The sequence below is a fragment of the Eubalaena glacialis genome, chromosome 18 (assembly GCF_028564815.1).
Source record: "Eubalaena glacialis isolate mEubGla1 chromosome 18, mEubGla1.1.hap2.+ XY, whole genome shotgun sequence".
Taxonomy (NCBI): Eukaryota; Metazoa; Chordata; class Mammalia; order Artiodactyla; family Balaenidae; genus Eubalaena; species Eubalaena glacialis.
In genome coordinates, this window is record NC_083733.1 from 63775118 (window position 1) to 63830219 (window position 55102).

General features: G+C 51.2%; 2 protein-coding genes, 4 non-coding genes and 1 pseudogene across 6 annotated transcripts; 2 read left to right on the forward strand and 5 right to left on the reverse strand.

Annotated features, from left to right (window-relative positions):
- The first annotated feature begins 5951 nt into the window (after positions 1-5951).
- On the forward strand, positions 5952-6899 carry GPR32 (G protein-coupled receptor 32). The gene is given in 5 exon segments (XM_061172494.1): positions 5952-6319; positions 6321-6422; positions 6458-6803; positions 6805-6861; positions 6864-6899. Coding segments are annotated over 5 exon segments (909 nt in total).
- Positions 6900-21917: 15018 nt separating this feature from the next.
- Positions 21918-30412, forward strand: ACP4 (acid phosphatase 4). The gene is given in 15 exon segments (XM_061172495.1): positions 21918-22040; positions 22253-22359; positions 25754-25898; positions 25970-26074; positions 26148-26234; positions 27413-27543; positions 27847-27890; positions 27893-27960; positions 28149-28244; positions 28947-29079; positions 29162-29244; positions 29679-29803; positions 30042-30156; positions 30158-30221; positions 30297-30412. Coding segments are annotated over 15 exon segments (1542 nt in total).
- A 1993-nt stretch (positions 30413-32405) lies between these two features.
- Positions 32406-38496, reverse strand: LOC133078726 (Friend virus susceptibility protein 1-like; annotated as a pseudogene).
- On the reverse strand, positions 33711-33801 carry LOC133079208 (small nucleolar RNA SNORD88). The gene has a single exon (XR_009698090.1). It is a non-coding gene; the product is annotated as a small nucleolar RNA SNORD88 (small nucleolar RNA).
- On the reverse strand, positions 34192-34279 carry LOC133079212 (small nucleolar RNA SNORD88). Its single transcript, XR_009698093.1, has one exon. It is a non-coding gene; the product is annotated as a small nucleolar RNA SNORD88 (small nucleolar RNA).
- LOC133079210 (small nucleolar RNA SNORD88) lies at positions 35173-35268 on the reverse strand. Its single transcript, XR_009698092.1, has one exon. It is a non-coding gene; the product is annotated as a small nucleolar RNA SNORD88 (small nucleolar RNA).
- LOC133079209 (small nucleolar RNA SNORD88) lies at positions 36640-36731 on the reverse strand. Its single transcript, XR_009698091.1, has one exon. It is a non-coding gene; the product is annotated as a small nucleolar RNA SNORD88 (small nucleolar RNA).
- Positions 38497-55102: the final 16606 nt, after the last annotated feature.

Below are 55102 nucleotides of genomic sequence, written 5' to 3' on the forward strand. Positions count from 1 at the left end.
AATGTAACTAGACATCCTGTATTTTCATTTGCTAAATCTGGAAACCCTAAAGGAGTACATATTGTCTGATTTCATTTACATGAAACCTAGAAAAAGGGAAACTAATCTATGATATCAGAAAACAGATTAGTGGCCACTTGGGGCCAGAGGGAACTTTGGGGAATAAAATTGTTCTGGATCTTAATTATAGTGCTGGTTATATGGATGTATACATTTAGAAGAAACCAAATGAATGTATGCTGAGAATGGGAAATTTTATTATATGTAAATTTAACCTCAATGCAATTGATTTTTTAGACTATTGGACCTTCCCAAAGCTGACTTCTTGACTTCTGTGTAGATGAAAACATTTCATGCTTCGTATTCTATTTGCTGGGAATCCCTTTCATATATTTCTTTCCCATATTGGTGTTTTGAGCCTTATAGGTCTGCTGTTTTCTCTTACTTTAAACTGAGGCAATTTTGGTGCTTGGTTTAGGAAATTTCAGCTGTCCCAAACTGCTGGTAAAAGAAATCTCAGCAAGGTAAGAAGGAGAAAAGGCTCTGTCATCTCTGACAGCGATAGAAAAGTGGGTATGATCACCAGGGCCTTTGCAGATGCCATTTCCACTCTCTGGAACATTGCTCCCTCCCTCTTTGCCTATTGAAAACACCTATCAGCCTTCAGATCTCACCCTGAGTGTCACTTCCTCAGCAAACCTCCAGCCATGACACCACTTCCTTTGTTGCAATACTCAGCAAGTGTTTCTTCAGAACACTTAGCCCCATTTGTAAATAAACACATTTGTTGTCAGTGTATTTGTTTCATGTCTGTCTCTCTCAGTACTCAGTGTTTCCTGGAGGCAGGGACCGAGTTTGTGTGTGTTTACGCTGTTCTCCCCAACATGCAGCCCAGTGCCTGGCACACAGCAGGTGCTTGACACATAGTCAATGAAGGTTGAACCAAAGGGGCTGTTTCCCATGTGTATCAGTCAGCCATTGCTGCCAAACAAACCACCCCAAAACTTAGAGGCTTAAAACAACAACCATGTCTTCTCTCATGATTCTATGGGCAGTTCTGAAGGTTGGGCTGGGCTTTGCTACATATCCCTACTGACCCTGGGCATCTGGGGAACTACTCACACCTTAGACCTTGGGATTCTATAGACCACCAACCCCACACACATACATACATGCACTGGGAGAATTAGTGGGGAGGACACATATTTTTTATGTTGGCTTATAAAAAGGAAAAACCTTACTCACTATTACATCCACCATCAGTTCCTAAGAAAAGGACAATTGGAGCTCCCTAAAGTAGGGAAGGGTAGGCTGAGTTCTCTTCCTGAGGTGAGGCAGGGGGCTGGGATACTAGAAAGGACAGATGAGGGGAATTGGAACAGTACAGCAAAATGATGTCTCTGGAGGCCCTCTCCTCCTTAGCCCCCCCAAGCTCCCAGCCCCTAGGGCCTATCAGAACCCACATCTAATAACCCTTCATGGGCTCTGATATTGATCTCTGGGGCCACCACGGCTCTTGCTCAAGACTCTTTCCTGGACCTTATCTGCTCCAAACTCATTGGCCATATTCTGGCCATATGCCCCCTGACTCTAACATAGGCTCAAGGCTGGTGACTTCCCAGGACAGACAGAGGAGACAGACAGAGCTCTCTCAGCCTGACCCCTGCCCTCAGACACAGCAAACGGTGACACGGGACTGGGATTTGGAGGGAAGGGCCTCAGGGAGCTCAGAGGATGGGGGTTTGAGAGCAAGGACAGTTGACATGCAGCAGGGGTATACGAAGAGGAGGAGGTGGCAAAAGAGGTTAAGAGTTCTGGAACCCTTCCTCCGGGTGAAGAACTTTCTCATGCCTCTCATGTCTGCTCCACCAAGAAAGAGATAGTTGACTATTTTCATCACTGCTGCACCCCCAGAGCTTAGAGTGTGTGACATACACTATGGGCTCAATGCATATTAGCCAATCATTTGTCAATTATTTATTGAGTGCTTACTATGTGCTAGGAGCTCGTGAATGATTCACCTCTATGGAGCTCAGAGTCTAGTGGAGGAGACAGATGCGAATCAGATAATCCAACAAACTCGGGTCTAATTGCTACTGAGCACTATCTCTTAATAGATGAGAAGCTTCTGCAGGAGAGTCTGCTTCAGTCAAGGTGGTCAGGGAAGGCTTTGGGGGAGGGAGGGAAATTTTTGCTGAGATCTCAAGAAAGAGTAAACTTTTAAAAAGTAGAGGGAAAGGAAGGATATTCCAGACAGAAGGAACAGTATGTACAAAGGCTCGGAGGTGGAAGGGAACACGGTGAGTTTCAGTAAGGGAAACAAGAGAAGGGAAGCTGCAATGTAGTGAGTGAGAGAGAATTCTGGAGGGGTTGGCAGGGGCCCCACCACGCATGCCTCAGAAGCTGTGTCAAAGACACTGGTCTTTATCCCAAGAGCGATGAGGACCCACAACAGTTTTTCAGTTGGACTTTTGAAGGATCATTCTCGCTGCAGTGTGACAAATGTCTTGTGGGGGGGGGGGCGAGTATAGGAGCAGGAAGATCAGTAGTAGGTGGGAGATGCTGGGCGCTTGGACGGAGGGGCTGGGGAGACAGGAAGAAGTGCACAAACACAAGAGGCTTTTTGGAGGCAAAATCAACCAGGCTTTGTGATGAATTGGAGGTGGGGGAAGGGAGAGAGGTGTTCAAGGATTCTACACCCCTATCTCAGGTGAGCAAACTGAGGCTCAGAGAAGGAAATTTCTTTGCCCAAGATCACACAGCCAGCGTCTCAACTAGAATTTCCGCCTATGACTGTCCCATGTCTAAGCTCACATGCTTTCTCCAACACTAGATGTCTCTTCTCTCTCTACACTAACCCTTGGTGCTCACACTCAGGCTCAAGGCTGTAAATAACATTTAAATTCTAATGATGCCCACATGTCTCTAGCTGGAAAATCTCTCCTGTAATCTCACTGCCAATATCTAACTGCCTATTTAGATGTCTAACAGGCAAACTCAAACTCAACGTGTCCAACACTCAACTCCTGGCCTTACCCCAAACCTGTCCTCCCCTCCACTGTCTTCCCCATCGGTTGATGGAGCTCCAACTTCCAGCTGTTCAACCATCTGTGGTCACCCCTGACTCTGCTATTCCTCTCACTCCGCACATCCAGCCCATTAGCAAATCTGGTCAGCTTGCCTTCAAGATGCACCCAGGTTCTGTTTCTTACTACCTCCTCTGATATCTATTACCATGATCTGAGGCACCATCATTGTTCACCTGGATTTTTGCAGAAGCCTCCTCAACTGGCCTCCTGCTTCCATCCCAGCCCCCTTCAGCCTAGTTTCAACCCAGAAGCTGTGGTGATTGTTAAAATCTAAGTGAGAACCTGTCCCTCCTCTTGTCAAGAGTCTCTTGTGGCTCCTACCTCATTCAGAGTAAAATCTGGGGGAGTCCTCACTGCGGCCCACAAGATGCTGCATGAACTGACCCCACCCCCTGTCTCATCTCACCTCCAACCCCTCTCCCCATTGCTCACTGACCTTCTCACTGTTCCTTGGACATAGTAGGCATGGGCCTACCTTAGGGTCTTTGCACAGCTATTACTGCTATCTGCAATACTCTTCCTCCAGATATTCATATGGCTTTCTCCCTCACCTCCTTCAAATCTTTTCTCAAATGTCACAGAATTGTTCTTCTGCATGTAATGTGTCATATTTCTCTGGCTGCTTTCTAGATTGTCTAGTTTTGGGTTTCAACAGTTTGATTATGGTGTGCCTGGGAGTGATTTTCTTTTATTTATTTTGCTTGGAGTTTATTGAAATTCTTGGATCTGTAAGTTAATGTCTTTCACCAAATTTAGTAAATTGTCAGCCATCATTTCTGCAAATATGTTTCTGTCCCATTCTCTTTTCTTCTCCTTCTGAAACTCCACTTATTTGTAGGGCAGACTGACTGATATTATTTTATAGGTGTCTGAGGTTCTTTTTACTTTTCTTTAATATTCTTTCTCTCTGTTCTTCAGGTTGGATAATTTCTATCAATCTGTCTTCTAGTTCACTGATGTCATTTCCAATTTTTTCTTTTTCTTTTTTTGGCCACACCGTGTGGCATGCCAGATCTTAGTTCCCAGACCAGGATTGAACCCCTTGCATTGAGAGCACAGAGTCTTAACCACTGGACCACCAGGCAAGTCCTGTCATTTCCAATCTTTTGTGAAGTTCAGCCAGTAAAATTTTCATTTCAATTGTTATAGTTTTCAGCTCTAGAATTTCCATTTGACTCTTTTTTTTTTCCAGTTTCTCTTTCCTACTAAGTTTCCCCAACTGTTTATTAATTATGCATATCTTTTCCTTTAAGTCTTTGAACATATTTTTAGTAGGTGCTTTAACATCTTTGCATATTGCAATATCCATGTTATCTCAGATTTGTTTTCTTTCTTTCTTTCTTTCTTTCTTTCTTTCTTTCTTTCTTTCTTTCTTTCTTTCTTTCTTTCTTTCTTTCTTTCTTTCTTTCTTTCTTTCTTTCTTTCTTTCTTTCTTTCTTCCTTCCTTCCTTCCTTCCTTCCTTCCTTCCTTTCTTTTTTGCCATGCTGCATGGCTTGTGGGATCTCAGTTCCCTGACCAGAGATTGAACCCAGGCCACGGCAGTGAAAGCCTGGAACTCTAACCACTAGGCCACCAAGGAACTCCGTCAGATTTGTTTTCTATTGACCCCTTTCTTTGTTGAATATGGCTCATGGTTTCCTGTTACTTCACACATGTAGTGGTTTTTAATATTTATTTATTTATTTATTTGGCTGCTTTGGATATTTGTTGTGGCTTCTCTCTAGTTGTGATGCACAGGCTCCAGAGTGCGTGGGCTCAGTAGTTGCAGGGCGCAGGCTTAGTCATCCTGCAGGATGTGTGATCTTAGTTCCCCGACCAGGGATCGAACCTGCGTCCCCTGCATTGGAAGGCGGATTTTTAACCACTGGACCACCAGGTGGTCCCTTTAATGGTGTTTAATTGGATACTGGCATTATGTATGATATATCGTAGAGACTTTGCATTGTGTTTTGTTCCTCTGAAGAGTGATTCTTGTCCTAGCAGGCAATTAAGTTGGCTGGACTCAAACTCCAAACTCTAATCTCCGTGGTGGGCAACAGCTGAAATCTCTGCTTAGTTCTTTCAAATTCCAGCTGTTGCTTTTTCACCAGGCATCCTGGGATCTCCCCTGAACATAAATAATTTAGTCAGTCAAGGATTTGGATGGATTTCCTATGCAGATTTTGGAGTTTACCTTCCCTGGGGCTCCCTTCCTTCCACAATTCCCTCCCTTCTCTCTATTTTTCTGGCTGATCTGCCAGCTCATAACTCTCTCCTCTCACACCTGAAGCCAATGAGGATGCAGCAATTGCAAAATGCTCACACCCAAAAGATGCAAACCCACAACTGTGACCTCATGCAGTTACCCTATCAAGGGTAGACTCTCCTCCAGTTTATGCTTGATTTTGATCACCAATGCCTTCAAACAGTGGATTGATTTTTAAAGTTTCGTACAGATTTTATAATTTTTTTAATCTGCCAGACTGTCTCACAAAGCTACTCTGACATAATCAAAAGTCAGAGGCTACTCTTTTTTATTTTGTATTACTTTTTCCCCACAGCACTTGTAATCTTCTAAAGTTGTACGTCATGGATTTATTTATTATATGCACTGTGTTTCCCATCTGACATCCCCCATTAGGGTATAAGTCCTATGAGGGCCTGTTTTGTTACATGACTCAGTTCCAGTACCTAGAGCAGTATCAGAGTGACATAATAAGCACTCAATAAAAATATATTGAATGGAAAAATGAATGAAGGGGTCTCAGAGGGGGCCATGGGCTCTGAATAGCAGTGAAAGGTAACTTGTAGCTCTGATATGTGGTCCTTCCTCTTCTAGAAAGATGAATTCTACCTCTGCTCCCAAATGCCATCCTCAGGAGATGGAGTGCCTCCACCAGCTGACCACAGTTATCATGTCTGTGTCCTTTGTGGTAGGTGTAGTGGCGAATGGGCTGGTGCTCTGGATGACTGTTTTCCGAATGCCGTGAACTTTTACTACCATCTGGTTCTTCAACCTGGCCCTTGCCGACGTCACTGTCTTACTGTCCCTGCTTATCACCATACAGAGTGTAGCAATTAGCCAGTGGCTCCTCAACGATGTGGCCTGCAAGCTTTACATGGCCTTCTTGGCCCTCAGCTTCTTTACCAGCATCTGCCTCTTGGTCCTCATCTCTCTGGACCGTTGCATCTCTGTCCTCTACCCCGTCTGGTCCTGAAACCACTGCACTGTGCAGCAAGCAAGCTGGCTGGCTGGCTGCTGTCACTTGCACTCCATACTTGATTTTCCAGACCACTGAAGAACAGAAAGGATGTGTCTACTGCTGCTTCAATATTGACACAGAGAATAAGGGGAAGGAGAATCCAGCTCCCAGGATAGGAAGTGAGTGGTTTTGAAGAGGAAAATGACTGTGACCATCATTCACTTCCTGCTGGGTTTCTTGGTGCCCTTGGTGATCATCAGTACCTGTGCCCACCTCATCTGCACCAAGTTCCAGCAGGAGGGCTGGGTCCATGCCAGCCAGCCAAAGAGGCTGCTGCTGGTGTTGGTGAGTGCCTTTTTCATTCCCTGGTTCCCGTTTAACATGGCGCTCTTGGTCCAATTGTAGCAACAGCAAAACGAACCTGACCCTAAGATACTGCTCATCCTCTGGGCTACCTTCTCCCTGGGCTGTTTCAACAGCTGCCTCAACCCTTTCCTCTATGTCTTCATTGGCAGAGATTGCCAAGAAAAGTTTTTTCCAGTCTTTGCCTTGTGCCTTGGCCAGAGCATTTGGTGAGGAGGGGTTTTTCAGTCAGCCTGTCCCCAAGGTGAAGCCCCCAGGGTATGATGGAAACCTTCATATACAAGCTGGAAAACCTCCTGCTTAGTTTGCAGCCCCTTCCCTAGGCTGGCTTCCAAGACTCTGCCAAATCCTGACTCTTCTTTCAGGAAGTCTTCCCGGCAATCTCTTATCTAAATCTCTCCATTAGAAGCATCTAGTTTTCCCCCAGTATCCATCCTATCCTTCCTTTATAGTAAGACTCCTACTTGTTTTAAACGATTCACGTGGTTAGCCAAGGAAAAAAGACTACATTTCCCAGTGTCCCTTGCAACTAGATATGGCCATGTGACTACTTTCTGGCCAATAGTATGTGAGTGAAAGTAATCAGTGTAATTTCCTTGAAGTGCCCTTAATGGAAGATGCCTGCTCTCCATTCCTCCATTTCCCACTTTCCATTGTCTAGAATGCAGATGTATCAGTTAGCTTTGCAGTGTAACAAACGTCTCCAAACTTAGAGGCTTAAAATAATAACCTTTTATGATTTCTTTGGGTCATCAACTTGGGCTGGGCTCAGCTGAGCAGTTTTCTGTTTTGGCTGGGCTTCCTCAGGCATTTGTGGTCAGCTATCGGTCAGCTAAGTGACTCTGTTTCTGGGAGGGGTTGTTGACCTTCAGCTAGGATGATGGGATTGATCAAGCCATGTAGTTCTCATCGTCCTGCAGGCTGACTGGGGCTTTTTCACATGGTGGCTGGGGAGGGTTCCAAGAGCAAGAGGGGAGGCATAAGACCTACACTTGACACTTTGCACAACGTGACTAGTTTCAAGGGGTGGGGAAATAGATTCCACCTCTCAAAGGGAAAATCTGCAAAGTGACATTGCAAAGGAGCATAGATACAGGAAAGTGTGCAGAACTGGGGCCATTTTTGCAACCTGCCACAGCATTTGTGGTGGTGAACTATGTGGAAAGTGACTGTGTCCCATACTAGGGCTGGAATACTTACATCCACGCTGTGAAGAGAGAGATTTCAATTTCTAGCTCATTGAAGCAACTGTTGTTTTTTTGGTGTCTCTGTTATAGCAGCTGAATCAATACCTTAACTATTATGCTGCCAACCTCCGGAACTTGTGTGAGCAACATAATAAATATCCTTATTGTTGAAGCCATTTGGAGTCAGGTTTTCTGTTACTTGAAACCAACAGCAGCCCTACTGATACATATAATAAATACTCCTTTCTGGGAACAGAAATCCTGGTGGTCCTTGGTCACAGTGGACCATTCCCTTGGTTCTGGGTAGAGGCAAACATTTGTTTCATCCTAATCAAAAGCTATCATCCAACTTGTACATAAATCAGAAGCAGGCGCTCTGGTCCTACTCTGATTAGCTCTGAGAACTTCCCACCTGGAGCCTCAGTTCTCTCGACTCTGTAAAATAAGACCAAATGCCTTCATCTTTCATGGATAAGGAGAGGACAAAATGATACAATGACTGAGTATCAGGAAGGATAGAAGCATCTTAAAAAATAAGTTGGGAAATTAGTTTATCAAAAAATAAAACTTTAAGATAATGTGGGCGCAGAGTAAAAAAGAAAATGATCCTCTTCCAGCTCCTCCATTCCAACTTCTTTTCACTAGAGACTGTTGTCAGTTTCTTGTGTATCCTTCCAGATATCCCAGGTATGCATGCATAAGCATTTTCAAACAGAACATGTGTATACATTATCTAACATTGTGTGTGTGCATGTATTTTATTAAAATTATGTCTTGGAGATGGTTGCATATAAATACATGAGGACTGACATTTTTCAGTGCTGGTGGTCAAGTATTTCCTGGTCTGGATGTACTGTGCCCAAAGTTATTTCATCAACCCTCTACTGATGAACATTTAGGTTTCTTTGAATATGCTTCAGAGATATTTTTGAAACTTAAAGTTATCCCATATAACCCACATTTTGAACAATACAAAAACATAAGTGGAGGAATTGATTTATCATGAAGAGAACATCCATGTAAGTTTGCAGGTCATGGAATAGAGCACTGTCAGCCACCCTGGCACTCCTCTCCCTCCCCCTCCCAATGACTCCTCCATCTCCTTCAGAGATAACATCTATCTTAACTTTTCTTGTAATCTTTTTTTTTTTTGCCTTGCCTTTTTCCTCTCAAATTTTTCATTGGAAACATCTCAAACCTACAGTTACCAGAATAATAAAATACACCTTTCAACTAAATTTATCAAATGTTAATATTTGCCCATCCCCATATATTTTCTCTTCCTCTCTCTCTCTCTCTTTCTCTACTTATCTGTGTATCTCTCTCTTTTTCTCTTTAAATATACACCTATCTACCTATCTATTTTCTCCATACACACACATACATACCATGGTACATCCACCATGATGAACAGACCCATAGGGAGATGTGAGTTCTGGGAGGCTGAAGGAAGGAGCCCTCAGCACATTCGCTGTCCTTTGATGGACCCAGCGGTCAGAAGCACCTCTAGAAATTTTTGAACCTTTTGAAAATACGTGCAGACATCATGCTACTTCATCTGTAAATTCTTTAATCTGTGTCTCCTGAGAACAAGGCCATTTCTGCGCCACAACCATAATATCATTACCACCCTCAAGAACTTTAACATTGATATTATCTAATAAACAATCCAAATTCAAAATTTCCTAGTTGTCCCAATAATGAACTTTATAGCATTAAAAAAAATCAGAGTCCTGCAATGATATTCTCCCCCCTTTCCAAGAATAGACTATGGGTCAGAAACACAGCACAGGTTGATTGCCAAAAGCAGAAATAATACAGGCCACATTCAAAATTAGAAATTAATAACGAAGAATAACCACAGACACTCAGATTGTTTTGCACATTTCAAAACACTCTCTAAGTAACTCTTGGGTTAAATGGAAGAATAAAACTGGAGTGCCATTCATTTAGAAATGAGCACACTACACAACAAAACTTGTGAGATGGGGCCAAAGCTGTACTCTGAGGAAGAGCTGCAGATGCTAATTAGGAAAAATGCTCACATGAAAGGAGATGAGCAAAACAATTCAAGAGGCTAGAAAAAGAACAATAAAATAAGCGCACTAAAATTTGAAAGAAAGCACGGATAGATTTTCTTTTTAAAGGAAAGTACTTTTACTTTTAAAAAATTTATTTTTATTTATTTTTGGCTGCATTGGGTCTTCGTTGCTGCACACGGATTTTCTCTAGCTGCGGCGAGCGGGAGGTACTCTTCGCCTTGCGGTGCACGGGCTTCTCATGTGGTGGCTTCTCTTGTTGTGGAGCACAGGCTCTAGGCACGTGGGCTTCCGTAGTTGTGGCATGCAGGCTCAGTAGTTGGGGCGCACAGGCTTAGTTACTCCACGGCATGTGGGATCTTCCCGGACCAGGGATCGAACCCCCGTCCCCTGCATTGGTAGGCAGATTCTAAACCACTGCACCACCAGGGAAGTCCTCATGGATAGATTTTAATGAGGAAATTCACAAAAAAGAAAAGAGTGGATAGTATAAAGAAGCTGTCCTCTCTGTCTCTCCAACAATAGTATCCTTTTACATTTGTACCTATGTACTTTGGTGCACACTCCAAGAAGGCAGAATGGCATGACAGCTGCTTATAGCTGGGTGACACCTGTCAAGTTGCTTTCACTCTCTATGCCTCAGTTTCCACCTAAGTGAAATGAGATATAACAGCTCCTCCCTCAAAGAGTCACTGGGATGATTACGTGTATTGATGTGGATAAAGCGTTTAGTTCGTACCTGGCACCTCGGAGGTATTTGCTATTATCAATCTTGTCATCTGTTAGAATAGATCTTTCCCCGGGGACTGACAGGGTCAGAGGGCGTGTTAGATGTTACTAGACTCCTCCACAGGGAGCTCCGAAAGGCGGTTTCCCAGAGCTTCGCCAACGCGACCGCGATGTCAGACTCTTTGATCTCCGCCTTCTCAGAGGTGAATAGTGGGATCCCGGTGAGGTTTTTAATTTGCATTGATTTTCTAATGAATTTGGTTAAGCAGTCTTTCAAGGAGACTCTGTGGTTTTCACAGCCGCTTCAGGATTCTCCTGGGGAGATCGTGGTCTTTGATTGGGGAGAGCCTCGCATGGTTGGTGAGGTGGGTTTTGAGACCCAGAGAGAGAGCAGCCACTCCGCGTGGCCCAGCGCGGGAATCAGCATTTCCTTGATCAGCCTCTGTGAAGGGGGTGGAGGGGGTGGAGGTGGACGATGCCCTAAACCTCGGATTCTTACTCTACCAACTAGGGACTGAAAATCCTTCTCTAATAAGATTTCTATGAGAATCTAAGAAGGCAATTCACCCCTTCATTCATCCCATAAGGACAACTCACAAGTATTGATCGTGTCGTGGGCACCAGGTCCTGTCCAGAGCTTTATAAACGTGTGAACTCCACATCTCGACCCTATGAGGGCGGTAGTACGATTATGCCCACTGATGAGGAAACTTGAAGCTCAGAGAGGTAATGTCACTTACCAAAGGTCACACAGCGAGTGAGTGGTAGTCAAGACTTGAGCGGTCTGACTGCACTAATCCATCCAATTATGTTTATTGAGTGCCTGTCAGGTGAAGGGCGTGGTTCTAGTCACTAAAGATAAAAGGTGAAAGAGACAAAGACCCCCACCTTGGAAGCACAGATATTCCTTGGGCGGGGCCGACATTCGAGAGGGCGGGGCCAACATTACGGGGGGAGGGGCTGACATTCTCTAGCCTCAGGGTCCACAGCCTCCACCTCCACGTCGTATTCTGTCCCTACATAGTACTGACCGAGCACATAGTAGGTACAAATCTCTGCCATCCCCTGGGATTCAAGCGTTCCTGACAGGAACGCAGTCTCTGCCCTCACGCAGCTCACAGCCTAGGAAAGACAGTCCTGAACAGTAGGACCCTACAGAAATGTATTTACCTCCCAGGCAGGAGGGAGGCAATTACGCGCTCTTAATCACTACCTCTGTTTCTCTCAGCAAGGATCGAGGAAAGGCGGCGCCCCGAGCCTGGCCTGGTTTGAGATGTTCCCAGACGCGGGAGACAGACAGACTGTCATCAAATGTCGGAAAATAGCTGTCATGAGACGCCTCACCCCCTGACACCTGAAACCCTCTCCCTGCGACTGCAAAGTTATAGGTTCTACTCCTGTTGACTGAGCACCCGCATGATTTCTAATTCGCACGCAGCCTTACTGGGGTAGAGACTGACTTACCCGAGGTCCCAGCCGGGGTCAAGATGTCAGGATCGGGATTCAAACTCAGCACCTTGGATGTCACGGTGAGCTGTGCTAGGATCTCCCGGTCCCCATTCTTGTTTGTGTGGAATAAAATGAAGGGAAGGCAACGTGACCGCCTTACACCCTTGTCTGTGTCATTGTTTCTGTGTCCTCCATGCCTGGGACATGGCCTGTCATGAATGATGTGCTGCCCTGCACCCCTCAGACTCACGCTGACCAAGACCTGGGTTTCTAGAGTGTTAAATGATTCACTCGAAAGTGGGGACCCCTCCCACCACGTGCCTCCCCTGTGGTGGGTGGTGCTGGGGACCCCGGAGGAGTAATACCAGAACCCTGATCTCAAAGACGCTGCAGACTGGTGGCAGAGATGGACACACACAGTGAGAACCAAGGTGGTCATGGCTGGGACAGGGCAGGTACCAGGTGTGTGGCGCCCAGAGCTTTAGGGTGAAGCCGTGGGAGGTGAAATCGCGGGCTCTGATGCGCGACAGTGGAACGCCAGGCTGAGGGTCTGGGTCTTTGTCCAGGGGCACTGGGGAGCCATGGGAGGTGTGTGAGCAGGGGAGGGATAGGGTTAACCCTGGGTGTAGAAAGAATCCTCTGGGGCCCCCGTGGGGGTGAACAGAGGCCAGAAGAAGGCTGGGAGGGGGGAGGGGTCCAGGGAAAGAGGAGGAGGCCTGAGCAGGGACCAGGCGGTGGGGATGGAGAAGAGAGAGTGGGACAGACGGGGCTGGAGGGAGTGAAGGGACGGAGAGGCTGGTAGTGGGCTCTCATGTGGGACCCCCTCCTGCTCCTTCCCCCTCCCAGTCGTGGGCACTTTGAAGCCCACAGGAGCCACAAGATGAAGCCTGGCAGAGCAGAGCACTTGCATCCCCTCTTTCCCCACAGCCAGCCCCATCCCTCCCACCACAGCCTGACCCCTCCCTCCGTGTCTCTCCTTTGGCCATTCTGGGTCCAGATGCCCCTCTCCCTGAGGCCTGTCCCCAAAGTCCTACCCCTATTACTGAGGGGGCAAACTCAGCAATTGAGTGCCTGGCCCTCAGAGAGCCTCCAAATGGCTGGTCTATAAAATGGGTGTATTATTTTCCTATGGTTGGCGTAACAAATTCCCACAAACTTAGTGGCTTCAAACAACACACATCTATCTCATGATTCTGGAGGTCAGAGGTCCTAGATGGGTGTCACTAGGTTCTAGAGGAGAATCCATTTCCTTTCCTTTCCCAGCTCCTAGAGGCTGCCCCCGTTTCACGGCTCATGGCTTTTGCCTCCATCTTCAAAGCCCGAAGGTAGCATCTTCATTTATTTATTTATTATGTTCTGGCCATGCCACGTGGCTTGCGGGATCTTAATTCCCTGACCAGAGATTGAACCCGGGCCATGGCAGTGAAAGCAAGGAGTCCTAACCACTGGACTGCCAGGGAATTGCCCTGCAGGTAGCACCTTCAAATCTCTCTCTGCCTACCTTTTCCACATATTAGGATCCCTATATTGTGACTATATTGGGCCCACCTGGATAATCCAGGCTCCTCTCCCTATTTTAGAGTCATCTGACTAGAAGCCTGAATTCCATCTGAGACCTTCATTCCCCTTTGCCACGTAAGGTAACATACCCACGGGTTCCGGGATGAGGACGTGGACATCTTTGGGGCCATTCATCTGCCTGCTGCAGTGAGCATGGGGTTCCCTACTCACATTTATCCATTCATTTATTCAACAATATTTATTGAGCACCTACTATGTGCCAGGCACTGTTTTAGGATGAAAATCCCTACTCTTATGGAATTCCTCTGTTACAGCATTGGGGTTGGGTGCGGGGAGGGGTGCAGACAGACAATTAAACAAGTACAATTTAAAAAAATCAATGCATGATCATCAGTGCTATGGAGAGGAAAGCAGGAGGATTAAGGGGAGAGGGAGTGTTGAGGGGTTTAGACACTTGAAAGAGGCAACTGTTAGTGGAGACCTGAGTGATGTGAGGCAGAGGTGTGGGGAAGGGCGCTCCAGGCAGGGGGCACAGCGGGTGCAAAGGCCTAGAGGTGGGAGGAATGGGGGGTGGGGAGGGTGATGGGGAGCCCTTGGGAGGATCCAATATGGCAGTCTGTGATGTGCTCATTATTCACTACCCAATTGTCCATGGACCCTTGTTCTCCGGCTGAGAAAACTGGAGCTCAGAGATGAGGGATCTGGTCATACAAGGAGGTGGGTTGTCTCTGGACTCCTGGTATAGTGCTCACTCAGCCTGCTCTAGGCCCTGAAGCTCCAGCCATGTCTTCTCTAGAGGACCGCCCTGAGGTTTTGCATGTCTTCCTCATCATTGGGTTTTAGCCTCTTCTTCCTCCTGATCTGTCACCAGACCATGAGCTGTGCATGCAAATACATCCTGAGGTCTCATGTGACCTGGTCCTGAGCTGGGAGATGTTGGGGACACAGATATGAATCAGCCCTCCAGGGGCTCCCAGGCTGATATAGGAGACAAATAGGGCACAGACAGTTCCAGTCTGGAGGGATTAAGGGGATCCGAGGGAGGAAGAGGGACTGTAGAAGGACTAGGCCTGGAAAAGTCAGGGAGGGCTTCCTGGAGGAGGGGGCATTTGCATTGGGAATTGATCTATTAGTAAAGTTTGCCAGGTAAAGATGAGAATACATTCATTCATTCACTCATTCATTTTACAAACATGTCCTGAGGCATTGTGTGGGTTGGTTGTTCAAGGATGATTCATGCATTTATTCATTCAATATGTCTTTGTTGGGACTTCCCTGGCAGTCCAGTGGTTAAGATTTCACCTTCCAATGCAGGGGGTGCAGGTTCAGTCCCTGGTCAGGGAGCTAAGATCCCACATACCTCAGAGCCAAAAAACCAAAACATAAAGCAGAAGCAATACTGTAACAAATTCAATAAAGACTTTAAAAATGGTCCACATCAAAAAAAAAGTCTTCGTTTAGGCAAAATAATACAATGGTTAAGACTTCAGATCCTGGAGTCGGTCAACCTGGATTCTTTTCTGAGTTGTTTCATTTACTGAATGGCTCATTTATTTAAGTTTGCCTCAGCTTTCCCCCTTGATAAAATGAGGACAGCAATAGTATCGTCCTCACAGGGTTCTTGGAAGAATAAATTAAAATGATGCATGTGAAGGTCATAGCACATTGCCCCATACATAGTTGACATTTCATTCCTGCCCTTGGCTTAGCATGAACCTCTCAGAGACCCTACATGCAATGAAGGTGATACCTGATTTAGTCTGGTGGGGTGTGTCGTAGTCAGAGAAGGGTTTCTGGGGAGGGTGGCACTCAGTCGGGTTCTGAAGCTTGAGTAGGAGTTTGTTGGCTGGAACAATAGGGTCAAGTCCAGAATGAGGAAATGGCAAGGACAAAGGCTGCGTGTGTGCATGTGTGCATGAAACCATGTGGCTTGTTCTAGGAACTCCAGAGCAGAGGAAGGGAAGTGATGAGCTAGGCAGCTGGTGATGTGGGTGGACCCCCAAAAGCTAGGGCTGCAAATGCCAGGCTGAGGAGCTCAGACCTCATCCTGGGGGCAATGGGAAGACAGCTCCCAAGCAAACAAGCTGATCCTTCGGTTCACAGATGGGGAAACTGAGGTCCATGCTCAGACCCTGTGTGGTGGCTCCTCCGATTTCCAGCTCTCTTGATTTCTATCCACTTGTGAGCCTCCCCATCCTGGGTCCTCCAGGGGAGACCAGGCCTCCAGCTCCTGCTCAGACACCCTGGAAGACGCCTGCCTCCTACCTGCTGGTGGGCTCAGGACAACGAGGAAACAGAGTGGGGAAACTGAGGCCCGCAAACAGATCAGGACCCCCGAGTTAACATCCTGGCCTCTGAGGTCACACAGATATGGGTGCAAATCCAGGCTTGGTCTCTGTTTTGTCTGCTTTGATTTTGAGCAAGTGAATCTCCTCCTCTGAGCCTCAGTTTCCCCATCTGAAAACTGGAGCTGTTAAGAGTAGCCACCTCGGGACTTCCCTGGCGGTCCAGTGGTTAAGACTCCATGCTCCCAATGCAGGGGGCATGGGTTCGATCCCTGATCAGGGAACTAAGATCTGCATGCCGCGAAGCACGGCCAAAAAATAATAATAAAAAAATAATAATAAAAATTAAAAAAAATAAGAGTAGTCACTTCGTGGGGCTTGGCACAGCCAGGATCCTGCAGTCCTTGAAGGATACAGGCTTCCTGAGAGGATGGAGGAGAATACCAGGGGTGAAGTGCACAAGACTGGAGCAAGCCTCTAGTTCTGGGAGTGGTTTGATGCAATGATGCATTAAGGACAGGAAAAGGGGTGCAGAGGAGGGTAGGTCAGACCATCCAGGGTCTCCACCCTAGGCTGAGGGGCTGGGACTTTGGCCAGGGGTACTGGGGAGCCATGGAAGGCCTGCGATCAGGGGAGGGGTAGGTCTGCTCTGCATTGGATGGGATAACTGGAGGCAGGGAGGACGGGGAGGAGGCTGGGCTGAGACTCCAGCCAGGTGAGGTGGAGGCCAGGGCGATGGGGACGGAGCGGAGGGGACGGGGCAGAGAGAATCAGAGTGAGACTGTGAGAGGTGAGGGGAAGGAAGGGAGAGAGGACAGCGCCCCAGGTCTGGGTGGACGGTGGGGCCGTCCCTGAGATGGAGGGCACGGGGAAGTTGGTGGGGGGCGGGGTGTGGGACTTGCTAACGTGGAGGCCTGTGAGTCCCAACAGCATCATCCAGCCCGTGGAGGACCCTTTGGAGACTCGGCAGCCATCACTCGCTGGAGCCCTGTGCCCACCGGGGACGGCCCTCTTCCTCCTCTACTCCCTGGCCGCCCTCATCTCCTACCTCCTGGTGATCCGAGGGGCAGGGCCCCTCCTGCCTCCCCCTTTGTCTGCAGACTGGTTTGGCCACCAGGCCATGGCCGATGCCTACTTCACTGTTCTCCTGACCCTGACCCTCACCTGGACGCTCTCCGGCTGGCCCCTGGGTGGCATCTTCTGCCACCTGGACCCCGGTCTCGTCTTCCTGACATTCTACGCCAGTGGCGGCCCGCTGACCTGTGCAGCCGCCGACCGCTACACCTCTGCGCTCCAGCCCACCTGGGCACAGAACCATCGCACAGCCTGGAGGGCAGTTTTCTGGGCCGGGGGTTTTGGGTTCCTTCTTCTGGTCCTGGGCACATCAGCCCTGTGAACCCTGAGGGGCCAGGTGAACCGGGCCGACCCTTTTAACAAGACGCTTGCCGGGGAGCCTCCCCAGCCATCTTTATCCTCCAGCCCTGCACTGAGTCAGCTGGCGTTCAGCTTTGGGGTGCCGCTGGCGGTGCTGAGTGCCTTTCACAGCCTCCTGAAGGCCAGGCTGCAGCTGGCGAGGCTCTCAGGGAGGCCCCGGCTGCTAGGGGTGCCATAGGCCACGGGGGCCATGCTGTTTCCCTGCGGGTTTCCTTTCTACCTGCTGCTTCTGTTGATGCTGGTGGGGATGTGAGAGGCTGGGTTGGACACAGAGGATGTGCGGGTGCTGCTTAGCCCCCTGGGGCTCACCCTGCTAGGGGCCTGTGGCTGCCTCAACCCGCTGCTCTACGTTTGAGAGGACCAGGCCTTCAGGCAGCACCTGCGCTGGGCGGGCCCCCTGGTCCTGCCAGGTGGGGGAGTCTGAGGAGGAGACGGGTGGGGTCTGGCACTGGGGAGGGAGGCCCAGGTGTCCTGCGGGGACCGGGAGGTAAATTCCTGGGGGGGGGCTGGGGACATTTAGGGGGAGTGTAGAGGGGGGTCTCCCATCTTATCAAACTCCGGAGAATGTGAGATGCTGAAAGAGACTGAAATTTAGAGAGGGGGACAGGGACCCGGGGTGGGGGGCAGGGGCCCAGAGAGAGGGAGACAAGGATGCAAAGAGAAAGCAGGCCAAGTGGAGGAAGACGTGCAGAGAGGGAGAAATGGGCACCGACAGCATCACATAGACGTGGTGGCAGACGGAGGCCAAGGCAGGGAAAGGATGCGAGAGACAGGTCAGACTGTCGGGAGGGACCAAGTGGGAGACAAGACAGAAAAAGACACGGAGACAAAGACCCAGGAGGAGATGGAAATAGAACTAGACTCTGACTGAAGGAGAGGAGAATGAGTGGGGAGAGAGACAGATGGACAGGGAGAGACAGACAGACATACAGACAGACATGGGCCTGGATCTAAAGACAAGATTATAGGCATGGGCTAGGAATTTGTAACCGACCATCCTGGTTATGCCAGGACTTAGCAATACAATATCTGGGCTATGGGGCTTTGGGAGCTAAAACCGGGAAAGTCTCATGCACGCCGGGATGCTGTGGTCCCTGCAGGTGGAACCGAGTAACACAGGATAGTACTTGGCCCCGGATTTTCTGGGTCTCCAGGACACTAGATATCATTCGTCTTCTCTTGCTGCCTTTTGAGATATGCACGCGCCTCCTAACCGTGCCCCCGCCCCTGGAAAAGGATGTTGTTGGTCATCTTTGGTTTTCAAACTCCCAAATGTTTCCAAACTAAAGGTTAATTTTTGCTCCACGTTCTAAGTTGTTTGATGTATCCATGGTGCTACCTCAGAAATGCACTAAGCTCCAAGGGGGAAAATCTATCTCTTCCATCTTTGGAAAATGCATTATAGTAGATGCCTCTTGACCCTGTCTGCACATTAGAATCTCCAGAGAAGCTTTTAAAATCCAAATCAATGCCCAGGCGCCATCCCCAGGTGTTGTGGTTTAAGTGGTCTAGGGTAGAGCTGGGCTCTGGGAGTTTCAAAAGCTTGCCAGGAAGTCCCACGGGCAGCGGGCTGAGCCCCATCCATCTCCAAATGCCTGTGGCTGTGCAAATGCAACCTTGGTAGCTCCCAGGGGATTGAGAAACCCAGCACTCAATGGCTGAAAACCCTGGAGGTGGGAGTGGGGACGAGGGACGCAAAGATCGATTTCTTTGTCAATATTTGTTTGTTTTCCAAACGTTGATAGCCAAGACCCAAGCTGGGGGTCCAGCAGAAGTCAGATTTATTCTGTGCACCCCCAGCCTCAGGCTCCCAGTCACAGCCAAGAAGGGTGAGGAGGAGGTTGCGGGGGAGGGGAAGAGAGGCAGGGTGGCTGACTCTGATTGGGAGAGGTTTTTAGGAAGCCTTCCAGGTGGAGCTGACACACAATAGAGGAGGGAAAGGGCACTCCGGGCAGGGAGTACAGCATGTGCAAAGGCCCTGGGGTGCGGCTTTTTTTTCTTTAAACCATCTCTGAGTTATATATGTTAAGATATACTACAGAGGGGGCGTAAGAGGTGGGTGCGATTAAAAAAAAGAAAAAGACAGGAGGGCGTCAGGTCAAACACAGCTTCCGGGACTTCCCTGGTGGCGCAGTTGTTAAGAATCCACCTGCCGATGCAGGGCACACCGGTTCGATCCCTGGTCTGGGTAGATCCCACATGCTGCGGAGCAACTAAGCCTGTGCGCCACAACTACTGAGCCTGCGCTCTAGAGCCCGGGAGCCACAACTACTGAGCCCACGTGCCACAACTACTGAAGCCCATGCGCCTAGAGCCGGTGCTCCACAACAAGAGAAGCCACCGCAGTGAGAAGCCCGCGCACCGCAATGAAGAGGAGCCCCCGCTTCCAGCAACTAGGGAAAGCCCGCAGCCCACGCACAGCAAAGAAGACACATCGCAGCCAAAAACAAACAAACAAACTCCAAAACACAGCTTCCTATGCCAGGCTGAGGGGCTGGGACTCTTGTCCCAGGGGTGCTGGGGAGCCATGGGAAGGATAGGTCACCTCTGCTTGTAGAATGACCCCTGTGAAGACTGAAGGAGAGAGATAGGGGGCGCGGCTATGGTCCAGGGAGAGAGGAAGCCCCCTGGGAGAGGGGACGAAGCCTCAAGGACTGCTCACCCGGCTCAGGTCTCAGAATTCTTGTCTTGCGGAAATCGACTTCCCTGCTAGAGCTGGGCCGACCAACTTCTGGCTGGGAACATTGTACAACACCGCCTCCGTGTGGTTATTCTTAGCTTTGCAACCAAGGTCTCCTATAAGTAAGACTGTCTTCTAAATCAGGACGCTTAGGAGAGTTAAAGAGGGCACTATTACCAATTAAAATTATAGTGAAACTATAAAGTCGTTTCTAATTGGAATTTTCTAGGCCTTTCCTAGGAAACCCAGGATGTTCAGTCACCCTACTCAGAAGCTGCCTTTTCAGATCTTGAGGTGAAATGAAATTGTTTATCTGATGAGAAAAATGGATGAAACTTGACCAAAGGCTGGGGTGTCACCCATGGCATTCCACCTACTGGGGATGGAGACGGGGAGTGGGAAGGAGGCGGTTAGTGAGGGAGCTGGTAACTGACTGTATATCTGGAGGTCTGGACACTTTTATAAGTAAGGGGCATTTACAGTAGGTATTGAAGGCTGAACAGGAGTTTGCTAAGAAAAGAGAAAGATGTGTTGATACAATATAGCAATGAAGACGATCACTACAGACCCTTTGCAACTTGCAAATTCTATTCACATCTTTGATCTCAGGCTGTCCTTGCCATGGCCTTCTGGGGCCCACTGGTCCAAGATTTTCACCTTTGTCTGACTGAGAAGAAAACCAAGACTCAGCGAGAAGGAATAAATCTGAAGTACACAGCAGTCGGTGTTGGTACCAGGTGGTGAATCATCCCTGCTCCTTCTTCTATCTGTGTTTTTGCACTCAGAGTTGGAATGTCCTTCCCCCTCTCTAAATGTTCCTGACAGACTCCTACTCATCCCTCAAAACACAGCTCAGTTTCTGGGCACCTAGCCTCAAACCTGATAGTCTATCCCCCTAGTCCCCACCTTCCCCAGACCCAGGAGTCCAGGCCTCCTCTCTCTGACCCAGAAGCCTGGCCCTCACACAGAGTTGGCCCAAGGCTGTGTGCCTGCCGGGGTGGTGGGATGGAGCAGGGTGTGCTGATTCAGTCACATTTATTTGGTCTCAGAGGCCAGAGTCACGGTCAGGGCAGAGGCAGGGCTCTTGGATTAGGGGTCCTGTGTCTTCTCATCGCTGAGCCTAAGAGAGGAAAAGAGACAGAGAGATACACAGAAACGTGGGACAGAAAGAGAGGCCAAGATGATAACGTGAAGGCAAAAGGACCGAGATCTAGCCTGCTACCCCCGCCCTCTTCCCACTCACCTTGTTGAAGAAGTAGATGGAGGTGAGGATGGTGAATACGGCTATGGCCAGGGTCACATTCTGGGTGGAGGGGTCAGAGGTCAGGACCCATCCCTTCCCTTCCCTCTCCCCACCCCTCCCCCGGGCCTCCCTCCCCCTGCCGGACCCCTCCTCACTTCCTGAAAATTCATGGTCAGAGGTCTCAGCCGCAGGGTTGCTTGGCCTCCCTCTCCCTTTCCTGGGCCTGTGAGCCAGAGAGGGAAGATCAGCCAGCAGAACCTGAGAGAGGGTCGTCTAGGAGACCAGAATGGTGGCCATGGTGACAAGAGAAGGGCATTCTGGGTAAGGGGACCTTGTGGCAGAGGCTTGGGGGAGAGGGGCATTTGGGTACAGAATGTCACATGGAGTGGGGACATTTGAGATGGAAGAGTCCAGACCTGCAACCCTGGAGGGTGCTGGGGAGCCGTGAGAGGGCTGCGAGCAGGGGAGGGACGGGGTGAGCTCTGGGTGCAGAAATATCTTGGAGAAAAAAAAAAAGAAAAAAGAAAAAAGTGAAGAAAAAAAAAAAAAGTATCTTGGAGCAGGAAGAGACTGGAAGCCAGAGAGCAGATGAAGTGGCCCAGGCAAAATATCCTCCAACGGTATCCGCCAGTTGCAAGATTTAGAGACACAGCACAGGGAGGACCGAGCCTTCCAGAGCCTGGTCACCAGTTTGGGGACGGGAGCAGCAGTTATAATGGTAGAAATCGTGGCGGAGGCAGCAGCTTTCCCATCTCTGAGCCACGGGGACGGTGATGTGCCCGGGACTCCCATGGCCCTCTGGCGGTCCCTGGCTTTTACTCCGCCAGCCCTCCCGAGAGTTTGTAGACCTAAATCTCTTTGGGTCCATTACGCCTTTAGAACTAACTTTGGGGTTACCAGAAACACAGAGGACAGAGGAAACCAGTGCAGTCAGCTCTCATTATCCGCGATTCCATCTCTGCCCAGAGTGGCTACAAGTTTGAGTCTGAGGACACACACATTCCCAGCTGTGGTTGATCAAGGTGACAATTCTCTGCTCTCTTGTTTCAGCTCAAGCAGAGAGCTGCCCAGAGGCTGGAGACAGGAGGGGGCAGTGCTGGGGAGGAGCTCCTGCTCTGGGGCCAGAGGGATGGGTTTGGATCCCAGCTCTGGCACCTGTGAGTGGGGTGGCCTGAGGCAAATTTTCTAGTTTGTAAAAAAAAAAAAAAGAAAAAAAAAAAAGGGTCTACCAGGATGAGTAGTTTTTTGGATTTAAGATTATAATCTACGTCACACACACACACATTTTCCCTAGAAGCAATGATTCAGTATTTGCTAATCCCGCGTTCCCAGTGACTTTACGCAACATAAATGCTGGAAATGACAAGAATCAGCTGTGAAATGATACCTGAGTGCACCAACCAGAAAATTCCAGAAGGTAAGACATTGAACAGGGCAACTGGCATGGTCCCTCCAACAAGTCCGTGTCCCCCCAAAAAAACAAGGCAAATGGACTTGCTCTATTTAAACAAATCCATAAGAGACATAAGACCAGATTTGATGGGTGATCCTGAACTGGATTCTGGTTTGGATAAATCAGCTGTAAAGGATATTTGGGGAGATATTGGGGACCTCTGAAAGGAAAGTGGGTATTCGATGAGATGAAAGTGTTATTGACATGGAAAGGAGGATATTGTTCCAAAATTGCATGTGCGATATGATCTCATTTTGGTAAAAAGTACATATATTTTTAAAACGTGGGGATTTCCCTGGCGGTCCAGTGGTTAAGACTCTGCGCTTCCACTGCAGGGTGCACAGGTTCGATCCCTCGTTGAGGAACTAAGATCCCACATGCCGCGTGGTGCGGCAGGAAAAAAAAAAGAACGTGTGTGTTGAAAAATCTGGAAGGATGTGCTGACTCAGTGTTGCAGCAGAAAGCAGCAGGCGCAGCTCAGAAAGGTTTAATTGGAGGGAGTTTAATGCAGGGCCCATGTTCAGAGTTGGCAGGACAGCGCAGCACTGGGCTTAGGAAACTCGGGGAGATGCTACCCCCCAGTTGGGTCTGAATTGAGTCGCACCAAAGATCAAGTCCTCACCCCTGGTACCTGTGAATGTGACTTCATTTGGAAATAGGGTCTTTGCAGATGTAAATCAAGTTAAGATCAGGTCATAACTGGTGTCCTTATAAGAAGAGGAGAGACCCAGAGACAGACACACACAAAGGCCACATGATGACAGAGTCTGGAGTGATGCTTCTATAAGCCAAGGATTGTCAGCAACACCGGAAGCTGGGGAGAGGCAGGGAGCAGATCCTTCCTCACAGCTCTCAGAAAGGACCGACCCTGCCGAAACCTTGATTTCGGACTTCTGGCCTCTGGAACTGGGAGACAATACATTTCTGATGTCTAAACCAGCCAGTTTGTGGTTGTTTGTCACAGCAGCTCTAGCAAACCAATACACATCTCTAGGCGTCAAGGGGTGAGATCCATGTCATCAGAACCTCAAGGGACAGGGGGTTCCCCAAAGGAAGCTATACTGCAGCCAGTACCTTTCATCCTAGGAGTTCCTGCTCCCCTCCATGGCTGACCCCAACGGGGATCCAGAGGGCAGGGGGCCCAGGATGGAGATGAAGACAGAGGCTTCCTCAAGGGCACAGAGCTGGACAGAGAAGGGTGGAAAGTGGATCAGAGGGGTGGGGTGGGCCACCCCTGTATTTACTTGTGTGGCGGGCTGAGTAATAGACCCAAACTGGCCACACCCCAACCCCCAAAACCTGTGAGTATTTCCCTCACGTGGCTTAAGGGACTTTGCAGAGGTGATTACGTTAAGGATCTTGAGACGGGGCTTGTCTTAGTCTGTTTGAGCTACTATAACAGAATACCATAGACGGGGTGGCTTATAAATAACACAACTGTATTTCTCACGGTTCTGGAGGCTGGAAGTCCAAGATCAAGGTGCTGGCAGATTTGGTGTCTGGTAAGAGCCTGCTTTCTTGTTCATAGATGGCCAATTTCTCCATGTGTCCTCATGTGATGGAAGAGACCAGGGAGCTCTCTGGGGTCTCTTTTAAAAGGGCACTAATCCCATTCATGAGGGCTCCACCCTCATGACCTAATCACCCCAAAGGCCCCACCTCCTTATACCATCACCTTGGAGGTTCGAGTTAAAACATATGAATTTCGGGGGTGACTCAGGAAGTGGGCTGAGAAGACATCTTTATTCAAAGAACATTACCATGGGGACTTCCTTGGTGGTCCAGTGGTTAAGACTCCATGCTTCCAACGCAGGGGGCATGGGTTTGATCCCTGGTCAGGGAACTAAGATCCCACGTGCCACACAGCCAAAAATAAAGTAAAATAAAGAACATTGCCATGGAGCCAGCCTCCAACATAGCCCCCAGTGAGTCTCACCTCCTGGAGTTCATACCCCATGTAGTCCCCTCCCTCACTGAATAGGGCCAACCTGTGTAAATAGTAGAATATGGTGGAAATGGCAGAGGGTGACTTCTGAGGCTGGGTTATAAAAGACATTGCTATGCCTTGGGTTAGTCACTCTGGGGGAAGCTGGTGGCCATGCTGTGAAGATGCTCAAGCAGCCCTAGGGGAGGCCCGTGTGGTGAGGGGGCTGAGGCCTCCTGCCAACAGCCACATCAGTAAGCTTGGAAGTGGCTCTTCCAGCGCCAGTCGAGTTTTCACATGACTGCAGCCCTGGTGGATATTTGACTACAGTCTCATGAGAGACCCTGAGCCAGAATCACCCAGCTAAGCCACTCCCAAATTCCTGGCCCACAAAAGCAGTGAGAGATAATAAATGGCTACTGTCCTAACCCATTAAGTTTTAGAGTGATTTGTTACACAGCAGTACATAACTAACACTATTTAGTACTTACCCTGAGAAATGCTGTTCTAAGTGCTGAATATATTTGAACTCATTAATCCTGAAAGCAACTCTCCAAGGAACAGACTGTGCTTGTCCCCATTGTATGAATGAGGAAACTAAGGCACAGAGAGATGCAGTAACTTGCCCAAAGTCACACAGCTTATATATGGCAAAGCTGGGGTTTGAACCCAGCCTGTCCAAACTCCAGGGTATGGGTGTTCAACCTCTGGGCCATGCTGGCTTTGGCCAGCTGTGGGTGGCACTGGAAGAAGTCAACAAGAAGTCCAAGAGAGCCTCAAAGAGCCCCAACATTTAAGGGGTGAGAAAAAGAACAGATGTGGCTGGTGGAGTGGGGAAGGAGGGGAGGGCAGAGTCTAGAATGTGGGGCGGGGCGGGGTTCTCCCTCCCTCTGCGCCCACTTTAAGGGCTCCTAGGTTCGAATCCCAACTTTGCCATTCACTAGCTGTGTTCCCTCAGGCAGATTACTTACCCCTGCTGTGCCTCGGTTTCCCCGTCTGCACCATGGAGATGGTGATAATCAGATCAACACTTCCTGGGGTTGTGGTGAAGATTAAATGGGTCAATCCATGGTGAATCCAAGGCTGACAAAGGCCCTGGGGGATCGGGCTCTGTGGGGAGGCGTGCTGGGACCTGCTCTTCTGGGGGGGTTGCTGAGGTGGGGGAAATGAGCAGGTGGGGCTGCGGCACAGACAGTGGGCTGAGCTCAGCGTCTGGCTGTGTGGAAGTGGCCGGGCCAGGGTTTCGGGGCCACCCTGCTGGACTTCTCCTGCTGCTACCCCAGGCCCTGACAGAGGAATCCCCGGTCTTTGTGGCTGTGGTGAGGTGCCCCACCCCCCCGCCCGGCCCCTCATGTCCCCCAGGCCAGCCCTGACCTGATCCCCTCCCCAGGTGTTCCGCCATGGCGACCGGGCCCCGCTGGCCTCCTATCCCACTGACCCGCACAAGGAGGCTGTATCCACCCTGTGGCCACGTGGCCTGGGCCAGCTGACCGGGGTGAGAAGCTGAGGATGGGAGCAAGGGGTGGGGCAGGGTGGAGAGGGGTCCACTGTGCCTGCTCTGTCCCCAGGAAGGGGTCCACCAGCAGCTGGAGCTCGGCCGCTTCCTGAGGAGTCGCTACGAGGATTTTCTGAGCCCCGAGTACCGGCGGGAGGAGGTACTGCCTTGCTGACCTCCATCTTACCTCCTGACCTTCCACCTCTGACTCCCACCGACTCTAGTGCTTCCCTTGGCCTCCACCTCTGGCCTTTGACCCCCATCAACCTGACCACCTTATGTCTGATCTCTGACCTCTGAACCATCGACTAAACCACATTGACCTCTGACTCTATCTCAACCTGAGTCACATCTTGACCTCTGACCTCCATCATCTCTGACTTTATTTTCTGTCCTCCACCTCTGTGTTCTGACTCCCCCTGACTCCAACCAGACCCTCTGACCTCTGACTCCGAAACTTGATTGATTCTGTCTTTGACCCTCATTGATTCTACTTGCCCTTCTGACTCCAACCTTTGACCTCTACCCTTCCTCAAATCTGACTTTCCTATACCTTCCTCTGTCTCCTGACAGATCCCCAATTAGGATCACTCCTCCTGACCCCTGACCTCTGACCCCTGATACACATGTACTGAACTCTGACCCCATGACCTCCAATCTGCCCTTCTCATCTTGACTTCTAACTTGCAGCCTCCAGCGATTCTTATATTCCTTTTTTTTAAAAATTAATTTATTTACTTTTGGCTATGTTGGGTCTTTGTTGCTGCGTGCGGGCTTTCTCTAGTTGCGGCGAGCGTGGGCTTCTCATTGCGGTGGCTTCTCTTGTTGCGGAGCACAGGCTCTAGGCGCGGACTTCAGTAGTTGTGCCTCGCAGGTTCAGTAGTTGTGGCTCGTGGGCTCAGTAGTTGTGGCACTCGGGCTCTAGAGCGCAGTCTCAGTAGTTGTGGCGCACAGGCCTAGTTGCTCCGTGGCATGTGGAATCTTCCCGGACCAGGGCTCGAACCCGTGTCCCCTGCATTGGCAGGCAGATTCTTAACCACTGTGCCACCAGGGAAGCCCCTGATATTCCTTTCTGACTTTCATTGACTCAACTGACCCCCTTAATCCTCCACGTCCACCCAACTTCTGACCCCCTACCCAACTGCTCCTGACATTGACCTCTGACCCTTGATCCCAACTTCCAACATTGAAGGCCAGCCCCTGAACCCACCCTGAGTTTTGACCCCCACCACCTGAACTTCGACCCTGAACTTAATCTGAAGCTTTTGGTTTGCTGCTATAGCTGACCTCTGACCTTGACTGTGGTACCCTGGCCTGGCCTCTCCCCACTGCACCCAGGTGTACATTCGCAGCACAGACTTTGACCGGACCCTGGAGAGCGCTCAGGCCAACCTAGCGGGGCTGTTCCCTGAGGCCGCCCCAGGGCGCTCCGAGGCCACCTGGAGGCCAATCCCTGTGCACACGGTGCCGTCACTGAGGACAAGGTCAGGGGGCTGGACAGGGCCTGGAGGTGGGAGGGATGGAGAGAGACAGGGACCCCAGAGATGGAGAGGGCCAGCGGCTCAGAGAGGAGGCTCGGGGCCTGGATGGGTGGCTCCCGGGAGCCAGAGCACCCAGACCTTCCCTGGGGCTGAGGTGTCCTGATGGGGTGAGCTGCCTACCCCGCACTGTGCAGCCGGATCTGGGAGAGACGCTGGACCGGAGACAGGGCCCCACAGCCCGACTCCCCCCGCCTGCAGTCGGGCCCCAGTCACGCTGCTGTCCCCTCTGAGCCTCCGTTTCCTCCAGCTGCTGAGGTTCCCTACACACAGCTGTCCCCATACCAGGAGCTGCTGAGGGAGGCCACGGAGGCCGCCGAGTACCAGACGGCCCTAGACGGTTGGACGGTGAGCAGGGCCTGTGCGGTGGGGCAGGATGGGGCGGGGCCGGCGGGACGGGGCGGGGCTGGCGGGATAGGGCGGGACCTGCGGGGCGGGGCGGGGCCAGTGGAGCGGGGCGGGGCCGGCAGGACCTCGTGGGACTCCCCGGGCTCGGAGGTCTGTCAGGCTCACCCAGCCCAGTCCGGTGCATCCAGGATTTCTTGACTCACCTGGAGAACTTCACGGGGCTGTCGCTGGTCGGGGAGCCGCTCCGCAGGGCGTGGAAAGTTCTGGACACTCTTATTTGCCAGGTGGGTCCCTGCCTCACCCACCCAGCCAAGTCGTTTATGGCACCTGGGTTCAAATCCCAGCTTTGTTCCCTCAGGCAAGTCACTTAACCTTTAGTGCCTCAGTTTCCCCATCTACACAATGGGGATGGCGACACACGTATCAACACCCCCTGGGTTGCTGTTTAGATCAAAACGGGTTAATTCACGTGATGCCTTAGAACAGCGCCTGGCACACAGTGAGGCCTTTCAGTCCGCGTGCTTGCAACTCCAATCCCCCAGTTGCATAGTCGGAAAAGCGCCGGTAACTGAAGCTTCGGCGGCAGGAGCTGACCTGAAGCTGTGTGAGGCTGGTAGTCCTTTCTTACCCCACTTTATGGGAATGTATGTCTACGGGGGCTGCCCCAGACCCCACTGGGTGTGTTATGAGGTATAAGGTATCCTCACCACGGTACCTTTCTAAAATTCCAAACGTCTGAATTCTAGAACAGCTCTGGACCCAAGGATTTTGGATAAGGCCTTCTGGAATGATGGTCATTCCTATGCTTAATTAATAATTGCTATCGCCCACCCCATAATTTCCTGACCAGACCTAGCCCACGAGGGGTTCAGATGAGGGTTGGGAGAGAGGATTGCAGCTGATGGGGGCCACACAGGAGGGCCTAAGGGGAGCATGAAGAGTTCAGGACGTGGCGGTCACTTTGTCCCCTCCCTCTCTCTCCCCAGCAAGCCCACGGTCTCCCCCTCCCATCCTGGGCCTCCCCGGATGTCCTGCAGACACTAGCTCAGATCTCGGCTTTGGATACTGGGGCACACGTGGGCCCACCCGGGGCAGCAGAGAAGGCCCAGCTGTCTGGGGGTGAGGTGTGGAGCCGGGAGGCTGGGAGGCTGAGGCGCCTTCCTCTGGGGAGTTCTTAGCCCTCTGTGTCTTGCCCTGTCAGGAATCCTGCTGGATGCCATCCTTGCCGACTTCTCTCGGGTGCAGCACTTGGGGCTGCCCCTCAAGATGGTTATGTATTCGGCTGTGAGTCTTTGGGAAGGGAGGCAGTGCCACGTGGGCACAGGGATGGGGGGGGGCAATTTGGGTGTGGAAGGACTTGTGGTCCCAATGGAACCTCAGCCTAATGCCTTGAGTAACTCATATCTCCAAACCATACTCTTGGACTATATCACTAGAGGCATGGAATCTGGAAGGAGGGAGGTGATGGTGTTATGGGAAAGAATTGTTTTTCTGGAAGGACTGGCTTTTTAACTGAGCTGTCATCATATTTCGTGTCTATTTAACCGATCTTTATTAAATGACCACCTGTAACTGGTGGGGCTGCCTCCAGCGTGAGCAGGTTTGGGGGGACCGGTTCTAAGGGGTCTGAGGGACATCTGGGAGGCAGCTGGATGCACAAGCTCAGGAGAGAGGAGACATCTGGAGGAGCCCCGAGTCAGCCCTGGATCCGCCTGCAGCACGACACCACTCTCCTGGCCCTCCAGGGGGCCCTGGGTCTCTATGACGGGCACACACCGCCTTATGCCGCCTGCCTCGGCTTTGAGTTCCGGAGGCGCCTTGGGGACCCAGATGACGACGCAGGGTGAGGAGGGGGTGGTACCCGGGAACGGGCAGGCCCAGAACTCTCAAGAGGAGTGATGGGGTGCCAGGTAGAAGGCATGGCCCAGGCACAGGCTTCGAGGGGGATTTACTGGGGACGGTACCAGGAAGTAGGAGTCAGGGGCCCAGTTCTCCACCCAGCTGCTCTTCTCCAGATTTCAGGCCAGCAGTAGGGACGGCAAGGAGGGGCCTGGGTACCACCACCTCCTCTCTTCCTCCAGGGATGTCACCATCTCCCTCTTCTACCGCAACGACTCTGCCGGCTTACCCTTGACCCTCAGCCTCCCCGGGTGCCCGGAGGCCTGCCCCTTAGGCCGCTTCCGCCAGCTGACTGCCCCCCGCCCGGCCTCCGGCTCGCGGCATCCCCTGCCATGGCTTCCGCGAGCCCGCCACCCCCGCAGGTGACGGCCCTCGGTGCTGGGCTGGGAGTGGGGGGCTCAGGTCTGGGGACTCACACCACCCCGTTCTCCCCCCAGCCACCGTGGTGCCCCTGCTGGCTGGGGCTGGGGCCGTGCTGGCAGCCCTCAGCATGGGGCTGGGCCTGCTGGCCTGCAGAGCCGGCTGCCTGCGGGCCTGGGGGGGCCCCGTGTGAGCCACGGAACCGGCACCCTTTCCCCCGCAGCTGACACTGGGTTCCAACACATCTGCTCACCCGCTGCTCTGGCTTTTGTGACTTACTGTGCGCGCTGGGGGAACACAGGGAGGGCTCCCAGGCCTGGCAGTCACAAGCGGTCCTATGTGTGAGTGTGGGCTTAAGTGTGCATATACATAGCGCACGTGCACAGGTCTGTGTACACGTGCACATACGTGTGGATGTCTATTCATGCATATGCTCCTGCACGGATCTGTGTACACACATATTCGACGTACACGCACGTGCTTACGTGGTCCTTTGCATGTGTGGGTGATGACGCGCACCAGTGTTTACGTGCAGGTTTCTACACATGCCTGGAAGCGCACGGTGTACGTGCGGGAACCTCTGTTTGTAGGTGCAGCACACGTGATGTGTGCGAGCCTGCGGGGTGACCCCCTCCCCACCGCGGGCCATGCGCTGTCGGGGTCCAGCTCACTCAGCCTGGCTTTGGTGCCCGCCTGGTAGTGGGAGAGCTATGGTCGGGGTTCAGAGCCTGGCCGCACAGCCAGCCTGCTGGGACCAACCCGGAGGCTGTGACTGGGCTAAGCATTCGCCTCTGCACCGCCATCTCCTCTGGCACGCAAGACTCCTCCATCAGGTTGACTAGCCTCCGGGGAGCCAGCAGCAGGAGGGGGGGCGGTAGCATCCCCTCTGGGCTACCTGGCATAGCACTTGCTATAATTACGATTTGGAGGGGGCGGGATCCTGGGATCCCACCCAAGTACTGTCCAGTATGGTAGCCACTGGCTGCCGCGTGGCTGTTTGAATTCACATCGTGTAAATAAATGTGAAATTCAGGTCCCAGTCGTTAGCCAGTTCAAGCACTCATTAGCCACACACGGCAGGTGGCTGCCGTAACGGGCAGCGCAGACAGGGAGCTTCCACGGGACAGCACTGAACGTACGGAAAGGTAACGCTACCCGGTGCTCGTTGCAGACCAGGCCGTCCCAGGCCTGTACTTGCGCTGCTGCATTTAGCCCTGCAACCCAGGCGGCGGCTCTGCCCTCCCCACACGCCAAGCACCAGGCAGCAGTCCGGGGCACCAGTGATCGTGTCTGCATCATCCGGCAAACGTGCCAACACGCCATTAGGCTGTTGATGGGCAGCCTGGTGTGCCGTGTGCTCTGTAACCGCCACTGGTGCCCATTAGATGGGGGAGGCTTGGAGGGTCAGAGGTGGGGCTGGGCAGCCAGACACGAGAACCACCCCCAGCTGCCAGGACACCTCGGGCACGGGAGGGAAAGGGCAGGGGTCAGCAGCCCCGTTCTCACACGTGGACAAGCCCGGCTCCACCCACCTCCCAGCACCACCTGCCCTGGGCCCCCAAGGGAGCCTCTTGTCATGCGCACGCGGCCTACCCCTGCCCCTGCTGGTACCGGACAGTCACAGGGCCTGAGGGAAGGCCTAGGAATGCCCTCTGCACTTCACTTCTTGGTCCTGCTTGGGGGGCGGGGCTGGAATTGCAGTGGTGCAGCCTCTTGCTTCCAGATGCATGGAAGACCCAAAGGAAGTTCCAGCCGATTTACCTGACCCCGCGGCTGTGAGCCCAGCCCCCTCCTCAGCAGACTGCTGGGAGGGCCATGGAGGTGGGGGACCTCGCTGGGGCTGCCGTGCCTCTCTCCATCCTCACCCGGGGAGGGTTCTGGCTCCGGCTCCACACCTGGACCCAGTCAGACGCCGCAGCTCACACGCAGTGACGTGCGGGCTACTTAATGGGTGCCTGGTACCGCCTGCCAGGGCTGTCCATCCTCAAAGCTGGGATTCTTGGCCCCAGCACCCCTTGCCCAGAGGTACCAGCCACACGCGCAGCTAGAGAAACTGGAAGGGACTGGCCACCCCCTTCGCAGGCGAGCAAAGCACAAAATTCAATTTTAAAAGAGAAAGGCTTTGCAAGAAAAACTTAATAGAAAAACCTTCGCAAAAGGGGAAATGAGCACCCATAAAAGCCAAGTGTTGTATAAAGTAATAGGTAAAAATATTGCATTAAAAAAGCCTTAAAAGAAAGGGTACAAGCTTCAAGGTGCTTTCATGGCGTGGGCTGCGGGGTCTCCCGCTCGGCCTGTAGTGCTTCAGAGGCCCGTGTGACAGAGCGGCGGGGGCCCACCCACCATGCCCATCGGGCCAAAGTGTAACAGACTGAAATGTAACAGACTCTGACATCCAGCAACAGCAGCTATCAGCCAGCTGCCTGTTCTCCACCAGCTCTGGTTGGTGACGCCCACGGGGTGGGCTGGGGGCAAGGACACCCCTCTTTGGGGCTCCTTGAACACCGGCTGGAGCCGACCAAGGCTTTGCGTCTCCCCTACGATGTCCGGCTCCTTGCCCCGAAGGCCCGGGAGGCCTAGTCATGGCGCACGGGCGGCTCCGCCCCACAGGCTTGGTCGGAGTATGGGGGACACGGGGGCTGCTCCTCTCCCGGCCCGTACGCGTCGCGGGTGTGGCTGCGCTTGGCCTCTTGGACGTACAGCTCCAGGAGGACCTTGGTGGGCTGCTTCTCCACCCGCGCCTTGGGCATGCCGTGGCTCAGCAGCCAGCCCATGAGGTCCTTGCGCGTCGGGTTGGGCCCCAGCATGAGCCTGGCTCTGGCGCCAGAGCAGGCCCACGTCGGCGACGGTCTGGATCACCATCACCTGGATCACCATCACCGCCTCCAGCACCGTCACGCCCTTGACCAGCAGGCCGACCAGCGAGAGCCACAGCTCGGAGGGCGCGGCCATCAGCAGGCGCCGCTGCAGGCCCTGCATGAAGGGCACGTCCTCGGGCACCAGCCACTCGGGCTCAGGGAGCGGCGGCGGCTCGCGGTAGATCCAGTCGAGCATGCCCAGCTCTCGCACCAGCTGGATGCCCTCCTCCATCGTGGTCCAGGGTCGGAAGGGCAGCTCGGTGCCCTCGAAGTGCAGGAAGGACTCCCAGCGCTGGCGCCAGGCCAGCAGCAGCCAGGCCAGCAGTGTCTTGCCGTCGCCCCGCAGGGCCTTGCAGCGGGAGTTGAAGGCGGCATCGCGGGTCAGGTCGCCCAGCATCACCAGCTCCCTGGGATTCAGGGCCAGGGCCGGGCCCCCCGGTCACACACCCGCAGCGTCCAGGTGATCATGAGCTCGCTGGGGTTCTGCCGGAGGCGCCGGGCGACAGCCAGAAGCTCGGTGTTCATGTAGTAGCGGTCGCCCTGCCCCGCCATGGCCACGGGAGCTGCGGGAAGGGCACAGAGGGGCATTGGGCGGGGAAATAGTCACAACCCCCAGCCTCACCCCAGAGGGGGGAGCCCCTCAGACCCCCAGGTGTCAAAGGTCCTGGGGGGCACTGTGTCCTCACGGGAGATCAGAGCCCAGTGCTGGACATCATGGGGGCCCCAAGCGTGGCCCCTTCAGGAGCCCTCATACTGGATGTCTCCCCGCAAACCCCACCCCAAGCCGTTCCTGTACCAGCTTCCCCTTACACCACCCACTGCGCTCCCATCACGGGGTTACTGTGAAGATTAAATGAATTTAGCGCTTAGGACTGTGCCTGGTTGAAAGTCAAGTGCTCAGCGTCTGCCTGTACATATACCATTACCATCATCTCTCCACTTTATAACTGTAAACTTAATATAATTACGGTATTGATAAGAACTTGTTCTCACCGAGAGGCCTGGTGGAGCTGTTGGCCTCCTGGAGGAACTGCCTGCAGACAGGGAGGGGGGAAGAGCAGGCTGGCGGGGCGCAGGGCAACCATGACCCCCATCCATCTGTCCCCAGAGCCAGGGACCCTTCAGACCCCCGGGGGCTAAAGTCCCGGGGGAGCACCGTGTCGTCACAGATCAGAGCCCAGAGCTGGACGTCACAGGGGTCCCCAAGCACGGCCCCTTCAGGCACCAACTGAGCACATCTCACTGCAAACCATGCCCCCCCCCCACCGCGGGCTGGCCTGTTTCTCATCCCAGCCCCTCCCGCATCCGCCTCCTCTAACGCGCCCCACCCCCATCTCTGCAGTGGATGCCACAGAACTCAGGGCACGACGCAGCACTTGGGGGCGGCGGGGAAAGGCTGGCGCTCAATGATCCCCAGCAGTACCAGCTGAGGCGTCTCTACAAGCCCAGGAGGGGCTGGGCCCAGGACCTTGCCAGGGGGGAGGGGAGGCCCACAGCACACACACCAGGGAGACCACCCCTCAGCCCGATCCGTGCAGACAAATCACGGAGGCGCCCTAAGGTCAAAAGTGGCAGAACCGGGGATCAAAACCGGGGATCAAAACTCGTTGGTCCTGTATCCTCAACTGTAAGGGGGGGGGGCAGAGAAAGCCCCCATCACCCTGTTGCACCTGAACGTGGATGGAGGCTGCAGAAATAAGCCCCCTTCCCGCCACGAGGAGACGAGTGTGGGCAAACCACCACCTCTATGTGCCCCCATCTCACCTGTGAAATACGGACAAAACTGCACCTATTTCAAATAATGGGGCTATTGTGACGATTAACTGAATCTAGTGCTTAGGAACGCGGCCTGGCTCAGACTAAGTACTCAGCATCTATCCTTATTATATTAATATTACCATACTAACAATAAATTTATAATATAATACGTTTAATATGATTATTACAGTATTAAGAGTAAGGGGAGTCTTCTGTTCTTACCGAGGGCTGCTCAACTCCTGGGGGAACCACCTGCAGACAGGAAGGGATGGGGGAATGGAGAGGTTAGTAGGGTGCAGGGCAACCATGGCCCCCATCCGTCCCTCCCCAGAGACGGGACCCCCCCCACTCAGACCCCCGGGTGTCAAAGGTCCCGGGGGGCACTGTGTCCTCAACAGAGATCAGAGCCCAGTGCTGGACATCATGGGGGTCCCAGTGTCCTCAAACCCCACACCCCAACTCTGCTGCCCCCGGACTGGGCAATGCAGAATAGAACATTTCCATCTTGCCAGTTCTGCTGGACAGCACTGCCTCAGAAATCGACAGATGTTACACATCCCTTCGGGCTTCCCTATCCTGCTGTCAGCGTTTCCTCTTCTCACCCCCCCCTCACACATCCCTGCCCATGTGACACTCTCCCTACTCCACACTATCCCAGAAATTCCCTCTCAGCCCACAACGAACCTTCAGAGCTCTGCAGAGGACACCTCGGATGAAGGGAACTGCCCCCCAGAAAGATGCTCAGATGATCCGCATTCTGAGCTAACCCTTCACAGGACGCAGCTTCTCACCCCCTGAGGTACCTGTCAGCGAGAATCTAAACCTCTGAGAACCCCACAGACTACACTTTCAGTTCTCCATATTATGTATTTAGAAAGTAATCTAAATACAGGTGAAGACATACCTGTATTAGTATCACAAGTCATCCTTATTAATGGGAATATAGATTTAGGTCCAGACCTCATTGAACAGAAAAAAACCCTCCTAGAGCTGGGGAACACTTGTTTCTTTTTGGGTAACACACATACCCATGCCCATTTGATGATTTATTTAGCTCTTTAAAACATCTGTGAAACATTCTCCAATGTGAAACATTTATGAAACATTCTCCAGATAAACCATGTTCTTTGACAACACGTATTGTATAAATTGAGGGTAACCTTAACAACTGTATCAGTTTACATATGCATGATGCATGGGAAGCTGCCTAATCTTTGCTGAAAGGTACACTGTATTTAGTCTACAAACCACCCCTACCGCCCTGCAGTGTGTGTGATAATGCCTTGAGCCCTTCTGTTTCTTTTCTTCTGCTAAGCTTGAAAATTAGATTTCTGATTAGTCCTTTTCCCTGAAACCCAAAAACATACACTGGGCCCTCCATATCTGCGGGGCCCTGGAACCAATCCCCCATGGACACCAAAAAGTGACTAAATATTTTCTCTTCTACAGCCCATACATTCCCTGTCATATTCAACCCTTACCTTTGATGTGTTGTGCCCACTCTACAGACACAGAAACTGAGGCTCAGGAGACCAATCACTTGACTAACATCCCTAAGCCCAAGAACAGCAGAGCTGGGATTTGCATGATTGCTGGCATATAAAATTAGGTCCCAGAGATATCTGATGTGAAGTCACCCCAAATGAGGGTGAGATATTTTAGACCTGGGTGGGTCAGGGACTGGGAACAAGGGTTCTTACCAAGGTGGGTGGGCCCTCAGCTTGAAGACACACCTGTAACACAGGAAGGATTTGGTGAGGGTGGGGGAAGAAACAGTCTGGGGGTCCAAAGAACATCAAAACCAGGGCCCCTCAGACCCCCAGGTGTCAAAGGTCCTGGGGGGGCACTGTGTCCTCAGGGGTGATCGGAGCCCAGTGCTAGACATCATGGGGGCTCCAGTCCCTCTGCAACCAGGTCCCAAGGCCACTCACCTTCAGGGACAGAGGCCAAGCAAGCTAACAGTGCTCAGAGACTGGAAAACACAAAATCCATCGGACGTACAAATGCGCACAGCTTTCCCTGTGGTGACACCGAAATGCCCTCACCTCCCCAGTGTCACAGGTCCACAAGGGACTGTCCTCAAACCCATTACATGGAGAGAACCTGCTGACTACCCCCCTTGCCTAGTTCTGCAGATTTCCAGCATTGGCTATACCTGCTACTGACCCTACACAATGAAAGCTAAGATGCAAATCCCTTGGAAGAAACTGTTGGGGGAAAGGAGGAGGAAAAGAGAAACCTAAAATACAAGCAGCGTAAGCAACGACCAGAGACCCTTAAACGCAACCATTTTTGAACAAATCAACCGTGGAAGACATTCTGGAGATGACTTGGGAACTACGGACACAGAGCAGATAGGAGATGGCCTCATTAAGGAATTATCTCACTGAGGATGACAACAGCATTGTCATTAAGTAGAAAAATGTTACTTTAGAGACACAGTGTTAACAATTTTGGATGAAAGAAGAAATTTACTTTCAAAACGTGAAGGACACAAAAGCAAACATGGGGAAATGTTCTTACTATCAAACATGTCTATCTCCCTGCATGTCTGACGATTTTAACAATAAAAAGTAAAAAAAAAAAAGTGGCGCAAAAAGGAATACATGGGACAATGGCAAAAGAGGGCGCGCTCCAATGATGAATGGATGACTATCCTTCCACTTGTGACACGGCAACAGTTAGGATAAAGTCAACGGTTTTCTAGATGGTTGACTGAAGGGAGAAACTCAGCTAAAGAGGATTCTTGCTGGGTTGTGGTGGGGAGAGAAAATCAGCTAGCTGCTCCTGGGCTGGATCTCCTTGGCAGGGGCGTAGTATTCCTCGGGAGTCAGGGAAACGATGTCCAAAAAAGTCCGGTTAGCCCAGAACTAACGTTTAACACAAAAGTCTGACGTTCTGAGTGATCACGAAACTGATATTTAAGTGACCGTGTCAGAATGATTCCTGAAAGTGAACAAAGGCCCCATTTGCTTTCTCCTAAAACTACTCGTATCTGGTTCTCAGACACAACCCAGTAATAATTCACTTAGAGATCCCACTCGCACTTCTTCCTCAGGAACCCCTGAGATTCTGTCTCTACCTGCCCCATAATCTCTGTTATACGTTGCACAAAAACGCCAGCCACATGAAATGGGAATACACAAAAACGATTTCCGAAGGAAAGTGAGTGTAGCTAGCACAGGTGTGGAAAACCTCAGAAAGAAAAAATGTCACAAGCCCCCCACCCCTCCCCGAAATGGACAAAATGGCGGAGCCCTGCGACGTGGGCAACAGAAATGGCGCAGCCAGGCACCGGTGCAGACAAAGGAGGACTAGTCCTGGTGGCCCCAGTTCGCTTCGGCGGGAGGATTCCTCTCCCACCCCCCGAGCACCCCCAAAGAGCCACCACCCGCTCCGGTCGCCACTGCCCGCCCCGCAGAGAGCACTCAGGCTCGCCTCGGAGCGCGAGTGCCGGGCCCTTACAAAGGCCCTGACCCCGTCCACGCCACGGCGTGGCCACCCCCGCAGCAGCCCCGGGCACACACGACACGCGCGACCCAGATCCCAACGCACGCCCTCCCGCAAAAAAAAAAAAAAAAAAAAAAAAAAAAAAGGGCCAGAATGCAAAGAGGTCTCACCAAACCCTCACTTTCTCCAACGCGTGTGCGAGTTGCAGCACCTTCTGCTTTATTGCGCGCGCCGCTCGCACGGCCCGCCCCCCGGCCCCAGGTCGGGCTCCGCCCCGAGGCATCCAGCATATTCACCGGTGTCGGAAACCCCACTTTGGTGCTTGGGGAAGGAAATACTACCCGTTTCCTCTAGAATCTTCCTGAACAGGCGATGAGACGTTGTCCCGCGAGGCGGAGAAAAAGAGAGCAAGGAAATATTGGGGCCCGTTTTCCTATCATGAGAGTCAGGCAATTCTGTGAACAGCACAAGAGGCGGGCGGTGAAGGGGAAGGACCCCAAGTGTGGGAGGGGCCAGAAGGAATTGCCAGAACGGCAGTGGCGCGAGCTATGGCTGCAGGGGCGGGGCCGACTCAGACGCAGCCCCAGACGCAGGGTGGGAGGCGGGGCCAGTGCGGAGATTGACAAGGGGGGTTCTGGGAAAGGGTCTGCGTGGCACAGAGTTAGAGGCCGAGCCTGCGCAGTGAGAGGCGGGGCCAGAGGCTGCACTCTGGGGCTGGGAGGTCGGACTCCTGGGTGGAGGGAGGAGGGTATTGGAGGCCCGGACTCCCCCTGGAGATCTGAGGAGTGTCTTTCAACTGACATGATTGTAAAAGTTTTTTTCAAAGATATTAAATGAAACTTCTCTGCTTCAAACCCACTGTCCAGAGTCGCCATTGTCAACAAGTTGGTGTGGACTTTTTACTTTATGATATACACACACAAGTTATGGGTAAAGATGCTTTTTTTTTTTTTAACTCCAGTAGTCTCATAAGTAGTCTCTCCCCATCGTACACAGAGTGACCTCCTTCCTTAAGCAGTGGCAAAGTATTCCCTTGTGTGACTAGAACACGCTTTGTTTAGCTGGTTCCCCTGGTCATTGGGGTTGTTTTCTTCCTTCTAGTGAGGAGACTCCTCCATGAAGCCTGTGGTCTGAAGTAAAAGGAAGAGACCTAAACTCTGCACTTAAGTGGCACATTTCCTTCACTGGTCCCTGCTTCCCGTAGAGGAATGCAAAGTCCTCACTGTGGCCCACGAGGCCCAGAGTGACCTTGTCCCTGTTCCCTTTCTGCCCTCATTTCCTTCCTCTCTCTCCCTTGCTCAGGGCTACACTAGCACATTGGCCTCCCTGGTCTTCCTGGAACCTGCCAAGGACATGTCTACCCCAGGACCTTTGCATTTGCTGATTCCTCTGCCTGGAACTCTTTCCCCCAATCAATCCCCATGACTCTCTTCCTCTCTTCAGTCCTGTTTCTGCCCAGATGTCGCCTTAGCATAGAGCCCCCACCCGTCTGCTCTATACAACAGACCTCTCCTTTCCAGACTGGTCTCCCTTACCCTCTGTTATTTTTCTTCATAGCTCTTACCTCCTAACATATCTATTTGTGGGCATGTTTTTTTCTTTTTGGCTCCCTGCTGAATTGTCAATTCCTTAAGGACTAGGATTTGTGTCCAGTTGGGTCACTCCTGTAGACCCGGTGTCTGGCACATAGTTGCAGCTCACTTTTTGTTAAAAATGAACACATTGGAGAGCCTTTTGTGCAAGACAAGAGGAAGAATTATTGTAACAACACTTAATGAGCACATACTATGGACTAAACTCTAACTAGATTAAGGTACAATTGGCTTTCTGTATCCACGGTTTCCACATACACGATTTCAACCAACCACGGATCGAAAAAATTGGGGGAAAAAATAGCTCCAGAAAGTTCCCAAAACCGAAACTTGAATTTGCTGTGTGTCCCAGCAACTACTTGCATAGCATTTACATTATATTTATAACTATTTACATAGCAATTACATTGCATTACATATTATAAGTAATCTAGAGATGATTTGAAATGTACAGGAGGATGTACATAGGTTACATGAAAATACCCTGCAATTTTGTACAGGGGACTTGAGCATCCCCGGATTGCGTTATCCAAGGGGGGGTCCTGGAACCAATTCCCTCCGGATACAGAGGAACAACTGTACTGTCATTATCCTCCAAACCATATGCAAGAATTGGCTACCTATAACAGCCTTTAAAGTAAATAAATAGAGAAGGAGTGGGATGCTATAGAAAAAAAAATTAAGTTAAAAAAAGGAATAGACCTGAACCGGGCTAGGGGAGGAGAAAGGGAGTGGTGGCAGGAGGTGTTGGCAAAGGCAAGAGGTGAAGTGTGGGTGCAAGGAGAATTAACCTCAGGAGGGGCAAATTATTGGGGGTCACAAAAGTGAAGGATGAAGCCCAAAGAGCTTGGAGAGAATCAGCTATTCAACACACATTGATTGAACACCATCTGTATGCCAGGAACCAGGAACCAGCCTGTTTGCTGACACCTCCCATCTGTTTCCCCCCGAGTCTCTCCCTCACCTATGCCTGTACCCCAGAGGGCTCAAGGGATGGCCCCAGAGAGGCATGGCATTTCCAGGGAACACTTACAAGGTACTGAACTTAAAAGAATGTTCTGGGTGAAAAACGCAGATTATTTGAAAATACAGATTATTAATCTGAGTTGGGGGGGGTGTTTCAGAGGGGACTGAGGGGGTAGAGAGCAGGGTTGGCAGGTGCTTGGCAGGGAGCCGTGGGAGCAGGCCCGAGGTGGGGACATTCTCATGTCTTAAGTCCAGGTGGCCTGGATCGCCAGGAGGGACCAGAAATTCATGTAGTTCAGATAGGAAAAGAAACCTGGGAGAAGGAAGAGAGCAAAGCGGGTGAGGCACAGAGTTCACCAGCCCAAGCCTGATCCCCGTCCTTTCTCCAAGCCCAGCTGTACCTCCTGTCATGTCCCCAAATGCATGTCTAAACCCAAACTCAGCCCCATCCCCTACACTGTCCCCAAACCCAACACCACTCTCTACACTGTCCCCAACCCATTCCCAAATTCAAACCCGACCCCGCCCCTGCATCCAGCCCTAGGCCTATCCCCAACCCCATCTCCCTACTCAATCCAATCCTCCCAGTACACAATCCCCTCCCCATCCCAAACCCTATCACACCCTGTCCCCATCTGCATCCTTGAACGCATGCCCAAACCCAAAACCCAACCCCACCCCAGCCCAGACCAGTCATCAGGAAGAGGAAGACGCCGATCCATGCCAGGTAGAAGCTGCACCCAAGCTTGTAGGTCATGCCTTCTTGCAGGAACTCATGGGCCTGCATCAGGTAGAAGAGGATGCCCAATATCATGCTGGTTCCTGTATGAGTACAGGTGTTAGGAGGCCGGGCATCAGGTGTGTGAGGACCCCTGCCCATAGTTGTGTGGCTGCCAGGGTCTTGTTCCTTATTTTCCCACTTGCTTTTACCTCCATGAACCTCTGCTCGCAGGCAGGAAAACAGGCTCCTGACAATGTCTTGGTGGAGGACATTGGGAGGGCAAGACTTGGTGTTTAACCAGGCAATGGTGATGTCTAAAACCACAGGCTTTGGAGCTAACAGACTGGAACTCTTGTCCCGTTTCTGTATCCCACCTTAGGGCAGCCTCTGTATCCCACCGTAGGGCAGCCTCTGTATCCCACCTTAGGGCAGCCTCTGTATCCCACCTTAGGTCAGCCTCTGTATCCCACCATAGGGCAGCCTCTGTATCCCACCTCAGGGCAGCCACTCCATCTCTCTGAGCCTCATTTCCCTCATCTGTAAAGTGGGCATAATCGTAAGACCCATCTCCTTGGGCTGTCTTGAGGAGTTATTGAGACTGGCACACAGTGTGTCCTCAAGAATTGAGATTATTGGGAATTCCCTGGTGGTCCAGTGGTTAGGGCTCCGTGCTTCCACTGCAGGGGGCACAGTTTCGATCCCTGGTCGGGGAAATAAGATCGTGCATGCAGCGCAGTGCAGCCAAAAAAAAAAAAAAAAAAAAAAAAAAAAATTGAGATTATCATCACTATATTGGGTCTTTAATTTTGGGCTTCTGAAGCAGTGGCAAGAAACTTAGTCATTCTGGATATTTTAATTTTATTTTGAAATGACATGAATTAAAGAGAATTTGTGAAAAGGAAAAGACTCGTTTTTTCTCCTCTCAGGTAATGGAGTACTGGGTAACTTTTTCTTTGTTATTGAAAAATAATATAGGAGGTGTTTTCCATTTCATTAAAAGGGGGAATGGGCAGAAATGTTTTTTTTTTTTTTTTTGGCCATGCCACGCAGCATGCGGGATCTTAGTTCCTCGACCAGGGATCGAACCCGTGCCCCCTGCCCTGGAAGCATGGAGTCTTAACCACTGGACTGCCGGGGAAGTCCCCGAAATGATTTTCTTATAGAACAAATGTCCTATTTTAGATGACATATAACAGGGGTGTTTTCTACACTTTGTACCTTATATTTAAACAATTGGGAAGATTTACTAGACAAACTGGATAAATACCATTTACTAACAAGAAAACAGGAAGTTGAGTGTTCTCTCTTCTTGGCCTTACCATCACTCTCCAAGAATGTTCTTTTGATGCAACTGAAAGTTGTGAACAATTATTACAAGAGACGGGAACACAATATCCTTCATTTCCAAATTAAATTGCCCCCCTTTTTCTGAAAAGTGTAATTTGGCATGCAAATGGAAAACGGAACTATTCTAATCAGACTATCGATTCTGAGTTATTTGGAAGGGAGTGGGAGGACTGCCATGGTAAGGAGGTGTGCAAAGTTAAACAGCTACCATCATGTACTGACACTTTCTCATTCAATCCTCACTACCTCTCCACGTGGTAGGAAATTTTATTATCCCCATCCTACAGATGAGAAAACTGTGGCTCAGAAAACATTAAGTAGCTTGAACAAAATCACAGAGCTGGTGGTGGTGGTGAGATAGGATGTGGGATGGGGTTAGAACTGAACATGGGGTTGAGTATTGGGTAGTTGGAGTCTGAGTGATGGACATTAAGGTTGAGGCATGAGTTTTGGGGATGCGCATGAGTTGTGGTTGGGGATGAGGATGGATTGGAGATGGGGAAGAACATGGGGTTGGGAATGCGCTGGGTTGAGTTTGAGAGTGAGATCCACAGGTGATAAGGATGTGGTTGCAGTTGAGGTTGGGGATTAAGAAGAAGATGGGATCAGAGGTGGATTGGGGTTGAGTTTGAGGTTGAGATTCATAGGCGATAGGGGTGGGCTGGATTTGGAATGAGTCTTGAGGAGGGTTAGGCATGGAGTTGGGTGTTGAGGTTTGTAAAGGGGTTGGAGATGGTAATGGGGATGGTTTGGAGATTGGAAAGAAGATAAAATTGGGATGGGGGTGGGGATGGAGATGGATATCACAGAAGGGAATGTGAATGAGTTTGAGATTTGTTGGTGATGGAGATGGGAGGTGAAGTGGAGGCTGGTATTGGGGCTGGAGATGGGGTTGGATTGGAAGTTGATCTTTTTCATTGGGATGGGTTGGAGATTTGGAGGGAGATAGGCTTGGGGTTGGGGATGAAGGTGAGGATGGGGATGGGATCGATGTACTCCTTGAGTTGGTTCCTCAGGGAAGGATCTCAGTGCCATGCCTGTGAGAAGGCTGATGATGACATTGGAGAAGTCCAGCATGGGCATGTTGGAACTGGTGAAGAAGATGATGTTTATGAGAATGATGCAGAGGATGAAGCTGGCAATGCTGGCGATGAAGAGGAAGGCCCAGGCAAAGTCCAACAAGTCTGGGGAAGGAAGAGAATCAGGAACACCAAGATGGGCCCTCAGGCCCCGAGCACAGGGGAGAGGGTCTCTGGGGAGTCTGGGAGTATTCTTAAGCCCTCTCCCTTGAAAATTCTTCATCCCCCTTTTAAGAAAATTGAAACTGGGTTCTAGAGAAGGGATTTTGAGGCAGATGCCTTTGGCATTGAGGGTACACCCCCCAGGTCAGTAAGGACAGGTTCTTGGGCAGTGACAAGTGGGGTGGGCATTGAGAAACCAACTTGATGTGATGAGGACAGATTCCTTGGGGTGAAAAAACCTCAGGATAGTGAATAAGATGCTACGGTTGTGAGAACGGTGAGGATGGGGAGCATGTAGGTGAGAAGGAGCATAGGGCAGGGAGGATGGTTCTGAGGCAGTGAGGACCCTTCCGGGGGGAAGGGAGGACTATCCAGGGGGTGGTGAGAACCATCATGAAGAGGGGAGGGCTAACCCGGGGCAGTGAGGACCAACCCAGGGGAGGCAGAAAGGGGTCTCTGGAACAAAGAGGAAAGAGGAGTCCCAGGAATGGTGAGTATAAGGCAGGCCTTACAAGCATTCTGGTCGTACTCATGCAGGCAGGAGATGTCAGAGCACCGCACAAAGAAGATGGTATTGATGGGGATGGTCTGGGAGCCAGCAGGGTCCCCAGGGGGCGCCAGTGGCACCTGGAAGTGGATCCAGGGCTGGCCCAGACCGATGAGGCCGATGATTACCAAGCCGGCCAGGCTCAGCACTAGGCTCAGCTGGCGACTGATCTTCTTGGCCTCATGCAGCAGCCGCCAGCCCATGGGCAGCTGGGAATGGCTGAGTCTACACCTCTCCAGAAACCTGCAGTAGATTGCCCACCACCAGTGTCAGCACCGAATCCAGCCAGCCAGCCCAGCCACCCCAGGTCCAACTGTCCGAGTCCCACCCGGTCTAACTTTCAGACTCTATCTTCCCTATGTCCATTCTCCATTCCCTGTATCCCCCAGGTCCTACCTCTAGGACATGCTCACCCAGATACAGCCTCTAGGCTCCCTGGCCTCCAGATCTAGCTTCCAGGCCCTGCCACCCCCAAATGCAGTCTCTAGGTTGAATCATAGGTCCAGCCTCTATGCCAAGCCCCACCCAGGGCCAGCCTTCAGGTCCAGCTTTCAAGCCCTGCCACACCTAAGTCCCACCTCTAGTCTCATCTACTGACCGTGCTTCTGGTCCCTGACTTTTGCCTGATACCCCTCCCCCAGAATTCTGGCCCCAAATCTGGCCTACTCTGTGGACTCCTGCCTCTTACCTGCCAGGCCTGCTCTCAATGGAGCTACCTGATGGTAAGCTCTGAATGTTGCTTTCTAGAGGATATTGGTTGATTTGGGAGCCGTCCAAAGTGTCTTTGATACTCTCCTGGGAGGTCCAGATAATTGATTCGACGCTTTTGACACTGGCCTCGGGGCTGTGAGTAATTGATGCGGGGACATCCACTCTGGCCCGGATTGGTGACCTGGAGCTTTGAAGACTTGAGTGGAAACTCTGGGTCATTGGCTGGATACTAATTTGACTATTGTAGGTAACTGATTTTATTTTGGTCAGGGGGCTGCGAGCAGTTAATGAAGGGTTTTGGTTACTGAAGTGGCGAGTTTGGAAAACTGGTGGGACACCTCGGGTATGGAAACGGCGACTGTAGGTAATGGATGGTGTGTCTCGGCCACTGGCCCGGTGACTGCTGTTGATGGGTATTGTGTCCTCAGCACTGAGTCGGTGACTGTTGATTGCTAGAGGGCCTTGGATACCGACCCGGCGACTGTGGATAACGGGCAGGGGCTCTTGGATACTGACCCGGCGACCCTGAACATTGGGCAGCGGCTCTTGGATACTGACCCGGTGACCCTGAACAATGGGCTGAGAGTCTTGGGGACTGATCCGGGGCCTGAAGGTAGTTGATGAAGGGTTTTGGGTCTCGCCTTGGGTGTTGCTGGGAGCTACTGGAAGGGACGCTGGCTGAGACCTCTGCTGGCCAGATTGGGACCTCTGGGCCATGTGGAGATGCGGGACAAGGCCAGTCCTCAGATGCACTCAACAGCCTGCCAACTGCCTCATCCCCTCTTTCCAGGTATTTCCATGGCCACCTGGAAGTCCATTGGTCTCTCCGGGGCTCAGGCTCTGTCCCTTGGGGTTTGAGTCTCTTTGTCCCCTCTTCTGTGTTTCTTGGTCTCTCCTGCTGTCCAAAGGCAGGCCTCAGGGCTTCAGTCTGGCCTGGGCTGGGGGCAGGGGGCAGGTTCCATGACAGTTGGAGGGGTTCCAGGAGGTTGGGACGTTGGCCATGGACTCATATTCCACCCTAGCCCCGTGTGAGAGATATGGGGGCTTGGGCTGGGTCAGAGTGGGCTCAGTGTAGGGTCCTGGTGGGGTCAGGACTGGGTCAACAAGGGGTCACGGCTGGGTCAGAGAGGTGTCAGGACAGGGCAGGGGTACGGGTAGAGGGTAGGGAACAATCAGGGTGGAGACAGAGCAGGATCAGGGAGGGGCCAGGGTGGGATCAGAGTAGGGTCAGAGTGGGGTGAGGCGGTAAGGGAGGGGTTGGAGTGGAGACAACGGGGGCCAGAGTAGGGTCAGGGCTAGACAGGGTTGTGTCAGGGCTGGGTCATGGGCTTTGTCTGAGATCAATTCTTGCAGTTTCTGGAGGGCCTGAGATCTGAATTTCTGATTCCTTCCTCCTACCTGTTCCCACCCTTCCCCGTCCCAGGGCCTTCTCCGAATCAATTTCATCCCTTTATTTCCATCTGAAATTCTTTGTGTCTTCTTGCTCCCTTTCCTTCTCCTCTGTCTCTCCTCACCTTTCCCTGAGTCTCAGGGACCCTGAGAAGACTGGGCCTGTTCCCTGCCCTCAAAGACCTCCAATCTGGGCTTGGGGATTGGGAATTCCCTGGCAGTCTAGTGTTAGGACTCTGCACTACCACTGCAGGGGGCACGGGTTCCATCCCTGGTTGGGGAACTAAGATACCACAAGCCACGTGACGTGGCCAAAAAATAAATAAATTTTAAAAATTAAAAAATCTGGGATTGGGGAGAGGAGGCAGACCCAGCTACAGCTCAAGAAGGGCTCAGGAGAGGTCAGCAGGGGTGCAAACATCCCAAAGAGTGTGTGCTGCCTTTCCAGTCAGAAGTGGGGATTTTCCAAACTGTTGTCTCCTTCATCCTCTCCTTTGGCTTTAGTGATGATCTTTTGGAAAAAATAAAACCCCGTAAACTTTTATGTCTTTAATTACATGAATATCCATTTAACTGCTCTGTACCTCTGTTTCCTCATCTGTGAGAGGAGACAATGATACTTCAGAGGGTTGTTATAAGGACGAGATGGGTTGATCACATGCAAAAGGGCTCAGAACCCACTGTAAGAAAAACCTGTTGAATTTTTACATTTCATGGATATTGATTCAGTCCTAAAAGTTTCTTTCTCCATCTCCCAAGCTCCTTCCTGAGTTCCAGACTCAGAGACCCAACTTCCTCCGAAATCCACGTTGAGATGTACCTCAGAAGAAGAGAAGGGAATGACTATTACTGGGTACCACTAATGCATCCATCCCTTCATTCATTAATTCATGCATTCATTCATTATTCTTTTTAGTCAACAAAGAGCAAAGGCTCTGTACCAGGCAATAGGGATGCAGCGGGAAATAGAAGAGATCGGTTCCCTACCCTCATGGAAGACTGGCAGGGAAATAAATAGTGAAATAATAAATCCCAAGTCTAAGATGTGCACGTAAGAGAGAATTGCACATTGTACTGTGAGAGTGTTTAATGGGCAACCTGGCTAAGAATTGAGGCTGGGGGTGGGGTAGGGCTCAGGAAAGGAGATGTGGAGGAAGTGACATTGGAGGTGAGAGTGATTGGGGCAGTCAGGGCCAAGGTGGAAGACTAGTGCCCCAGGTAGAAGGAGGAGCATGAATCAGAGCATGAACTCAGGGTGTAGAGGCCCCAAGGGAGCCTCTTGGTGTGCGGGAGGGACCCTGTGAAGTCCAGCGTAGCTGGAGGTAAGTGAGCAGTGCGGGGTCAGGGTCCCTGCCAGCTGGAAGGTTGGCAGATCACAGCCCTTGGTGAATGTCGGGTGCACCACCCGTGTTCACTCTTTCGGCACCATGGGTCTTAGCCTCGTGAACACACTTTGGAACCTGTGTCATAGTTGTCTGTGTCCTGGGTTGGGATATGTGACAGGGATGGAGAGAAGGGGATGATGTTGAGAGTGGAGATGGAGCTGGGCTTTGAGGAATAGGGAGCAGAGGAGGAGGTCGGAGACAAAACAAGTAGGTCTGGGTTTAGGATAGGTGGTGGGTGGGAGAGGAGATGTGCATTAGGGCTAGAGATGGGAATGGAGTTGTGTTCGGGGTTTAGGACGGGGAGAATATTGCGGATGGCACGGGGCTGTGGATGGTGCTGGGATGGGACAGGAAACAGAGGTGGGGATGAAATTGGGATTGGGGTTTGGGTGGGGATGGGAAGATGGCTGTGGGTGGAAGGGGATTGAGAATGGGGTAAAAGGCAAGGTTAGGGTGGGGGTGGAGACGTGGCTGTGTTCCAAGATGGAGACTAGGACGCAACTGAGTGATGCAGGCAGAGCCAGGCCTCCAGAGCTCTATTCTTTCCCAGGGGAACAAGCCTCTGCCTGGAAGGAGGACCGCAAGTTTGTCCTGCGGGGCTGGTGTCTTGTCTTCAACGTCCTGGCGACCCTGATGCTGCTCAGCATGTTGGATGGGCGTATGGCCTACCTGCAGGGCTCCTACACTGGCTACCTGGGCTTCTGGACCAACTGCGGGAAGCACAAGTGCGCCAGCCTGGGCCAAGTCACCGGTCAGTAGGAGCCTGGGCAGGCTTTGGGATGCTCTGGGGGCGGGGTGGTCTCTGGAGATGATCCGGGGAGAGAATCTCTGGGGGAATCTCTTTGGGTGTTCTTGGTTGCGGGGGGGGAATCTTTAGAATTCTTGAGAGGGTCTCTGGAGATTCTCTGAAGGCATTATGAGGGAGCTTCCTGGAGTTATATGTGGGCTTATGAGGAAACAGGACTGTCATTGCTCATGGGAAAAAGAGCGTTACACTTGGCCAAAACCCAATCTGCCTCATGACTAGATGGCTAGACACCTTCATTCTCTCTCTCACTCTTTTTAAAGTAGTGTTTTTTTTTTTTTTAAGATAACAAGAGCCTTCCAGCTCCTTCAGAAACGTTTTGCCTCCGTGTAGGTCTCCGCGTTTCCAGTGCTTTTGAGCATTGCCACAGAGGCAGCCCAGACCCTGGAGCCAGAGCTCTGGGTTTGAATCCTGCCTCAGACACTTGGTAGCTGGGTGATCTTGGGCATATTCCTTCACCCCTGTGTGCCTCAGTTTCCTCGTTTCTATAATGTCAGTGACAGTAGTACCAATTCATGGGCTGTTTGAGGAATACGTGAGTTAAAACACGTAAAGGAATTAGAACAGTGCCTGGCACATAGTAAGTGCTACCCCCAGATTTCTTCTTCTTATTATAAGGATCTGTCACCCCCCCAGCCAATGCACCTACCTTCATTTCAGATCTCAAATAAGTGCTCATAAAACTTCCAGAATATTGTGTGATATTAATCTTATTTATTTATTTTGAGTATCTCTTTCTCTTATACCTCTCAAACTCAAGCTGGTTTCAAGTTATGGAAAAGTCTGCAGGCATAAATTGTCCCTGCTTCGGGATCGAGGTGTTCAAAAGTTATCTGTCTCTTGCCATCTCTCCTTGAAGGATTCTTTTGTGTTGGGCCCTCAGGCAAGCTGTGCTCATACAGTGGCAATGGGGCTCTCGGCAGCTCCCGGGTCCCATTTTTTTCCTATAAGCAACGATGAAGAAAAGAGAATAAGTTTTCTTCTGTGGCCCTCACACAAAGGTCTCAGGATTAGCTCCGATGGGATCAGATTAACTACCCTGGGATTTCTCACTCCTCCCTGAATCATTTGCTGTGGTCAGGAGGACGTCATGCTGTGTCTGGCTGGGTCTGAATCACGTGCTTTTCTTAAGAGTCAATGGAGGGGGTCATTTCTGTCAGAATCACAAGGACAGAGGGTGGGCAGAGAGTTCCTCTGAACAATATCAAGTTGCTCTTGCCAAAAGAATGGGAATGGATGCTGGGTGGGCAAAAGCAACTGTGCACAATTTCCCCCTCTATTTACAATACTTTCTTTGAGCATGACTCCTTTTGGGGGATATATTCCCAAGAGCAGAATAGCAGTGCTTCAAAAGGGCTGAGGAAATTTTGTAAGGCTTTGATATACACTCCCCATATGCAAGTCAGGATTCTCATGACAAGCAGCAGAAGCCAATTCAAGCTGGTTTAAGCAGAAAATAGATTTACACAGGATATTGCAGAGCTTATAGACTCTCTGTGAGGCCAGGGAACTGGGCTCCAGGGACTGACTGAGTGATCAAGACTATGTCGAAAGAGTCCTGAGGACTGGCTACTGGTCACAGACACTGTAGCCTGACGTGTGGGCCCCAGTCTCTCCAGGCCTGGACTCCACTAGGGAACCTCTTTCTCTGCTGCCCCAGGACCCTGGAGGTAGTTGCAGCCACCCCGACTAGATTAGAGTTCACGGCTATTTCTCCTGGCTGCTGATTCCAAGTTTAGCGTGTCTCTATTTTATTGGTGGAACCTGGTCACATGCTGAGGTCCTAGCAGTAAGAGGCTGGTTTCCTTGCTGGGAAGTGTGGATACAAACATTGGGAAATTCCCCAAACATAGGGCTGGTGTTCAAAGGCACTGGGAAGACAAAAAAGAATGGCGAATATTCATTACATTCCTCATTTGTTCTAAAATGTTAACTCTGTGTGATTTTATTTGATTTTACTTTATTTGATTTGATTTTACTTTACTTTATTGTATTTTATTTTATTTTTTGGCTGCACCACGCGGCTTTTGGGATCTTAGTTCCCCCACCAGGGATTGAACCCTGGGCCCTTGGCAGTGAAAGCGCAGAGTCCTAACCACTGGACCGCCAGGGAATCCCTCTGTGTGATTTAAAAATTTTTCCTTATTTTAAAATTTAAATGACTTTTATTTTATTTGAACAGGTAATATATTTGCGTGGTTCAACATTTTAAAAAATGCAAAAGTCTCCCTCTCATTTTTGTCCCCCGTCCCTCCCAGTTCCCCTTCCTGGGGGCAACCGATGTTACGAAGCCATTTTTAAGCTCTTATGTGTTCTGCTAGTCAAAGTCTCTGCATATATGAGAAAATGGCTATGGTTATATACACATAAGACTATATATACATACACACACATATATAGGTATGTATTTATTTATATTTCATTTAAAAAACACACATGGCAGTATTACAGTTCTCGTTTAAAGGTGAATCACCATTTATTGAATGCTAAGAATATACAAAGCTTTGTGGTTGGCATAAAGAAATAACAAATAGGTTGTGAAGGTTTTAATTATTTTTTAGGTGCAGAAATTTAGGATTTTTATGTAGTCTAAATTCTCCACCTTTGCCTCTGTGACTTTACCAACTGCTCCTCAGCTTTGGGGAGTTCATCTCCTTCTAGATTTTTGGTGAACATTCAATTATGGTTTTATGTGTGTGTGTGTGTGTTTTAGGGTTTGACTGTGATTTTGGTGGGTGGTATTCAGGCAGTACTGAATCCTGTGCTCCTTGCCAGGAGCCTACAGAAGGGACCTGAATCAGTCATAAGTCTTTGGATCACAGGTGGTAGAAACTCTAACTTGAACTAGCTTGAGTGAAGGAATTTGCAGGCTCACCTAAGTGAAAAAGTATGGGGGTAGAAATACTTTCAGATATGGCTGCATTCAGCAGTCCAAGGGACTGCATCAGACATTACTGTCTGTCTGTTTCTTGGTTACTTACTTGAGTGGGCTTCATTCTCAAGGCTCCATGTAGTGGCAAGGCAGGATCCAGTGAGGGAAAAAAAAATCATTCTAGGTGCTTCAGAGGGAAGTAAATATAGGGAATTGGTTTCATGGGTAATAGGAGAGCTGAGAAGCCGAGTAGGAATGGTGAGGCAAATCAGGGATTAGCAACTCATGAAGCTGCTAGGCCCCTACGCCAGAAGGACAAAGGGAAGAAGTAGTATTACTGGAGCCTGGAAGTCGGAGCCATCTGGAAGGCATAGACTCATGCTGGGATTTGCTTAGAGGTGGCTACAATCACAGAAGAAATGCATCGATGATTGAAGACACCAACTGAGGCAGAGAGAGAGGAGGATAAATACCCTGGCTTGTCCCCTCCCCCTAGAGCCAGTCTTCCGCCAGTGCCTCCCATGAGCCAAACAGAGATAAGTCAGTGAGCAAGGGAGGCTGGGAAATGTAGTCCTTGTAATGCAGAACAGAGAAGGGTGGGGAATGAACCTGAAAGCAGACAGAAGAATGACTGGCAGAACTGCTAACAACTCAGACCTCAGGTCCGGCAGGAAAAAAGAGTGCAGAAATTTCCTGCAAAAGTCCTGTGTGACTGGGTCACAAGGTACCCCCAAACCAAGCATGGTGGCTAGAGCAATGCAACGTACTGACTGGCTTATAACTGGGACTCCAAGTGAGTAACGGCAGGAAGGCGAAATGAATGGTGTGGAGGTAAGCTGCAAATGGCCATCCCTTCTGACCAAACTACAGAGTGGGCTTGTCTCTGGGATGACAAGAACCAGGGACTTGAGTGTCATCTCAACTCTCTTTCCCTCCTCCTCTTGTCTGCTTTTTCTTCTTAGTTTTACTCTCTCAGTTCTCCTGTCACCTAGGAGGCTGGGTCCAAGGCTCAGGCAGCTCCAAGCTCATAATCCTCTTGATTAGAAAAGAAAGAGCTGGTTCCTGACAGCTTCAGTTAGAAAAAGTCCCTGGGAAGAGCTTGATTGGTTGGCTTTGGTCATGTGCCCATGTTTGAGCCAATCACCACTGTCTGGGTCATGGGGCACTGTGATTGGCTCAGCCAGAGTCACACGACTACCTCTGTGGCCCCAGAGGGCAGGGTATGTCACGAAAAACTCTCAACCAGGATTCTGTGATTGATCCTGAGAGCACTATTGCTATTTTGTAATATGTGCAGTTTGCCAGAAACAAAGCAAATGGAGTCTTAGCTCATTTGGCTGAAATAGTCTTGCACTGTTCAAAAGTAGGCAAAGTAGGAAAGGGCTAAAAGGGAGAGATGTAATTCTCAGAAGGAGCTGAAACTCTTGTCATACTGAAATGCAAATTGGATAAATGTCAATTTTAAACTGAGTGTGATTACGTCTTTTAGGTACTTTGGTTTTAGAGTATTTGGAAATTTTCTTGTGTGTACATCTGTGTGTGTGCTCTGGGGGATGTCAGGAGGGTGATTTGGAGAATGTCTGTGAGGGGGTCTAGGGCGTGAATGGGGGTGACATTGGGATACCTGGGGAGGTCTGGGGGTGTGAGTGGGGTCATTAGGGAAACTTGGGGTAAGAGCGGGAGAGAAGTAGCGTGATTTTAGAGGTGATTAAAGTGACTAAGGGTGCTATTGGGAGTGCCTGGGATTGGTATGGAAGGTATTAATGTGATTTGCTGTGGGGCATCTTTTGGGAGTATGAATAACTTTAGGGGTGACTGTGGGGATGACTCTAGAAATAATAGAGATGATTCTGTGGGGTGAACTTGAGGATGTGAGTGGGGGTGACTCAGGGGTCATCTGGGGGGTGACCTTGGAGGTATGTGTGGAGTTGATTATGAGAGTGTCTAGGATTGACTTTGGGGTAAGAGAGGGTGATTTGGGACAACTTTGAGGGTGCAAGCGGGGATGACTTTTTTCAAAATTGAGATATAGTTGACTTATAGTATTATATAAGTTTCAGGTGTACAACATAGTGGTTCACAATTTTTAAAGAAGGTGGGTTTTTAAAGACTTTGGGTTAACTTTATGGGTACGTGGGGTTGACTTTGTGAGAGTGGGAGTCATTTTGGGGTTTCAAGGAGGTGACTTTGGCGAGGGCAGTGGGGGTGATTTTGAGGATGTCTGTAGCTAAAATTTGGGGGTGTCTGTTGGGGATGTTGCTCAGGGCTGTCAGTGGGGATGAGTTGGGAGGGTGACCTTGGAGAGTATCTGGGGGTGACTCTGGGGCATTTCCCCCTTCCTTTCCAGTTCTCATCCACATGAGCATGGGCTTCATGAGCCTGGCCCTGATCCTGTGTCTACTCCTCCTCCTGGCTATGGGCTTCTCCTTCCGGCCAGTGTTCCGCCGCCTTAACAAGGCTGACCTCATCTTCAGTTCCCTCAGCTTTTGCATCGGTGAGTGTTTCCCTGGGGGAAGGGGTGCCCTCCCTACCTCAGCATCTCTCCCCGGGGCTCTCTTTCTGGCTTTGGGGAGGTGTGTCTCAGTTTCTGTCCTGCTGGGTCTCTGTCTTTGAACGCCTCTTGGGCTCTCTGCCCCACCCTACCTGTGTGTTTCTCAGTTCTATATCCTTCTCAGTCGGGGTGAGTGTGCTGGGCCTCTCACTCTCTTCCTGTTTCCCCCTCTTTCTTTCCGCCCCCTCCTGGTATCTTTCTGTCTGTCTTGTGTGTGTGTTTGCGCGCGCGCCCTTTTCATGGAGGGTGGGAGAGGATGTCTCTCTTTTCTCTTTCTGGGGGCCTCGGGGTCCCTGTCCAGCCTCGTGTCCATCTCTGGCCCCACCCCAGTGCAGGGCTCCTGGTTGTCCTCAGCCTGACGCTCTTTGTAGCCAACTGCGAGACGCTCCAACCGAGGCCACAGGTATCCTACCTGGTGACCACCTACCTGTGCTGGGGCGCCGGCGCCTTGACGCTGTGGGCCGGTGAGGGCGGGGCCTCGGGAGGAAGGGGCGGGGTCTCGGCAGGGCAGGGGGCGGAACCCGGGGAGAATACCAGGCAGGGCTTCCGGCCAGATTGGGGCGGACCCCCGGGGAGGTCAGCCTCGAGGGACAGGGCGGGGCCTAGGGCGGGGTTCGGAGTTCAGCAGCCCGTCTGGCCCCCACCCCCAGGAACCCTGAGCTACTTAAACTACGTGGGCATGTGGGGCAA